General features: G+C 47.6%; 2 protein-coding genes across 3 annotated transcripts; both read left to right on the forward strand.

The window, feature by feature from the left end:
• Positions 1-10,678: 10,678 nt before the first annotated feature.
• CPA5 (carboxypeptidase A5) lies at positions 10,679-31,675 on the forward strand. The gene is made up of 12 exons (XM_029233676.1): positions 10,679-11,065; positions 11,687-11,691; positions 12,240-12,444; positions 13,608-13,689; positions 14,691-14,825; positions 23,350-23,448; positions 24,598-24,699; positions 25,899-26,000; positions 26,356-26,466; positions 26,931-27,021; positions 30,325-30,524; positions 31,355-31,675. The coding sequence occupies exons 3-12, from the start codon at positions 12,329-12,331 to the stop codon at positions 31,649-31,651; spliced, it is 1,335 nt and encodes a 444-aa protein (XP_029089509.1). The 5' UTR covers positions 10,679-11,065; positions 11,687-11,691; positions 12,240-12,328; the 3' UTR covers positions 31,652-31,675.
• A 9,760-nt stretch (positions 31,676-41,435) lies between these two features.
• On the forward strand, positions 41,436-49,225 carry CPA1 (carboxypeptidase A1). Of its 2 annotated transcripts, XM_029233851.1 has the most exons (11): positions 41,436-41,474; positions 42,261-42,364; positions 43,247-43,328; positions 43,786-44,019; positions 44,257-44,358; positions 44,893-44,994; positions 45,186-45,296; positions 45,920-46,010; positions 46,518-46,717; positions 47,232-47,316; positions 48,948-49,135. In XM_029233851.1, exons 1-11 carry the CDS (start codon positions 41,436-41,438, stop codon positions 49,133-49,135), a joined length of 1,338 nt encoding a protein of 445 aa, XP_029089684.1. The 2 variants fall into 2 exon arrangements, with proteins under 2 accessions (XP_029089684.1, XP_029089686.1); XM_029233853.1 differs by lacking the exons at positions 41,436-41,474; positions 42,261-42,364 and adding an exon at positions 42,694-42,776 and having other exon boundaries at positions 48,948-49,225.
• Positions 49,226-52,897: the final 3,672 nt, after the last annotated feature.

Here is a 52,897-nt window from a genome sequence, read left to right on the forward strand (position 1 = left end):
ACCACATGTGAAGTAGTGTTGTTTGAAGGCAGACATAGATTAGTTAAAAGTGTACATTGCAAATTCTAGGGCAAGTACTAAAATAATTTTTAAAAGAAGCATACTTGATATGCCAAGGGAGAAGATAAAGTGGAATTCTTTGAAATGTTCAATTAAAACCAGAGAAAGCAGGTAAAGGGGAACAAAAGAAACAAAAACAGGTATAATAAATGGAAAACAGTTACAAACATGGTAGATATTACTCCAACTATATCAGTAATAAATTTAAATGTGAATGGTCTAATATACCAATTAAAAGACCGAGATTGTCAGTCTGGATAAAGAAGACCCAACTATTAAGTCGTCTACAAGAAACCCACTTTAAATATAAAGGTTCAGATATATTAAAAGTGAAGTGATGGAGAAAGCTATTCCACGCTAACACTAATCAAAAGAAAGTTGTAGTAGCTGTCTTAATTTCAGACAAAGCAGACTTCAGAAAAAGGAAACTTATCAGGGATAAAGAGGGGCATTATATAACAATAAAGGATTTAATTTTCCAAGAATATATAACAGTTCTTAGCATGTTTGCACCTAACAACAGAAAGTGTTAAAATTCATGAGGCAGGGCTTCCCTGGTGGCGCAGTGGTTGAGAGTCCGCCTGCCGATGCAGGGGACACGGGTTCATGCCCTGGTCCAGGAAGATCCCACATGCCGCGGAGCGGCTGGGCCCGTGAGCCATGGCCGCTGAGCCTGCGCATCCGGAGACCGTGCTCCGCAACGGGAGAGGCCACAACAGTGAGAGGCCCGCGTACCACAAAACAAAAAAAAATTCATGAGGCAAAAACTGATAGAACTGCAAGGAGAAATACACAAATCTGCTATCTGGTTGGAAATTTCAACACCCTTTTTTCAGTAATTTTTAGGTCAACCAGGCAGAAAATCAGAAAGAATATAGTTGACCTGAACAGCACCATCAATTGACTTGACCTAATTGACATTTATGGAACACTCCATCCAACAGCAGTGGCATACACATTCTTCCCAAGCGCTCACGGACTTTCACTAAGATAGACCACGTTCTGGGCCATAAAAAATAATCTTGTGAATTCCCTTTCAGTCCAGTGGTTAGGACTCCGCACTCTCACTGCTAAGGGTGTGGGATCGATCCCTGGTTGGAGAACTAAGATCCCGCAAGCCGCGGCATGGCAAAAAAAAAAAAAAAAAAACTTAACAAATTTAAAAGAATAGAAATCATAGATTTAAGGTTCCCTACACTCAGGATTCCTCTCCTATAATTCAACCTACTGCCCGGGCAGGTGTCACTTGACCCTCTTTGTGGAAAATGGAACTCAGAGAACTGGCACAAATGCTGATATCGCCATGAGTAATAAAGTTCTTTGCCTGTGACCCAGGGTTTTGTGTCTTCTGCTGGCATCCAGGAAACGGTGGCCAGCCAACTTATTAACTTGAAGTCAGGGTAAAAATTTTGACCTTTCAGAGTTCTTGACAACATCTTTTATAGTTTTAATCTTTCTTTTCCTGTCCAAATCAATACCTAGTTACCTAGGTTACTCCAGTGAATGTCCGAGTGAGGCTGTTTGTTTCCAGAATGTTTATTTTCCATCTTTATCTCAGTTGCATCAAGTTTATCTCAACGGTTTAAAAATTGGCACTAAAAATTTCAGTTTTCCATTTTCCACTGATTTTTACAAAATCTGGGCAAAATGTGCAAACAACTCTGTTTAGATGAAATCAAGTAAGGTGAGGAGCTAAATTGGCAGGCAGCACCCCATCCCCCCAGTTGCTGTCTTCTGTTGCACAAAAGTCTGCTATTGTACAGAGGCTGAGTTCAGCACATACAAGAAGTGTTACTATGTAATTAAGTCAAGGAGAGCCTGAAGTAAACATGGACCCAGCAGTAGTCTTAAAATTCTTGATCCCAAAGGCCTGTTATGGGGGAAGACTGTTCTGACACCACATGACAAAAAGGAGCAGCAAGGATTCAAAATCTCAATCAGACATCAGATTCTAAAGGCATAACCTTGCTCATAGCAGTGCTCAAATAGTACCCCCCCCCATAATACATTGATTTCAAAGATAGGGAAATCCTCCAGTGTCTGTCAACGATGATTTAAATAAGTTTTAATTTTAAAAAATCAGATTTTGCCACCCAATGCTATGTAAGAGAAGAGGTACTTACAGAAACAAAGTCATGACAGTATGAGACTTTTCAAAATTGGTGCCAGATCATTAGGCCAGCATTCTTCAGATTTTTTTCATCCTGCCCTCCTACAATTAAAAAGTTTTTAGCATGTCATACCCAACATATGTAATTATGTATTTATAAATTCTGTATAAATACCATTGTACTTATATCATGTATTTAGTAAAACACAAAAATTGAAATAAAAAAGGATGAGATAAAAATATACACTAGAGGGACTTCCCTGGTGGCACAGTGGTTAAGAATATGCCTGCCAGTGCAGGGGACACGGGTTCGAGCCCTGGTATAGGAAGATCCCACATGCCGCGGAGCAGCTAAGCCCGTGCGCCACAACTACTGAAGCCCACGTGCCTAGAGCCCGTGCTCCGCAACAAGAGACGCCTCCGCAATGAGAAGCCCGTGCACCGCAATGAAGAGTAGTCCCCTCTCGCTACAACTAGAGAAAGCCTGCACGCAGCAATGAAGACCCAACACAGCCAAAAATAAATCGATTAATTAATTAATTAATTAAAAATATATATACACTAGGAGTCTTATTAATTTCTTCCTTTCTACCCGGTAAGAGCAAATGCCTCACTTTGGAGATCATTGGCTTTGATTGAAGAATGCTTCTAACTCTGGTCTCTGATTTCCCTTGAGCTTTCTAATAGTTTCCAATAGTCTCATAAGTGAATGCCTGCCTCTTCAACTAGACAGGGGTGGGCAAACTACAGCCTGCAGGCTAAATCTAGATCCACTTATTTTTGTATAGCCCAAAAGCTCTTTATATTTTTAAATATAAGAAAGACTATACAGTGAGAATACTTGCTGTATATTGCCTCATGGGCCCCCCAAAGCCTAAAATATTTTCTATTTAGTCCTTTCCAGAAAGAGTTTGCTGGCCCACAGACAGGAAAACTGTCTGGTCACCTTTGCGTTTCCTCCACACAGTAGAGACTTCACCAGCGCCTCATAGGGCTGTATGCATGGCTCCCCAGCACCAGGGGCTGGCCCCTGGCTGCAGCTGCACCCCTTGGCCTGCAGGTGCCCTTCCTCCAAAAAAGTAGGAAGTGGCTTCTTGGGTGGTGGCTGCCAACCCTCTGCCTCACTGGGAGCAGGCTCTTGGCCTGTGGTCTGGGGCACCTGATCGTCATTGGCTGGGTGGTCCTGGTATGGCCAGCCCCTCAGCCACAGTGGGGTGAGAGCTGTGGGCTGAGGGCCAGGGAATGTCACTGGGCAAACCCTCTCCCCTTTAGGGACTGGGTGGAGGTGGACTGGAGCTGGGGTCTCCCGGGTAGGTGGCTGGACCAGTGAGGAAGAGGGTGGGTGTGCTGCAATAGAGAGGAGGCCAGCTGGGTGTCCAAGCAAAGGCATCCATGTGGCAGAGGGTGGCCCAAGAGTCTGTCATCAACTGCTGGGCCTAGGTTTGGGTGTGGATGCCAGTTCTGGGGGAGGGGAAGGAAAGACCCTGGTATTGGAGGGATGCATTTAAGTATGATACCATGTGAGGTCTCTGACTGTGGGTGGTGAGAAAGGGGTCCAGTAACTAAAAGTGGGAAGCAGGACAGAGCAAAGATTTAGGAGCTCTGAGCTGGTGGATGCAGAGCTGGTGGAACAGGCAAGGACAAAGGCCTAGGAAGCAAGGTTTGTTCCCCTAGGCTTTGGGCAGTTAGCAGGATGAGTGGATCAACAGATCATCAATAAGTAGGTCCTGGGCAGTGCCTGGGCTGTATGCAGGGTTTCTTGGGTCACACAGATGAATGTGACACAGCCCCAGCCCAGGATGAGCTTGTTTCGTGTTAGACTGATGCTTGTGAAGAATTAGAATTTATATGGTGTGTGATGATAGGGGGAAGCATGAGATGTGATGGAGATACGGTCGGTCAGCTACAGCTTCTCTTGCTGGAATGACCTCAGTGTGGGACTTTTCAATGATAAAGTTGATTTAGAAACTAGTCTAGAGCAGCATTAACCCACCTTTTGGTGCATCATTGTTTTCTTGGATTTTCAGTTCTCAATTTCCTTGAAGGCACCTGTTTGGCATATTTCTGGAAGGTGGGATAAGCCTGTTTTGTGTTAATTAAATCACATTTTGAGTGTCCCCGGGGGAGGAATGTTAAGAAACTGTAGTAAATCCTCTTGTCAGTCAAAGAATCCTTTTGCAGTGTGAATGATGATACTCCTGTTTTTCTGTTTTTTAAGATTACATTTGATATATTCATTTCCATTAAGCACCCAAAGGGGACTTCTGGAAATTAAACATAATTTAGTTTGGGAGTTTTATTTGCAAATATTGGAGCACCTCATGTGATCTCTGGAGACCGTTAGGGAGGTTTCCAACCAGAAGTGGGAATTAATACCTTTAATGAAGAAAGGATTCAGGGCAAGAATCAGACTTCCTGGAACCTCTTCACCCTGCCTCAGATGGTTAACTCCTTCATACTTTCCCTGACTTAGCTCAAATTCCACTCTCTTTTTTTTGAGCTTTAATTTTTTGTGTGTGGTAAAATATACATAACATAAAATTTACCACTTTAGTAATTTTTAAGTGTACAGTTTAGTAGCATTGAGGAAATTCACATTGTTGTGCACCCATCGGTACCATCCATTTCCATATCTTTTCGTCTTCCCCAACTGAAACTCTGTACCCATTAAACACTAACCCTTCATGACCCCGTTCCCTCACTAGCCCCCAGAAACCACCACTCTACCTTCTGTCTCCATGCATTTGACTATCCTAGGTATCAGACGCCACTTTTTAAACTTCACTTTTATTTAAATTAATTATACAGCACATCGTTTAATGAGTCCAACAGGTCTACAAGACTTGTTATAAAAAGCAGCCGAGTCCTGCTCCCCATTCCTTCTTTCCATGTCTTGCTCTCCAGCAACAACCAAACTGAATTCTTTTAGCCTTGACATTCACATCCATAAACCTAGATACAGTGTTTATGTTGCTACCTCTTGCTTTGTTCAGTTTTAGGCATTTTCTATTGATTTCTCACTATGAAAAATAAGAATTTAGCTTTCCCATATTTCCTTTAAAATATATTTTATTGTGAAGTATATCATATGTACAAGAGCCTGTGTAAAGCTTTCATAGCCTGTTAAAAATATAATTAACTCTCTTTTACCCACCATTCAGCTTAACAAGAGCAAACACACCTTAGAAGCCTGCAGGTGCTCCTCATTGCACTCCCTTCCCTTCTCTAGATGAAACCACAAATCCACGCTAAGTTCCTTCCTTTTCCTTGTAATTATCAGCTGTGCACATATTCCTAGACAATATATTGTTCAGTCTTACCTGTTTGTGAATGTATATAAATAGAAACATACAGTGCGTGTTCCAATTTGGCTTCTTTCACTCAACATCATGGTTTTGAGGTTCGTCTGCTGGATGCATGTAGTTGTAGTCGGTTCATTTCCTCTGCTCTGTTGTATTACAACTACATCTCCATTTTAGAAATCCAATCTTGGACATATATCTTGCTGCACATGCACATGAGTTTCCTCAGGGCATATAGCTGGGAGTGCAGTTGTTAGGGTGTAGGATGTGCAACTTCACTAGGTAACAAGTGTTTTTTGAAGTGATTTCACCAATTTAAAGCTCTACCAGGAGTGGATGAGAGGTGCTGTTGCCCCCATCCTTGCCAACTCTTGGTATTGACTGACATTGAACACTTGACATTGGTAGTATGATATGGTAATTTCACTGTGGTTTAATTTTCTTTTCCCTGACTAATTATAATTTTCACATGTTTATAGATCATTTGTGAGTCCTCTTGTGAAATGGACTTTTGTGTTCTTTGTCCATTAAAAAAGTGATTCACAGATGTTCTTTATATATCATGGATATTTTTTTTCCAGTTTTATGTGTTACAAATATGTCCTCTCCAGTTGAGGCTTACTTTCTACTCTCTAGTGAGAAGTTCTTAATTATAATGTAGTTGATTTTATCCATTCTTCCCTTTATGGGAAACTTTATAGTTATTTTTTTTGCTTTTCACATCTTATTTAGAAAAATTGTTACCTATCCCAATGTCATAAAATATTCTCTATGTTGTCTTCTGAGGGTGTTATAATTTTGCCTTTTACATTTAAGTATTTTAATCTACCTGGAATTGATTTTTGTATATGGTATGATTGAGATTTAATTCCATTTTCCCCATGTAGATCTACAGTTGTCTCAGCAACGTTTATTGAATAGTCTTTCTGTTCCACAATGATGTGCTGTGCCAAGTCTGCAAAAAATTAAGTTTCCAAATAGGTGTGGGTTTATTTCTGTGTTATGTTCTGTTTATCTGTGCCAATACTGTACTGTCTCAATTATTATAGTTTTATAATATGTTTCAATGTCTGATACGGAAAGTTCTCCTACTTTGTTCTTCAAGATTGTCTTGACTCTTCTTAGGACCTTTATTTTTTCATATACATTTATATAAACATGAAGTTTTGTGCTGTTGGGTTTTTGATTGGCATTATATTGAATCTCTAAATCTATTTGGGGAGAATGGGTAATTCTATGACATTGAATTTTCTTGTCCTAGAATAAAGTATATCTTCAGGTTTATTTAGAATTTTAGCATTTTTCAATAAAGTTTTATAATTGTCTCCAGGAAGGATTGCACATTATTTGTTAGAATTATTCCTGAATATTTTTATATGTTAAGAATTCTTGGGAAATTGAAAGTAGTATTATTATGTAGTGACCCTCTTATTTCTCATAATGCCTTTTGCCTTGAAGTTTATTTTATCTTATATTAATAAAGCTACAGATATTTTCTTTTGGTTAACATTTACCTAGCATATCTTTCTTCTACCTTTGACTTTTAGTTTCTCTTTGTTCTTATGTTTTAAGCATAACTCTTGTGAATACATATAGCTAGGTTAAAAAAGAATCTATTCTGATAATTTTTGTCTTGTACTGGAGAGTTAAAACTACTTTTAGTATGACTGAAATATATTTAGGTAAGTTTCTTCTTTTTATGTTCTATCCATTTGTCCTACTTTTAACACCCCCTTTTTTTCCCACCTTCCTTTCTGTCTTCTTTTGATTTGTTTTTCCCCTGTTTTTCATTTCATCTTTACCCTTTCTACCCGTTTGGAAGTTATTACTCTAGCAATCTGAACATGCATACTTAACCTAAGTCTAGAAAAGTATCACTGTCTAACCTTTGTTACAGCAGAGGACCTTAAAACACTAACTCTGATTACCTGCTTGCAAATAATCTGCTGTTATTGTGCAGGATTTAAAATCCTGATGTTAAGTGATCCAGAGAAAAATATCTCCTGAGACTTCATAACCATAATAAGTAAGCCCCTACATGAGTCTGTGGTCTAAATTTATGCTAACTATGTAGTCCAAAATAATTCAAGCAAATTAATTTAATTTAGAGTGGTCTCAGGTTGGACGTGCCCCCCCAGGCAACTCATAAAAGTTAATGCAAATCCTCTCTGGAGGAACTCAACTTCAATCTAGGCCTCAAAGCAATTCCACAGGTAAAGGTCCAAAAAAAATGACTGGCTCACAGATAAATAGCACAGGAAAAAAATGCACCATGAATGAAAACCAGCAGAAATAGTATGCAGTAGAAATAGACTTGCAAAGTCTTCAGATATTGCAGTTATCTGACACAGAATATAAGATTATTAAGTTTTATAAGTTTAAAGATTTAATTTTTTAAAATTTATTTATTTTTGGCTTTGTTGGGTCTTCGTTGCTGCGCACGGGCTTTCTCTAGTTGTGGCGAGCGGGGGCTACTTTTCACTGACGTGCGCAGGCTTCTCCTTGTGGTGGCTTCTCGTGTTGCGGAGCATGGGCTGTAGGTGTGTGGGCTTTTAGTAGTTGCGGTTCATGGCCTCAGTAGTTGTGGATCACAGGCTTAGTTGCTCCACAGCGTGTGGGATCTTCCTGGACCAGGGATCAAACACGTGTCCCCTGCATTGGCAGGCGGATTCTTACCTGCTGTGCCCCCAGGGAAGTCCAAGTTTTATAAGTTTAAAAAAAAACAAACAAGAAGTTCTAAAATAGGTAAGAAATTCAAGTCATTTGGGCTCAAAAAGAATAAAATAGAACTTCCAAAAAATGAAAAAAGAATACCATACTGTGTTGACTATAAAATAAGATTGATCATAAGATGAGCCATAATTTTATGTGTCGTAAAAAATACTGACAATTGTCATTCAAGATGCCACCAATTATAAGATGCTCCTGGATTTCAGGGGTGTTAAAATCTGGAAAAAAGTTGTTTTAGAATCGATGAACTGTGTAAGTTGAACGTTAAAATTTAGGAGATTGATTAAAATACATATTAAGCTCAGCTGATGAGAGAATCAGTTAACTGGGCTAAAGAAACAATATTCAATACAAGTAAATTATCCAGATTGTAGCCCAGAGATACAACGAAATAGAAATATAACAGAATGACTAAGAGTCTTGGAGGATAGAATGAGAGCACCTAGCATATACTACATCAAAATTCCAGAAGGTAATAAAGAGACTGGGAAAAAGCCAACGTTAAAAAGTATAATGGGGGGCTTCCCTGGTGGTGCAGTGGTTGAGAGTCTGCCTGCTGATGCAGGGGACGCGAGTTCGTGTCCCAGTCCGGGAAGATCCCACATGCCACAGAGCAGCTGGGCCTGTGAGCCATGGCCGCTGAGCCTGAGCGTCCGGAGTCTGTGCTCTGCAACGGGAGAGGCCACAACAGTGAGAGGCCTGCGTACCACAGAAAAGAAAAAAAAAAAAAAAAAAAGTATAATGGGGGCTTCCCTGGTGGCACAGTGGTTAAGAATCCACCTGCCAATGCAGGGGACATGGGTTCAAGCCCTGGTCTGGGAAGATCCCACATGCCACGGAGCAACTAAGCCCTTGTGCCACAACTACTGAGCCTGTGCTCTAGAGCCCATGAGTCACAACTACTGAGCCCGCGTGCCACAACTACTGAAGCCTGCGTGCCTAGAGCCCGTGCTCCGCAACAAGAGAAGTCACCACAAGGAGAAGCCCGTACACGGCAATGAAAAGTAGCCGCCTCTCGCCACAACTGGAGAAAGCCTGCGCACAGCAACAAAGACCCAACGCAGCCAAAAAAAAAAAAAAAAAAAAGTATAATGACTGAGAAATTTGTGACAATAGTGGAGAGGGAGCTGTCCCCAGGTACAGTAATCCAATCTCAAGCAGGATAAACCAAAAGAAATTTATACTTAGACACATTATACATGTGTCTAAATGATTACCTTTTAACAGCAAAAGTGATAATGTTTTCGATGTGCTGAGAGAAAAACAATAATCAACCTAGAATTTATAACCAGTGAGACTCTTTCAAGAATGAAAGCAAATAGGGACTTCCCTGGTGGTCCAGTGGTTAAGACTCTGTGCTCCCAATGCAGGAGGCCCAGGTTCAATCCCTGGTCAGGGAACTAGATCCCGCAGCTGCAACTAAAATAAAAAGGAAGATCCTGCGTGCTGCAACTAAGACCTGGCGCAGCCAAATAAATAAATAAATATTTAAAAAAAGGAAGCAAATAAAGAATTTTCAAACAAATAAAAACAGAGAGCTTCACTAAAGAAAATTTAAATATATACTTCAAGCAGGAGGAAAATGATCCTAGTTACAAGGTATTTTCTTTTAGGAGGAAGATCAAGAACTCTAGGGTTGAGAGACCTCTATCTACTCTTCAGGGGACATGTTTGCTTACCTCTCAGGTAAGTTTGCTTTTACTTGTTTTACTTCTTTTTGGAATCTGTAGATTCTTACTTTCATGCCAGCCCAGTGAGGTGTTAAGAAAAGTTGTTATTAAAAATATTTTATCTAGCATTTTAGTTATTTCATTTGGGCAGGATTGCCCATTCACCTGTAGGAGATGAAAGTCCTTCTAACAACTTCTTTAGGTTAACTCTCCCTGCCTCTTCAGTCTACATGGAGTCCATGTTACCCATCCTCCTGGCATGTTGTACCTTCCCCTTGTAGCACATACATCAGCTATATTTTCACACTTATTTTTATGCTCTTTAACTTAATTGTCTACTTACCCCATTAGAAATCTAAGGGCTAGGTCTGTATTGCTCTGTTTTATTCCCACACCTTAACAAGTGCTTGGCCCATAGTAGGTATTCAGTAAACATTTATTGAGTAAATAATGTCTACTTAATTAGATATTTTAATGTCTAAAAGTAAAATTAATTAATGAGTAATTAATTTTGAGTGAGAAGCCAATATTAGGTATTAGATCAAATACAGCTGTGTGTCTCTGCTTCAGATCCAGCCTTGGAGACAGTACTCAGGGCTGGTGAATTCCCATAGAACTATGCTGTCTAATATGGCAGTCATTAGCCACATGTGGCCATTTAAATTATTAAAATTAATTAAAATTTAAAATTCCTCACTCACACTCGCCACTGGTGGCTATCCTATTGGATACTGTAGACATAGAACATTTCCATTGTCATAGAAAGTTCTGCTGGAAGTGCTGCCTTAGAATTCTCAAGAATTCTTAACTGCTCCTCTGTCTCTCTTTTGCTCTTGCTCTCAGTCTTTCTTTCTCTCTCTCCCCACCTCTAAACCAAGTGCAGGGATTGTCTTATTATTACTGACTTATAATGGTGCTTTTGAACAAGAAGATGCTGGGTACTTTGGGTGACTAGCACCATCTCACTTTTCTTTCTTTTAAATTCCTGAGCTATTGTTTACTAATACATTCTTTTATTCCTATTTCTAACTGAAGCTGAATGTTACTTGGGTAGAAAGCCTAATTGCTTTCTTTTCTAGGTCCTTAAACCCTTTGCTAATGTTTCAGTCTGAGAGTTCCCAAAGCCAGGGTTCTAGGAGAGTTTGGCATGTCTGAACAGCTGAACTACGAGATAATGGAGTAGGTCCAGCGGGGTGTGGGAGCAGGGCATTCTCTCAATAAAAGAGCTCCCCTCTCTGTACACATAGCCGGTTAATTGGCCATTCTGGGAAAGCATGGATGGGGAGGGGGGGCTTCTGAGAATCGCCAGTGACAGTTAAGTGGCCTTTTGTTGATGTCCTCTGCTGAACAACTTTGTTGGATTTAGTCTCTGCCTTTCCTCCACCTCCTGCAGATTTTCTGTTAGATTCATCGTTTACCATTCAGGCATCATCTTTCACTTTCTCCTTCTAATATGACTGCTTTGTGTGCTGGCCTCTGCTTTATTCCTACTGTTCCCACACTGTAAAGGGGGCTGTGTGGGGCTTCAGCAGCACTGAGAAATTCACTCTGCTCTCTGTTGAGAACTATAATAATGACTGCAGTGACCTTCATGTATAGCAGAAAATGCACTACCTATCCTGGCATAATGGTAACCACCTGAAGATAGAGAAAAGGGACTCTTCACTGAATTCCTTCTCATAGAATAGACATTTCCTTTGTTCCCCTCTCCATTTTCTTCTCTCCCCTTCTCTCCACTGCAACTGGAGTCCTGAGCTAAGATGCAGCTGTGACTAAGAGCTAATGCTTTGAGATAATGACATTACATTTTGCAGGCTTTGTCAAGCCAATTCACCCCAGTTGTCTCATCTAATGCCCCCCAAGAATCCTGTGAAGCAGGGAGGAGAGATTTTATTAACCCCGTTTGATTGACTGATGAGTAAATTGAGACTTAGAGAGATTAGGTCAATTGCCCCAGACCTTTTAGACAGGAAATGAGCACCGGCTCTGTGTCTAAACACGGCATTGTTTCAGTGGTGTCCACATCCTTATGTGCAAGGAGGATATGTGTGAGTGGATGGGGAGGGAGAAGGAGCACAGAGAAAGATGAGGAAGAGGGAGGAAAGGAGTGGTTTCCTTTGGCCTCTGGCTTCTCTCATCTTTCTCTGGAGATGGAGGATTCGATGTTCACGAGAGGCTGGCCCAGCAAACCTCTGGGGAGGAAAACAGCTAAAGGCCTTGTCTTCCTCTTTCCCTCCCCTCCTCCCCTTCTCAGGAGAAGACTCACCTAGGAGTGGGGAGGGGCGCCCCAGCTCTCCAAGACCTGGCGTGTGGGAATCCCACGCAGTGTCTCCCCAGAGAGAGCCTAACGCACATTCTCAGGTCTAGCCTGTCGGCCTGTAGGTGCTCTGCTGTCCTGAGGCCTGGCCGTGCCCGTGCACGAGGAGAACCCCTGAAGTTCGCCTGGAGGAAGAAGCATGCAGGGCTTCCCCAGAGGAAGTGTGGGCCGAGGGCTGTCCCCTGTGGACAGGCAGACGCTCCTGGTCTGCAGCTTTGTCCTGGCAGCAGCTTTGGGCCAAATGAATTTCACAGGGTGAGTGGCTGCTTCTTAGTGGGAGGGAGGATTGCTGGGAGCCAGGTGACCAGGTGGCCAAGCGGGACCTGATCAAGGTGAAGGGATTCAGGATTTGAGTTCCCATCCTGAACCCACTTCCAACTCCGTCACCTCTCAATTTCATGTGAGAGCGCAGGACACGCAGCTGTATTATTGTCCCTCCCGCAACCTAGAGTTCTTAGTCTGGACTCCAAGGGTAAGCTTTCAGGGCTCCAAGAACCCCCTGAAATCATATGTAAAATTTTTTGTGTATCTACTTTTTTTCTGGAGGAAGTGTTTGTAACTTTTCTCTGATTCTTAAAAAAGTTATAACCCCCCAAAGACTACGTACTCCTAACGTATGGGTGTGGTATTGTCTTCCTTTGAGTAAAAATAAGTATGAGTATTATATACTCTCTACGGACATGATTTCTCAGCTTCCCAAAGATCCCGCAAGGTAACCACTCCATAGTATTTCCATAGTAGAGAAGAGGAGACACAAGCTTAGAGAGGGGGTTCATCATCCAGGGTGTCAGAGCTGGTCAGGGAGGGAGCCATCGTCATCCCAGGCTCAGACCCCAGAGGTCACACTGCAGGCTGCTCAGTTACATGACCTCGCCACCCCTCTGGAGGGACAGGAAGGAGCTCAGCTTCCCCCTGTGAGGTAGTGTGAGATTGATCTCTTCCATGTCCTGCGGCTCTTGGGAGAAGGCAGGAGAGGGCACGGGGCTGGGGGCAGACATGGCCTTGGGCCCTTGTATGAAGAGCACATGGGGCCACCATTGGTGGCCCCGACTCCCTGTGTCTGTTCCTTTCTCTCCTTTATTCCTTTTGTTCTCCCTCCCTCCTCCATCCCCCACATTCCTTTCCCATCCTGTTTCCCCTGTCTTAGCATTGGGTTCATCAGCGGCACTGACAGGCTTTTTTATATTTAGTCCCCTGGGTGGTCTGTCCTTGGGGCTGGAGAGACCACTGGTCCTGGGCTAAAGGGCTTTCCTGCTTCCCAGGGCTACAAGTCCTTCTGCTCAGGGGTCCTCTAGCCTCCCGGCTGTCCTGCCAGGTCCCCACAGTCTGGCCTCTTTTCCACTCTGCCTCTCCCAAGCAGCACAGTCTTCCAGGAATCCCTCTGAACAGCTCCCTCCACCCTCTCTGTGTCTTTCCAGTGACCAGGTTCTTCGAGTCCTGGCTAAAAATGAGAAGCAACTTTCACTTCTTAGAGATCTGGAGGGCCTGAAGCCTCAGAAGGTGAGGACTCCACAGGGCTTGGGGACGAGTTCTCTCCTCCCTCACAGCAGCCTGCACCTTTGGCTCCGTGTCCTGCTTCCCCCACCCCAAACCTGCCCTCTGGGTGTGTCTGCCAAAGATCACAACACTGTGGAAAAATCAAGTGTGCCTCCTCTTCAAAAGAGGTTGGGAACACTCCCCTGGAAGGTTGGGTGGCCCTTCTTGGCTTTCCCTTCTGTCCTGTAGGGGGGCTGCTCTGAAAATGGCTGGAATGTCCTGAAGCCATACGAGAGGTACATGTATCTCTGGGTGGTATGCCATGCAGCATGCAGACTGGACACATCTGTTTCCCAATTGCAATGGCTTAGCTTGGCAAACCTGTGTTTTATTTGGGTTCGTCCCTGTCAGCCTAAGCATTGGTTTCTGAGAACATTTGTCCTCAGCAAGTATTCCACAAAGGAAAACATTTTCTTCAATAATAGAAGGGTTTTGTTTGAGGGCTGTTGAAACAACCGGATATTTCTGGATGTGGCCCAAAGCCCACGTTCCTATTTGTTTGAGTGCCCCTATCAACCAGGACTCAGAAAACTTTATAGTAAGTCTCTCCATTTTACAAACTGAAAAATAGACATGGCAGTCAGATGGCACAGGGATCCAGATCAGGCCTCTCCTACCCCTTTGGGGTTTAGGGGCAGTGATGTCTCCCTCTTCTCACCAGGGTTCTTGTCCATGTTAATGTTCCAGATGATGAGCCGTCTCATCTTTAGAAATTATTTTGGGCTCTTTGCATCCAGGCGAAGTTACATTTTGTGAGTGAAGCTGGGAGATGAGGTGCTTAACATCAGGGAAGGAAACTCAGTGACTTAGGGATTTTGTTTGTCCCTGTCTTTCTGCTTGGCCTTAGGGGTTTCATTTTGGAACTGGGGCCCTTTCAACTGTATAAGAGAAGAACATCTGGCCCTCCAGGGTGCCTACAGGATTGTGTGATAAACATGCCCATTTTTTTCTCCTTTGTGATCAAGGTGGACTTCTGGCGTGGCCCAGCCAGGCCCAGCCTTCCTGTGGATATGAGGGTTCCTTTCTCTGAACTGAAGGACATCAAAGCTTACCTGCAGTCTCATGGCCTTGCTTACAGCATCATGATAAAGGACATCCAGGTGAGGTCCTGCCCCAGCGCTGTGGCTGGGGTCTCACCTTCATATCCTGTTTTGGTTTGGGCCCAACATGGAGAAAGAACATCCAGGGCTAAAATGGACGTTTTCTTTCTGGAGTTTCATCTGCATTTTTGTGAACCTACCATGGAAAGAATGAGACCTCACACTTCTCAAGGAGAATTTAAATCTAAGACAGACTTCATAAGTCATAGTATGGTAATGGCAGGGTAGCTTGTGGAGTCCTTTTTTTTTTTTTTAATTAAAATTTTTAAAAAATTTATACAATTTTAAAGGTTACTTTCCATTTACAGTTATAACAAAATATTGGCTATATTCCCCGTGTTGTACAATACATCCTTGAGCCTGTCTTACACCCAACAGTTTGTACCTCCCACTCCCCAACCCCTATACTGCCCCTCCTCCCCCCACTGGTGACCACTAGTTTGTTCTCTATACCTTTGAGTCTGCTTCTCTTTTGTTATATTCACTAGTTTGTTGTGTTTTTAAGATTACCTGTGGTTTCCTCTTATGGAGGAATTTGTAGTTCATGACAAAGGAGGAGACGGGAGAGAAGGGAGACAGGAAGAAATAGCTCAGGTCTTCTCTAGGCACCATGGGGAGGGAGGCACCTCTTCTGGATGGCTCCCTTTGCTTTTCTGACTGCTCCCTCCTGTCCCTGTTGTGTCTCAGCCATTTGATAGCAGGGGATTCCTTCACTCCAGAGAGGCAGGAAGAGGTGAGAGAAGCCAAGTGTGAGCCCTGCTGCGGTTTCCCTCCCCCAACCTCCACTGCAGGGCTCTCAGTACTGGGGGCCTCTCCCAGGCAGGATTCTGCCAGAGGAACAGCTTTGGGAGAAGCAGCTGCAGGCCTGCCCTTGGGGAGGGCGAAGGGAGACTTCATCCCAGGCACCTGCCCTCACTCGTTGCTGCACCTTACAGCGTCTTTTCTGAATGTCGTGAAATTCTATTTTAATTGTTCTGTCTTCAAGGATATCCCAAGGAGTCTCTTTCCTAAATCGATTCTTTCGGGCATCGCTGGGTTAGACCTCTCTGGCTGCACCCCTCCGCAGACGCCGTCGTGTACCTGTAGATTTGTATCCACGTAGATTCCTGCGCAGCCACATTGTGCTGCAGCTAATCTCCTGTAAGGGCTTTGCGTGTGGGAATACACAGTCCCCAGAGCGCACACACTTGACATCACATACCGTTAGGTGCATTCCTTCCCCTGTAAGCACGGGCCTGGGACACTGAGGTCCATTCAAAGACCTTTCTTCCTCCTCAGGCACATCTGTTTCCCGCTCGACATTTCCCTAATTAAACCCCCCACAAACAAAAATGGGGAAACTCCCACAGACAAGAGAGGCTACCACATCAAAAGACTTAGTGCTCAATTCTCATTTTTCACCCGTGCCTGCATTTTGAAGTTTGCATTTCCCTGCTTCTGTCCTGCCCTGGAGACCCTGCAGCATTTGGCAAAGAGATAGGAAGAGGTCTCTGACATTTTTCTGTTGATTTCTGCATATCAGGAATGGACCCAGAGGCACCTGTGAGTCTCCCCCGCTTCACCAGCTCCTCTGGAACTGTCCTCTCCTGTCATCCCCGGCCCCTGGATTCCCTTCGCTGGTGGGAAACGGGGAGCTTTTCATGCCCTCTCAGTAAAATGCCCTCGACTCCGGGCCCTAACCCAGTCTGGCAGGATTTTCACCAACAACTTGCTCTGTCGGCAACGCATCAAGCTCTGATTGTTATACTTGAGATCACATTTTGGCTCCCAGGGAGCTGGGGCTGGGAGGAGGCTGCTGTGTTGAGTTGATTTGTGGTGATGATGGGGGAAGGTGTCTAGGAGGAGGGAAGCTCAGAGGTGCTAACAGGAGGGAAGGGCTTTGCACCACTCAGGTTGTTGGCCTCCAGTCTCATGTTTTAGTTATTGATGCACAGACCTGGTTGCCTTCTGTCTTCTGGATCACCTCACCCCAGTGTCTGGCATAGTGTCTCCTGCATGGTGGGCCCTCAACCACTGTGTGCTGAATGAATCGTTCTGTTGGCAGGTTCAGGAGGAGCATGCCCGGAGAGAGACCTGGCTAATATGCTGGTCTTTGTCTCCAGAGCCCCCTCCCCTGAGCCCCTCAAGGTACAGAATCATTTGCCTTATCTATCTTTATATTCCCAGCACCTACCATAGGGCCTGCCACTTAGGCGGGGCTTAGTAAATGTTAGTTGACTTAATGGACATGAGAAGGAGAGGGAAGAGGAGAGAGTATGCTTGCTTGTTAGTACCAGGCTGAGAGAAAGTGTGAAAAACCTTGGTGCCAGCTTTTACTTTGGCCAGAGGTGCTGGAGATTTTTGAGGAAGGGAAGTGCCCCCCTGCCACTCCTGCCTTGTGATCAGAGGGATGCTTGAGATCTGCTTATTCATTCCACCCACAGATGCAGATACCTACTGTGTGCCAGGTATTGGGCAAGGCACTGGAAAAACAAAGATGAAAAAATCTAGTCACTGGATCCAGGGGCGCTTGAGTGCTGTGGGGATGGGAGAGTTGAGGGGAGTAAATCAGTGATTACAATGGAGTGGATGATGCGCTGATGGAGTGGAGCAGGTTGCTATGGGAGCGAGTATAAGAGGCACTGCGTGTCGCTCCGAGAAGGCGGTAATTACGGTGTGGCTGAAGAGCGGGGGGGGGGGGGGGGGGGGGGGGGGGAAGGGGCCTATGATTGGCACTGAGGCCAGACCAGAGCACAAAGGGCATCCTCCACCAGGTGAACAAGTCAAGATAAAATCCCGAAAAGCGTGGGGGAGCCATCGGAGGGCTCTGACATGATCAGATTTGCATTTTAAGAAAAATCGCTCTGACAGTGACAATGTTGACAATGTTGAGGTGGGGACAGGAACAGGGAGAGACTGACAGACAGGAGGGTGGTGAGGAAATTGCAGTGGGCCGGGGAAGAAATTATCTGATTCTGAGTGAGCTGTATTTGCATTTAATTTTTCTTCACCTCCTCATTCTTTTCAGCCCTTTGGTTTTGTTTTTTTTTTTTTCCCTGGGATGAGTCACCATGGAAAAGCTTCACTTGAGCAATCAGCTCTGTGGATTTTAATGGCTTTTTTCTGATTACAAAATTAATAAATATTCATGGCAGATAATTTGGAAAATAGGGGAAAGCACAAAGGAGAAAATAAAAATCACCCATTCTCCGAGCACGCTCTAGAGCAAAATACAATTTAGTGTAAATACTGCTTCTCCAATTTTCCCCTTTCTCCTGGATCATTCCCATTAGCATACAAATTTAGAGTTATTTCTCTCATCTTAAAAACGTCCTCTCTTGATCCTTTCCCCCACCTCCAGCTATCACCCCATTTCTCCTCTTCCTCATAGAGCGAAACTCCTGGAAATATTGACTGTACTTACCATCTCCATCCCTCTCCTTGGGTGGACTGTCCACCGCCTTCTTCACCTCAACTGCCCTTGACAACGTCACACACAGCTCCTAGGTCCAACTCAGCAGTCAGCTCTGAGTGCAGTGTCCTGTTCTTTCATCTTTCAGCCTGACTGGTCACTCTCTCCTCTCTGGAACACGTCTCTCCTTCTGGCTTCCACGACACTACACTCTCCTGGTTGTCCCATCTTACTGGCTGCTCCTTTGCATGTTGTTTCCCTGTTTCCCAGCTCTGTCCTTTGACCTCTCCTCTATCCCCTCATCCAGGATCATGGCATTGAATACCTTCAACCTCCTGAATACTCCCATATTTATAGCTCCAGCCAGACTTATATATCCGACCTGAACTCCAGATTGACGTATCTGACCATCTACTTGGCATTTCCACCTAGGTGTCTAATGGGCATAGCAAACTTCACAGGTACAAACCTAGCTCCACTGGCCACTCCCTGGCCTGCTCCTCCATAGCCTTCCCCAACTCAGGAAATGGCAGTGCCATCCTCCCGTCACTCAGACAAGAAACCTGGAGTCATCCTTGACTCTTTTCTCACATCCCACAGACAGTCCATTAGCAAATCCTACCAGCTCTCCCTTCAAAATATATCTTACCACATCCTATTCTATCACCACAGGTCGACACCCCATCAGCCTTCACCTGGATTATTCTGGTAGTTTCCTAACGGTTCTCCCTGATTCCACCCTTGCCTCCTTATTGCCTAGCCTCAAAACAGCAGAGGTGACCTTTAAAAATATGCAAGTCCTATTATGTCACTCCTCTGCTTAAAACCCTCAGTGTCTCCCCACATCATTCAGAGTAAAACCCAAAGTCCTTAAGACTGCTGTAAGGCTCTACACGATGCAAGCCCCACCCCATGTCACTGGCCATTCTCCCCTTGCTCACTCTGCTCCAGGCACTGGAACCTGCTTGATGTTCCTCCAGCTTGCCTGACCTATTCCTGCTTCAGTGCCCTTGACTAGGATCATACCTCAGGGCCTTTGCACTTGCTGGTCCTTGTAGCTGGAATGCTGCTTCTACAGATACCGGCATGGCTTATTCCCGCACTACTTTCAACACTTGATTCACGTATCAACTTTTCACCCTATTTTAAGTTGTACCCTTCTCCTCCCACACTCCCCCAGTTCCCGCCCTCACTTTTCTCCTTGGCACGTACAGCGTTCTAATATCCTATATGATTTACTTATTTGTCTTGTTTGTTGTCTGTCTCCCCTACCAGACTGTAAGCTCCATGAGGGCAGGCAATTTTGTTTTGTTGGCTGCCATATCTTTAGTGCCCAGTGTGTGCTTCACAAACACTGGTCTGCTGAGTAGAAGAGATTAAAAAGTGGGAAAGGTGTTGGCTGGGTGGCAGCTCTAAAGAGGAGAGGAAGACAGGAATAGGCAAGGAAAGGAAGGAATCATGGGTAAGGCCCTGAGGGAGAGCCAGAGTCTGGCTGCATGGGGATAGGGGGCTGAGGAGGGTTGGGGGTAGGGGTTGGGAGACAGGGTCAGCAGAAGGACTAGGCCCCTCTCTTGGTCCCAGGGAGGGGCAGGGGCTGCCTGACTCACCCAAGTGACCACTAATGGGGTCACCTGCTGTCCAAGTCCTGCAGACACCAGTTCTCCCTGGAGGAACCCAGATTTCCTGGTCACGCCCTGTAATGATTATTCCACCAGAGTCCTGGCGTCACCCAAGAGTCACTGTTGTTGTCCTGTCGTTGTCATCATCATCATAGCTGGCATTTACTGCATGCTAGGCAGCGTTCTAAGCATTTTACATGTATTCACCCTTCTAATCCTCACAAGAACACTTCAAGTATGTGTGAAAGTACATGGTAACATGACCCCCATTTTATGAATGTGCAGAGAATTTCCTAATTTAGGAGACTGAGGCACAGAGAACTTTGCAATTTGCCCAAGTTAGTGAGAACGTCAGGATTTAATCTGAGACAGCCTGACTCCAGGCCCTGGACCCTTTACTCTTGTGCCGTCTGCCTTCTCAAGCGGTGTCGTTGTTCGTATGGCGTTTTAGCTTTGCCTTTTGGGCAGGGAAGCCCCGGTTCGGTCTTGAATTCTGAGGGGTCCATTCCAACAGCCCCAGATCTGTACCCCCTCACCCACCATCCAAACGTAGGCATGGACTGTAACTGCCACCGGCCATGCAGCTGCGACTGCAAATGTTAGGCCTGGAAGAGGAGGCCTGAGATGCCTGAGAAGAGGTGACTGCCCTCCTCACAGAGCGGACATTAGAGCCCATCTCCTGCCCGCCACCACTGTTTCTGTGAACTTCGTCCATTTTACGTCTGTGGTTGGAGTGAGCTGTGAATGCAGATTCCCCTCAGGCGTCATCTTCACCGTTATGATCAGCTTCCCCCAGCCCCCCATCTTGGAGGTGCTGTTCTTAATGTCCCCATCCTTCCTTGCTCCTGTCATAAATTAATTACACCGAGGTATTACTTTCCCTGTCAGCTTACGGCTTCCAGGGAGGCAAATGGCTTACTTCTGAGTCTTTTTTTTTTCTCTGAGAAGCCTGACAGGGCTGTAATTAGGCAAGCCTGCGGCAAGTCTGCATCCTTAGTTCTCCCATCCCCTTCCCTCAGCCCTGTGAAGGGAGCAAACATCTGCGTATTTTTCAGGCCAGGGTAGATTAATGTTCCTGGAATCAAGGGCCCAGCTGTGAGGGCTGAGCATTCCCAATTTGTAAGCGGGTGTCATATCCATTCACAAGGCTGTGAGCGTGTTTGGAAAGTTATTTGCAGTTTAGTGCCGACTTCCCATTTGCCTTCAAGCTGTTGTGTGGAACAAAGGACAGCCTTACGGGAGCTCTCTTCCTGTGGGTGTCCCTGAGCTGTGGGGAAAGAACTGGGTCCTCAGGTCCTATCTTCCCAATTTTTCTTCCCTCTCCTCCACCTTCACTCACCACCTCCATCCCTGGGAAGTTAGATGTATGGGCCCTTTAACTTTACGGCGTTGGGGCCCTGACTCCCGGTGCGTTGGCCTGACCTGCTCTCTGCTCTGCAGCTGCTCACTGCAGCTGGTCATGCCCGGCCCACAGTGAGGGACACACATTGGTCATGGAGGCTGCTGAGATTTCCGTTGATTTTCTGGGAAGAAGACAAATTTCCTTTGTTAGAGCTTCCCAGGCTGGTGCTTGTGCCAGTGAGGATCAGGGCTCCTTCAGCCATCTCTAACTAAACCAGCAATCCCAGCGTTGCCCAAGTGGGAACGTCCCCAGCCCAGCGAGTTCAGCTAGAGAACATTGCAATTACAAATGCCTAGCGTGTAGTTGGTGCTCAAAAAGAGAATGAAATGAGCCCCAAACATTGACTTCCAGTCCCATTTAAAAATCTGTGAACTTGAGGGCTGTGAGCAAGCTGACGGGGGCGATGGGGTGAGCGTGTCATCTGATAGTGGCCTCGGCTGCAGCGGGCAGGGCGGGACTGTTTCTTCTAGCCCTGGGACTGAAGGTGCCATGGCTGCTGCTTTATTTTTAGCCATTTGGGTGTTTTGTCTTTGTTTTAGTATTATTTATTCATTTAGAAGATTTTCCTTATTGAAGTAGTGTGAGCACGTTGCCAAAATGCAAAAATAGAGAAAAGGAAAAATTGCTTGAAATCATAATCTTTCTCTCCTAACAGGCATTTTGGGTTTTTTTTTTTTGACATTTTACTGTGTTGTTTTCCTATGCTTGGGGTATTGCCTTTTCATTATTTTAAAGCATTTTTAAATTACAAGAATAGTATGATGGACTTTTCACCTGTTGTTCATATTTTATATGTGTGCTTACTCTTTCTCTCTCTATGTACACACACACACACACACACACAGAGACATGTGTGTGTGTGTGTGTGTGTGTGTGTGTGTGAGAGAGAGAGAGATTCTTACTAGCTTTTAGTTTTGATAGCTAGCCGGCCTTAAGGAACATAATGTTAGAAACTAGGATATCTGGGTTTTTATCTCACCTCTGCCCCTAGTTAGCTTTGCTATTAAGTCTCTTTGCCTCTCTAATTTGCTTTTTCTCTGAAACGTGAATAGTTAATTCTTGCCCTGTCATCAGGTCATCTGACCAGATCAGCCGAGATGATGAGTATACAGATGCTGGGTTAAACTAAAAGACTCTGGCCTGAAGCAAGGCATTATCAGGATTTACTTGTGACCCAGAGCTGCAAACCAGAGTGACTCTGGGTTGACGGCCTCTGCTTTCCCAGCACCCCTGTGGCAAAGGGGCCCAGGTACCTCCCATGCTGCACAGGCAGGGCTGAGTCCTGGGGTGCTTCGGTCCCTGGGTGTCAATGTAAGGGTATGAGTTTAGGGTGAAGGGCACCTGCCCACCTCACTGAGTCCCGAGCTGAGAAAAATGCCCCAGGATGATGTGGGAGGTCAATTCAACCCAGGCACTATACTGCCCTCTCTGTGGGAAGTACCACATGAGGATTGTGTGCCAACTCCAAATTGCCACTCAAGGAAGGACATTACTTTGGCTCATCTGTACTTGTGTTTAAGAGGCAGTTAAGATGGTGAGTGACAGACTGTTGGCACATTAAGTACAATGATTTGGACTGGCTTTTCGAATGGCTTGGACATCAGCTGTCTGGGCTACTTCCTGGGGCAGAGTGCATGCTGTGGGTCAGGGGAGCCCTCTGCTCCCCCAGGGGTCAGTGTACATAGTTCAGCTTGGGCTTTGGCTCAACAGAGTGTTCACAGAGGACAAAAGCAATGTTGGCAGTAGCTCATGAGCATCTTTTCCAAGACACTTTTATATCTTTTATTACATTTTATCCTTTTGAGATGGGCAAGGCAAGTCCCAATTTTAAAGCTGAGGAAACCAAGATCAAGGTTCCACAGCAAGTTAGTGGCAATGGCACACTTAGAACCAAGTTCTCCAGACTCCTTGTCCTGTGCTCATCTGGGAAATGGCAGCATGAATGCCAGCTTGCCAAGCGGAAGAATCACCCAGCAACCTGGCATCTCCTCCTTTTGTGCAGTTCACACTCACAGCGGCTCATTCTCGCGTGTCGATGCTGTGTTTGTGCAGCCAGCTGAGGCAGGGCCTCAGAAGAGACATGCCTGGCCCAGCCTCCTCTTCCCTTCCTAGGTGCTGCTGGACGAGGAGAGAGAAGCCATGGCGAAATCCCGCCGGCTGGAGCGTAGCACCAGTGGCTTCAGTTACTCCTCGTATCACACCCTGGAGGAGGTGGGTCTGCCAGGTCAGGCTCTGGGCTCTGTTGTCCTCTTGAGCCCTCAGGATCTCCAGCCTCAGGACTCTGGGGTCTACAGGAGACTGTGAGCTGACACTTGGGGAGTGCAGAGCACACACTGGGCGACAGGAGGTAGACAGCTCAAGGAGGTCCAGAAGCCAGGATTCAGATAGAGGGGACTGTGGCCCGGTCCAGAGCAGGCGTGGGAGGTGGAACACTAGACCAGGGATCCAGCACCGGCCAGAATAGAGCAGGTAGAGGCACCTTCCTATCTGACATTCTGGCTAGGGTCCAGGGGTCTTAACCTCTGAACGACCATTCCTGTGTTAAGTGACCCCAGCTGTGAGTACTAGAGCATAGAGGGACAGGAAGCTAGGCATGTTAGAGAGCCATTTTGTAGAATTAAAGAGTTGCGTTCAGCTGGAGAAAATTTATGATTACAGTTACAGCCATCGAGGGCAGGCATGACTGATTGTGACTTGTTTATAAAGGTAGAATATGCAAGAAAAGCATAGAGACGCCCAGTCGAGAAAGAAACTCTAGGCACACATCCTATTTCCATGTAAAGGATGACATTATTGATATTGTCCATCTACTATTATCATTATCACTCTCCCTGTTTCACGAAGTCCGTTAATAGGGGATCCATTTTCTTTCGTATATTTGTTAATTTAATTATATATTGGAAGAATAAGAGAACGAATTCGTATATTCCATCAGTATTTACTGATGTCAGAGATAAATAATCCTGCCTTCAAGAGGCTTAGAATCTAAAAGGGTCAGGATGACTAAAAACAACACTGCAAGGACTGAGATCTGTCAAATGGATTGAATGGGCCAATAATATGGAAGCAAGAGAAACTTCCAACCAGAGAGAGCCGTGCAGGCCGACCCTGGGGACTGAGTAGGTGCAGCACATGCTGCTCTTCCAGGCAAGGCTTAGGAAGAGCCTGGGAATCCAGGCTAACCACAGCTCCTGCCTGAGACCCAAGGTAGTCTTTGATTTTTTTGATACTTTTAGATCCTCAAGGGAGGTGGGAAAGCATTAAAGAGGGTGGGATGGGACAAGGAGAATACTCAGAGAGATCCTGGGATTTGCCCCCTCCCTGCTTAACTGCCCATCTGAGAAACTTCATTCCTTTCAGATACATACCTGGATCGACAACTTTGTAACTGATCATTCAGATATTCTCTCAAAAATTCAGATTGGCCACAGCTTTGAAAATCGGTCCATTCTTGTTCTGAAGGTAAAAGCTAGCAGTGTTGACCACTAGACTGTACAGTGAGTGCCTCTGGCATAAGTTGAGCTCATATGGGGTTGTGGCTGGGTGGGAGTTTTAGGGAGAGAGATGTGTACACTCTTGTCCCGAGGTGACCCACAAGCTTTGGGATGGTGGTGTTCGGGGACCCACCCTTGTAGGTGTGGACAGGTGGTAGTGCAGTGACCTGGCATGTCTGGGTCAGGAATCTGGTGGGAGGGTTGCTAAGGAGATGGAACTGCAGAGTGCCAGTCATCACCTTGGACTTGGGATGTGAGTGTGAGTGAGTCAGCATTCTTCCTGTTACCTCAGTTGCTTCATCTGTTCAATGGGAAGAGCGGTACCCAGAGGCTTCATTTACAACAACTGAAGTCATCTGGCTCAGGCAGCCCCACAGACAGGCCTGAGTCTATAAGGACACCTTTCAGCCCTTCACAGGGGCCACTGGAAACAGAGCTCTAGTAAACTTGGCAGCAGCAGTGCCCTTGGCCATGAAGGAGGCAGGATGGGTGAGAGTGTGGAGCCTACGGGAAAATGTTTCTTTGTGTGTGCCCTAAAGGGCACTCAGGAGCGTGGACCACACAGGGCATTTGACATCCAGCTCTCAGAGAAGACAGGCACTGCAGTCCTCAACAATGCCCTGGGGGACTCTTCTGAAGGGTCAAGTGGTCTCATCTAGCTCGGGATTTGACTTCACCTGTGCCTGCTTTGATTTCCCTTAAGGGCTGTCTGTGTTCCCCCTTTAATGCTAAGACCTTGCTACTCAGTGGGGTCTTTGGACCAGGAGCAGCAGCATTCCTGGGAGCTTGTTAGAAACTCCCAGCCACACACCCCTTTCCAGATCTACTGAATCAGAATCTGCATTTTACTGAGCTCCCCAGAGGATTCACGTGCCCCTCAAAGTTTGAGAAGCACTAGTCTAAAATACTTTCAAACTTGGGAAATTCTGTGCCTCTGGCTGGATCACTTTGCTCTCCAAGAGCATCACTATGTCTCCAGGGCGCCCCCACACGTGTGCACTTTCTATGGGCTCATGCACAGGTACCTCCACCTACAGCCTCCCTCTCAGGAACATGGGGCCGCTCCAGGCAGTGAGGATACGTCTGGGGCCTCCTTCCAGGCAGTCTAGGGACAGCCCTGTAGCTGTTTTGGTTCAAACTTGTATGGGGTCCGGTGCTTTTCCCCAGTTCAGCACTGGAGGTTCGCAGCACCCAGCCATCTGGATCGACACTGGAATCCACTCCCGGGAGTGGATCACCCATGCCACCGGCATCTGGACTGCCAGGAAGGTCAGCACAGACCATGGGGGCTGGGCTGGGGGAATGGGGGCTGCTGAACTATTTAAGGGCACCTCCAGTTGAAAACTTAATTCGTGGTTCTCCTAACCTGGGGGGCTGTGTACGCTCCTGCCCTATGGAACAGCTGCCATGTGCTCTGGCCTTTTGCAGCACAGAGCCCCCAGCTGTCCTCTGCCTTCTAGTTGTTTAAAATCCAAGCCTTTGGTTCTGCACAAGGCTGAACCTGATGACTGGTGCCACCCCTGCCTGCAGCCACTGGCTGTACAGATGTCCTGCTCTGCTTCGGAGGAGAGCCCAGCAGGGCCTCCTGTCCCTCACCCTGTCCCCACCCTGCCCTTTCTTGCAGATTGTCAATGAATATGGCAAAGACCGCATCGTGACAGACGTACTGAATGCCATGGACATCTTTATGGAGATTGTCTCCAACCCTGATGGGTTTGCTTATACCCACAGCATGGTGAGAGTACCTGAGAGGGAGGGGGTCAAGGATCAGGGGTCAGCTCTGGGGGAATGGAGGAAAGGTCACTGTGGCTTTGGGATGCTTGGCTGAGGTTCCCTAGGGGCAGGCCCCGCAGGGGCTCCTTGCAGAGCCTCACTGAGGCAGACGGGCTGCTCAGATACTGTAGCTGCAGCTCTTGCCCTTCAGCCTCCCTCTTGCTGCCCAGGGAAGGCCACTGTTGATTGACTGTGCTTGGGCCTCTCTCCATACCCATGTTTAACCTCATAATACCCCAGGTTTAGCCACAAAGCATCTGATCTGCAGCCTTGGCCCAGCCCCATGCCAGCCTCATCCTGCCCCAGAGATTCCTTCCTTTTGCCCCTCCCTGGCCCGCCGGACCCTGCTTCCTAGACCAGGATGTCAGAGGCTCCCACCCAGGACTGGGCCCAGTGAATGAGGTCACCTGCCCTGCGCATTTTCAGAACTGCTTGTGGCGGAAGAACAAGTCCAGCAGACCCGGAATCTTCTGCATTGGTGTGGATCTTAACAGGAACTGGAAGTCAGGCTTTGGAGGTACTGCAGTCTGCTGCACCCAGGGGCAGGGCTGGAGAGGACTTGGTTCCTGGCACGTCTCCCACACAGTCAGATTATTTTGACTCATAACTGGGGAGGCAAAGCAGTTAGCTAATGCAAGTGAGTCATGGCCAGGGACAGGCAGGCACATGCCTAAGATTGGCCGTGAGGTATGCGGAGAGGTTGCATATGTCTGTTAAATGTATACATATGCTAAGCCTTCATGGGAAACAGCTCCTTGCCTGGGGACTAACTGCAAGGGTCAGATCCTAAATATGGCAGAGAAAGGCTTAAGGAGGTCCAAAGTAGTCTTGCTCATTGTTCAAACCCCAGAATTTGTGGTGCCCCACCCAAATATCTCTAGCCCTTCCTTGAATGGAGCATGCCACAAGAAAATGCCTCCAAATTCATTCCCTGAGACCTGTGACCCAAATTTTGCCCTCTGGGGAGGCCAGAACAAAGGTTCAAACATAGAATAAGCTAGTTCCTTATCATTAACACTGACTTGAGCCTGGCTTTTATTTTTGGCCCAATTACTTTGTGACCCTGGGCTGTTGGACTGTTGTTTACCTGCAGGGTTGTATCGTTCAAGGGAGGGGGTAGGCAGCTTCCTCCTGAGTTCCCTTGGTGTTCTTCCTGATTATCTCCCTTGCCACACGAGGGGCTTAGGGACTAGATGGGGAAACTGAGGCTTCCAGAAAGCCCAGAGATGAGTATGTGGACCCTGGGAATGCAGCAATTTGATGGTTGGGGTTCTGGGTCTAACCAGGAAAGTCTCCAAAACAGAGGGGTGTATGGGTACAGCCCTCAGCCCCCAGATATTGCTCCCACACTATACTGGGGAATCAGGGTTTGGCTCCACAGGAGACGATGCCATGCTGTTGGCTGCTCCTACCCCCTCGCCATGCTGTTGAAAAGCAGATCTGCAGATGGGAGGTCAAGCCCACGAGATAGAACATTCTAGATCTGGATGCCCATTGCTTTGAAAATCTGATTTGAGTCTGTTCTCATTGAAAAATAAGGACAGCTCTGAAGCATACAGAGCGAGGCCACCAGCCCACAGTGTAGGGGTTGCCTGAGAGTCTGGGGCTGTGTTTTAGCTGCTTGTGTAAGGGAACACAGCCACATAAAATTAGGTTTCCACCTCCAAATAACCAGACATTTGCCCCCAAGAGGGCATCCACGTGGGCCCCTCAGAACTGGCTGAAGGGAGTGCCCACGTACCCTGAGACAGACTGGCTAGAAGAAAGACAAATTACCTCTTAAAGAAAATAACTTTTGTGAGTTTCACCACAGGAAAAAGAAATCAGTATATATATATACACAATGTAAAAAAAAAATATGTGGGAAAAAAGCCCAGAGGGGACAAAAAACTCCCATAATCCCCCTGCCCAAAGATTACTGCTTTTAATAATTTACCATGTCCTTCCAGTGAGTTCCCCTTGCTACAAATTACATTTTTAGAGAAGGAAAAATAAATAGCTAATGAATCCATTAGCAGGTACTTGTGAAACAGGCAGGCTCAGAGGACTTTGACTGTGAATGTCAGAGGCAGACAGCTAATTCCCATTTGGTCAGGGGAAGATTAGTTTATTCTGCCTAGCTCAAACCAGAACTAACGGCCTGAAGTGTTTCTCCATATTTGGGCAAAGCCACCTGGTCGTTGGCAGGGGAACCACTTTCCATGCGTGGGCTGCAAACGCAGACAAAGCTTGCAGCCTCCCTTGCTCTGCTCATCTGTTGCTATTTGTCATTCATCAAGTGTAGCAGGTGCAGAGGCTCCCAGCAGACACAACAAACAGGGCCACTGTTAGCTGGGCCAGCTCCAGCCTGTGAGGCTGCTCCTACCCCCTCGTTTCCTGCAGGCACATCCCCTTCTAACCAGGGTCAGTCCTTGCCCTAGGCAAGGACCCGAAGACCAAGAAGAGATGCGCTCCCAGGTGACAGAACTGCCTCTGGGCCTGCCTGTGGCCAGAAATAGCGAGTGTCTGGTTAGTGACTCAGGGGGGAAGATTTTGTTTATGGTTTTATTATTGCCTTAATTTAATTGCTGCATAAAGAGTAATCTGTAGATCATCCCTCCCACCCCGCTGCCCTCACCTGCACCCTTGGGGAGGACCTGTTTGCTGCAGTCCTAGAGCAGCATCTGAACTGGTGGGCAAGACTCCCAGCTCTCTGGCCAACTCACTGCCCTGAGGGGTGCTCTGGCATCCTCAGGAGGCTTCAGAAGTTGGGGCAATCTCTGGCCTCTGACTGGGCTTCTGTGCAGTCATTTCAGGGAGGAGGAGTGAGAGCAGGACCTGGGATGCTGTTTCCAGTTGTGTTCCTAACCCACAAATCGTGACCAGCCCAGCCTAGCCCTCCATGACCTGGCCCTTGGGGAGGGGAGGAAAACAGAAGAGGAAGAAAAGAGATGGGGAGCAAAGAGTCTAGTAGGAGATGGGAACAAATTAAATTTGTGAACAAAATAGAAGCACAGCTGCTCTTTGCCCTCTCTCCAACTTAGGTCCCCAAGAAGAATTTTCAAAGACTCTTTGCATCTGTGGTTCCCAGACCAGCCTTGGGCAACTACAGTGATCTAGTCTCTTTTTTCCTCCAAGTTCATGCTGTTCTTGGGCTATGGCTGTGGCAAAGCTTGAGCAGACAATAAGTCTGAGCACTCAACTGACCCAGGCCTTTCCCATGGCAGTGGAGGGTCAGCAAAGAAGGATCAGCTCAAAGGGGTCACTGCTTATAGGGGAGGCCAGGTTGGAGACCTACTGGCAACTGCTGAGGCAGGCCTGCTTTTCTAATGGAACCACAGTCAGGACTTAACCAAAGGACAAGCCAAGGGAGCTCCCTACAGGACCACAGAGCTGCTGAGTCATGGCGTGGCAACACTCCTCTGATGTACTAGGCTAGGGTATGAAGCAGTAACAAATATCCCTCCAAATCTCAGTGGCTTAACACAATAAAAATTTATTTTTCATGCATACAAAGTCCAATGTGGGTAGGTGACCCTCCTCGACAGCTTTCTTCCACTGGTGACAGAGGGATCCAGGACACTTCTCCATTTAGAGTTTTTTCCTTCAAGCACACAGACAGAAGAGAGTGTCGAGAAGTCGCACTTGCTCTTAGCCTCCAACTAGAAGTGACACATCATCACTGCTCACATTCTCATTGGTCAAAAGTAGTCACATGACCGCAACCAAACTGCAAAAGAGGCTAGGAAATGTAGAGGAGTATAGTATATTTTGTGAGCACTAAGTGTCTTTCCCAAGCCTGGGAATTTGAACACTCTGGGTGCTTTGATTCTACTTCCAGGAAATGGTTCTAACAACAACCCCTGCTCAGAGACTTATCATGGGCCCTCCCCTCAGTCAGAGCCAGAAGTGGCTGCCATTGTGGACTTCATCACGTCCCATGGGAACATCAAGGCTCTGATCTCCGTCCACAGCTACTCTCAGATGCTCATGTACCCCTATGGCCACTCTCTGGAGCCTGTTTCAAACCAGAAAGAGTTGGTGAGATTGGCTGCTTAGGGCTTGGGGGAGGCATCCAGCAGACTCCCAACAGGCCCCATGGTAGGGAGTGGGGGGTGGGGGGACTTGTTCTCACATGTGATCAAGTTCAAAACTGGAGGTGCTGTGCTTCCTTCTCACAAGAGCCATCTACATGTTCAACTTCCAAGACTCTGAAGACCCTGCTTCTCAGCAGCTGGTGAGGGTGTGGGAGCGTGGGGAGCGCCAGCATCTCACTCTCTGGATTTAATCTTGCAGTACAGTCTTGCCAAGGATGCAGTGCAGGCCCTGTATGAGGTTCATGGGATCGAGTACATTTATGGCAGCATCAGCACCACCCTCTGTGAGTGAGCCTTCCCTTGTCTGTTGCTGCTTCAGGCACCACATCCACCTAGGGTCGGGCCAGGTGCAAGCTCTGCTGACTGGCAGGCCTGGTTGGCCACAGGGTTGTGCCATAGATCTAGCTGGGCTGGGCCAGAGCTGATTTCCACATTTGAATAGAAGGGTGAATGGCGGTACCCAGACACAGACACCTGTTTCTTTGCAGCATTAATTAGTGCCTATCTCCCAATGCCTGGGTTACTGCAATGTTCTTTGAGGGTAAATATCCCAAGTCTGGTGGCCTCCGGAAGCTTTCTTTTTGCCAGGGCAGAGATTGGGCTGGGTGAGCAGCGTATGGCCCAGGTTGAGGCCTGGGCCAGGAAGCTTGGTGTGGTCTGGAATGGGTGGGAGTTTGGCCCCCAGGGCCCACTGTCCTCTCAGGATGCCTCTGTACCTTGTGACCACACCCTGTTCTTCCTTTTGGGGGCATTTCTTTGCCCTTTTGTATCCAGATGTGGCCAGTGGGATCACTGTCGACTGGGCCTATGACAGTGGCATCAAGTAATCCTTCACCTTCGAGCTCCGTGACACGGGGCACTATGGCTTCCTGCTGCCAGCCACACAGATTATCCCCACAGCCCAGGAGACGTGGATGGCCATTCGGACCATCATGGAGCACACGCTTAATCACCCCTACTGACAATACTGCTGAGGGCAGAGCCAGAGGGTTTGTCTTCTTTCCCAAGGCCTGGGCTCCTCCTGAAACCCAAGTTATGGATCCCTTCCCCACCCCTGCCCTGACTCCTTAGGAAATAAAAAAAAGTTTGAAGAGGCTTGGTGGCTTCTGGCACTGACTGCCACCCCTTTGGGCTCAGCATTGAGGAGGGGACAGGGGCCTTGGAAATGCCTCTTCATTCCTCAGGTATCCAGGCGGACAGGGGGACTAGCAGCCCTTCCCTTTTCTCCTCTTGAAATGTTCTCGGGGCCTAGAACAGATAGCACACCCCCTGGAGCGACTAATACACACACTGTCCCTTTGGTATTTACATTTTAAGTGAGCCTGGAGGGGACAGTATTTGATCTGAGGGAGTGGATCTCCAGTGGTGGTGTTTCTGGCACCCGGAGCGAGGGGTGGGTACAAACAGGCAGCCTCCTCCTCTTCCTGCTTCATATCCCATGCTGGGTAGGGAGTAGACGCACATTTCAGAGTCCTCCATTCAGAAGATCCCTCTCACCCTGTTAACGAAAGTGAAAAATTTACTGGTTTGTGACCTGCTCTTCCTGGGCACCCTCACAGCCTCCCTTGGTCTTGGGAGCAGAGTCGCAGCCAGTCAGAGCCAGCACAGCACAGCACTGCACATCCAGAGAGAAGTCCTCTTTTTCCTCCTCACGATAATCATCGTGGTTGTCTTGCACTGAGAAGTTAGTTTAGGCAAGGCCATTTACTTTATCTCAGGGAGAGATTCTGAGATACAAATGAGGTCCCTTCCCCCATCCTCAGGCTTCCTTGTACCTTTTGCCTTCCCCCAACACTGGGCAGCCGGGATAGTGGGTGGGTCTGTTTGCCCTGCTTTCAGGGGAAGGCAAGTACCCCCGAGAACAAGATGTCAACTGGAGAGCTGAATGGGCTTGTGTAAGTCTGAGGCAGGAAGCAAGACTTTCATTCGCAAAAGCCAGACTTTAGTAATTGTTGTTGCTGAAGGAAAGGATTGTGGATACCCATGAACTGGCGCCTGCAGGACATGGGGTGCAGAGTTTTACAGACAGGGAAGAAAGCGGGGGAAAATAGGAACAAGTCCCCCTTTCCACCCAACCTGTAAAAGAAGACAGAAGTTGGACCAGCTAACGGAAAGAGGGGATCAGTGGTGATCAAAACTGGGTATGGGCCATGTCCAATATGGCGGCTGAGCCTCAGATTAACAGTGGCTGAGCAAGGGCTCTGGACAGGTGATTAGAGGCAGCCATATGGCTGGGTACACATCAGTAATGCAGCTGTTGAGAGCTCTTAGCAAAGAAATGAGAAGGTTGGCGGGTAAGAAGGCTTAGGGTAGAGGCAAGAAGGCTTAGGGTAGAAGCAAGTAGGCTGAGCCGAGGGGCCATGCAGCCAGCAGCCATGATGGCACGGTGGGCATCAACTGGGCATGCCTGTGCCCAGGACCAGCTGTTCCGTGTGGGAGGCCTGAGAAATCAGGGAAATGAACCCCTGAAGACCCTAGATCATTTCCAGGGGAAGGGCCAGTGACAGAAGATGAAAGAATCCTGACTCGGGCTAGAGTTTCCCAAAAAAGATGAGTTTTTTTAGAGCTGGAAGTGGTCTAGAATTTCCAAGCTGAAGTTTTCTGCTATTAACAGAAACCCGAGGTCATGGGCTAAGTTAGATAAATAAAGCAAGTCATACTTTTGCAAACTGGAGTCTGTGATTATAACTTTTATGCCCTTTGCACAAATATTTTTATTTCATCCTGAGGGGGAGGATATTACCGGTATTAATAAGCTTATTAATAAGCTCAGATAAGGAGAGCATGATTTGGAGAAGTTTTAAAGGCCACAAAAGGCCATATAGATTGAAAGTTGAGGGAGATTTGAACTTGGGTTTGTCTAACTCCAAACCCACCATGTCACCATTTATCCAAGCGTGGCCTGTGGCAGAATCTATAGGAAGTCATTTAACATAAAGATGTTTGGGTTCCACCCCCAGGCTGAAACAGAATCTCTGGGGTGGACCCCCAAATCTGCTTTTTTTTACCATCTTCCCCAGAAATTCCAAGGTCCCTTAAAGGCTGAGAATCTCTGATCCCTGCTTTCCTGCTTCCCAGAAGGAACACGTTCAAGTCTTCTAGGGGGAGTGGGGCTTTGGGCCTCCTACCCTCTGCCATTGTCTATTAGGGCTGAAGGTGACTACAGCAGTGGGAAGCCAGTCATCCTTCCCCAAAATATTCCCAAGGGGCTGCCTTGACCCTAGCCAAATGCAGTGTGGTCTGCAGACCACAGGCATCAGCATGACCTGGAAGCTTTTTGGAAATGCAAATTCTCAGGCCACCTCAGCCCTACTGAATCAGAGTCTCTGAGGATGGGACCCAGGTGATGCTAATGCCTAGTTGGAGAAGTATTGCCTTAGAGGCAGGAGTATGTGGACGCTGATGGGCTTCCCAGTAACAGTGAAAATAATAAACTCTTTTCTGGCACATAGTGTGCAGCAGGCATGGTTCCAAGGATTCAACACATTGCCTCCTCACAGCTCTAAGAGGTAGGACTATTTTTTTAAAAATAAATTTATTTATTTAATTTTTGGCTGCATTAGGTCTTTGTTGCTGTGCGCAGGCTTTCTCTAGCTGCGGTGAGCGGGGGCCACTCTTTGTTACAGTGTGCAGGCTTCTCATTGCAGTGGCTTCTCTTGTTGCAGAGCATGGGCTCTAGGTGCACGGGCTTCAGTAGTTGTGGCACGTGGGCTCAGTAGTTGTGGCACGCGGGCTCAGTAGTTGTGGCGCACGGGCTTAGTTGTTCCGCAGCACGTGAGACCTTCCTGCACCAGGGCTCAAACCCGTGTCCCTTCCATTGGCAGGCAGATTCTTAACCACTGCACCACCAGGGAAATCCCGAGGTAGGACTATTACTGTCCTTATTTTCAGATGAGGAGGCTCAGGCTCAGAGAGGACAGTGGCTTTTAAAAGGCACATAGCTACTGAGTGGCAGGCCTGGGACTGGCCTGCAGGTGACCCTGAGTCATGCCCAAAGCCCTTCAGGACCAGGGCCAGGAACTTGTTGCACAGATCTCTGTGCAGCCAACAGGCCCACAGAAGTTGGGGCTGAAACTGCTTTCCAGATGGGGGTCTTCTTAAAAGGCAATTTTTTCCTTAAAATCCTTCAGTGACTTAAAATAAAACCCGCCCAAGGCGTCGCATGGCTGGCCCTGCTATAGGCCCTACAAGGTGGCTGGCCCTCTCTCACCTTGTTTCAACGCCTCATTCGTCAGCCCCAACCTCACCAGCTTTTTCTCAGTTCCTTCAGCTCCTTCCCAACTAGGGGCCTTTGTATGTGCTGCTCCTCCTTGTCTGGAATATTGTTTCCTCTTACTCTTCCTTCGTGTGGCCCACTCTGTAAAATTTCCCCTTCAATTTCATTGCTTCACTAGTCCTTCTAGGACCACCCACTGGAAGTAGATCTATTATTTTCTTTTCCTGAGCCTTATTTCTTTCTTTGATAGCAGTGATAATAATTAATTGACTTCTTTATTTGTTATTGTCTCTACTGCTAGTTTGAGAGCCTATGAGGGGAGCGACCGTGTCTGGGTTATTCACTCTCAGGTCCTGTCAGGCACACAGTAGGTGCTCAATATTCATTGAAGGGGGGTGTTTCTTCTCCTCAGCCTAGTGCAGATTACAACTAGGTTTAGCGTATGTGGCAGAAACCCCCCTTACTGTGGCTTAACCAGATCAAGCTTTTGTTTCTCTTACAGAATAAGCCATCTGCGGTGGGCAGTGCAGGGCTAGTTCAGTGACTCCTTGATGCACTGGGGACCCAGACCCCTCTGGCCTGTTCTGTTTTGCCACTTTCCTACCATTTTGACCCCTAGTCTGTTGCCATCATATGACTGAATTCCAGGCAAAAAAAAGGGTAAGGGTAAGGGGCAAAAAAATGTGAGCCAGCTGAATTGGCCATCCATGGGCTTAAACTTACATCTTATTGGCTGGGACTGTGTCAGGTGACCACGCCCAGCTGCGAGAGAGGCTGGGAAGTTGCTTTATAGCTGGACACATTACTGACCCCCCCAAAAATTGGAGTTCTGCTGGTAAGGAGGAAGGGGAGGATGGATATTGGGAAGGCAGCCAGCAGCGTCTGTTGCAGCTTCTCTGATGGGAGAGAGGATTTGAAGGGGCCTTTGAATCCATTTCTTTGCTCTAGCTCATCAAGTGACTGACTTTATCATAAAGCCATAGAATTTTCCAGATGAAAGGGTCCTTTGAAAGCTTCTAATCCCACCCTTTGCAGTTATAAAGACTGGGGGCCTCCGGATCATCTAACTTACACAAGGCCCCACATGAACCTAATGGCTGAGAGAAGCCGGGGATCGTCCTCCTAGGACTGAGGGGTCTCCTCAGCAAGCCCAGGGGGGTGATGGCTGGGGATTTAAGCTTATCAAGTAAAAGCTCAAGACTTAGACATGCAAGTTTTGAAGATATTACAGAATAATCTCTTTTTCATAAAACTTGATTTCCCCCCACCCTCATTTCTTAGGTATATAATGCTAAACAAGAATTTATTTTTCTGCATTCTGCTTGTTTTTTTTTTTTTTTCCTCCCAACAAGCTGTCCTTTTTTGGTATGTTTTTTCATCCTTTTCACCAGTAAAATTTATGAGCATTTATTTAAAAGAAAAAAACATTGGAAAAACTGAAGAGAGAAAGAGCGATTATACATATGGAAAGCTATAAAGAACCACAGTGAATGTGCTGTGGTTATTGCTTTCTTAAAAAAACAAACTAGGCAGGCAGTTTGGAATGTGAAAGAGTCCTGTGTGAGGGCAGGGCAGGCGGCAGAGGCCAAGGGTGATGCACTAATGGCTGGGGTCCTGGGAGTCCCGTGAGGTGCTGTCCATTTCCCCTGTCCTCCTCCGTCTCCCCTCTGACCACCCCATACAGGGCCAGAGAGAAAATGAATTTACCGAAAAATAAAATTAAAAATTAAAAAGCTTCTTTAGAAAAATAAGAAGGCCCAGGCAGCCACTTAGTACAAACTGAGGGAAAAACCAGTGAACCTAGGGCCTGTCAGTGCTTGACAAACTGGTGAGGACATGTTCCTCTTGTAGGTGATGGTGGGGGGGGGGGGTGTCCTGAAGGACAACTCCAGCCTGTTTGCCTTCAGAGTCTCCTTACCCCAGGATTCGGGACCATCCTTGGGAATGATGATACAAAGCTATTTGTTCGGCTTGTCCCTCACTAACTTCTCCCCAGGGTCTGCACTCGGCCTCTTGCTCTCTCCTAACCAGCTTTACCAACTTCTGTGGCTCTCATCCACCCACCCATCAGCCCACCTCCCTCAATTCCCCAAAGCATAGCCAAGACCACAGGGTAACATCTCACAAAATTTTACTTGGGAATACAGAAGGGAAATGCAATGTAGAAAATAAAGCACTTAAATTGGATGCTGGAGATTGCTGTCATTGGGGTTGGTTCATGTTCCTTCATGAGGTATCCCCTACAGCCTTCATTCTCCTTGACACTCTGCCTGCTCCCACATTGCCCCCAAGTGTAGCAATGCACCCTCAAGTGCTCCCCAGCTCTTCTCCCAGGCTCAGGCAGAGGCAAACCTCCCCTTCCCCGTTTTTCCTTCTACACACGGGACATTCCTGCTTGGCTTCTCTCTCTTTTGCATCTCTGTTCTGAGATTTGGGCTCTGACTTGACTTTTTTTTTTTGCGGTACGCGGGCCTCTCACTGTTGTAGCCTCTCCCGCTGCGGAGCACAGGCTCCGGACACGCAGGCTCAGCGGCCGTGGCTCACGGGCCCAGCCGCTCCGCGGCACATGGGATCTTCCCAGACCGGCGCATGAACCTGTGTCCCCTGCATCGGCAGGCGGACTCTCAACCACTGCGCCACCAGGGGAGCCCTGACTTGACTTTTCCTAAAGACCCACTGGAGTGCTGCTCCCTCCAGATGACTCTTCCTCCAAAGAAAAATTCTGCCTCCATTCTGGGGACAAACACTGCTAGCTGCTTTAAAACGACAGTTCCACAGCTTCAAAGCAAACAAATAGGCTCTGCTGGACACTCAGTTACGAAAGCAAAACTCAAGGAGGCTGCTGATGGGCCTCCACCTCCTCGTCTTCCACGTCACCCCCACCTCCACCCCACAACCCCCTGCTGCAGCTTCAACAGGATGTGGTCCCTCCCAGCCTACACTACCCTGGGGACACTTACCCACTGCAAACCCCAGGACCCCTGTGGCTCTATTCTGCTCTTCCCACAAACCTGGTGAGCCTCTCTCCACCCTGCCCAGACCTGTCACGATGGCTGAGATTTGTCTGGGGGTAAAAATACAAATGTCCCAGAATCATAAAGTGTCACAGCTGGAAGGGACCATGGAGATCATCCTGACCAACTCCCTCCCTTCGTAGATGAGGAAACCGAGGTCCAGGGATGTATAGGGACCTGCCCCAAATCATATGCTGGGTTTGTGGCAGTCTACTTTTACAAGGCATTCCTCTCCCATTTTGCTCTCTTCTGAAGTTAGACAATGTCTGCGTGAGCTGGGTACTTTTTTCTTTCTTTTTCTTTTTAAAAAAATTTTATTGGAGGATAGTTGATTTACAATGTTGTGTTAGTTTGAGGTGTATAACAAAGTGAATCAGTTATACATATACATATCTCCACTCTTTTTTAGATTCTTTTCCCATATAGGCCATTACAGAGTATTGGGTAGAGTTCCCTGTGTGATACAGTAGGTTCTTGTTAGTTATCTGTTTTATAGCTGGGTACTTTTTTCAATCACATGTGACAGAAAACCTACTTGAAAAAGCTTGAGGAAAAAAAAGAGAATAGAATTTGTTGGCTCATCCCTAGAGCTGGGGTGGGGGTGGGGTGGCTAGGTCCACCTGAATCACATGGCCTCGGAGTTGGGAAGGATGGACCCTCAGGGAAAAAGGAGATGCTGTTATCAGGAGGAGGATACTCGGTGGGGCAAATGAGAGATGTCCTTTACAGCCCACCACTTGGCTGCCTCAAATTCCCATATAGACTTCTTTTCCCACATGCACACTTTACCACGTACAGCCTTAAACACACTTGCCAAAGGGGGATAGCTGAAGTCTCATCCATCCACTTCTTGCAGCCATTCTGACTGCACCCGTTTGTGCTCTCTTCAGAGTTCTCCCTTGCCCACTGTCCCTCTTTGATCTCTAATATGGACATGGGGGACTGCTTCTCCTTATGCCGCTTTAACAACCCATTTTCTAGGTTTTGGTTTGGGAGTCTCTAAGCATTGCCTTAGAGCTTCTGTTGACCATGCCTGGACATTCTCTGGCAACAGGGCTGCCACGGATAGTTGCCCAGTTTGTGCACTGCACAAAGGTATTCTGCTGAGGACAAGGGATGATGTCTGTCCAGAGTGGGTGGGGTGCCTTTCTCCATTTCACATAAAGGCTCCCCTGGGCTAAAATTTATTGTCTTCTGACAATACAAGTACTTTAAAAGCTTAGTAAGTCCACCAGTTAGAATGCTTTTTACAGCAACAACAGAAATCCCAATTAATGAAAAGAAAATGAATATTCTTTCATATTATATAGTCCGAAGGTGGGGCAACAGACTTGACAATATTCGAGAAAGGTACCTCCTTCTCAAGAGTGGGGAAATGTTTTCTAGAAGCTTCCTCACTGGCCTCCCCTCACATCTCATTGACAAAACTGTGTCACGTGCCCACCTCTAAACCAATCACTTCACGTGCAAAAGAGAATGAGATTCCTTGAAGATTGTCTTAGACCAATCTTAGAATTTATCCCTAAGCTGGGAATGGGGTGACTTTCCTGAGGGTTGACACCTGCATTCAATCTGGGTTTGCTCAGCCAGCAGGAAGGAGAAAGGGATGCTGAATGCTTGTCCACGTGGAAACAGCAGGTCTTTCGTCTATTTGCACTCAGGCACTTACCCAGTGACTTGTCCTTGAATCTAGATGCCGGCCTGGTGGTTTCTTTCTCATGCTAATAGGTCTTGGTGCTCTGCCTGTTCCCCCAGCTTTCAGCCCAATGGCCCTCATCCTTTGCCCTTGCTCTGGACCGATGTCAAACATACCCATGGGTAGAGAGGCACAGTTGTGGCCATCTGCCCCAGATTCCAGTCTAGCAAATTGGTCTTTACCAAAAGGCAATTTTCAGCTTACTGAGGTGCTTTGGAGGGACCCCAGGAATTAGGCTTAATTCCCACCTGAGACCCACATTCCTCTGCCACTGAGCTTTCAGCTTCCTGCCAGTGCTGGCCTTAATTTCAACTTGCAACATTGAATTAATCTTTTCCAACCTTGCAAGAAAATAGACTATATGACTCTTGGACAACTTAGATTGCTGGCTGGAGGCAGCAAGAGGCCCCTTGGCGAGGCAGTGCCTTCCCCCCACCCCTTTTCCAATGGTCTTGTCTTTTCTGGAAGAAATTCACAAAAGGCCAAGAGTTAGCCAACACACCCTTCAACATGTGTAGTGTGCATGAAACATTAAAAATTATAGGACCGCTTTTGATTTAGAAATAGAAAAAGAAATATTGTTTTCATAATGCAAACTAAAGAAAGGCTCTACAAAACTTTCTTTCCTAGTGGGGAACAGATTAGAGCAGCTCGAGGGGCTTCCTTGGTGGCGTAGTGGTTAAGAGTCCACCTGCCAATGCAGGAGACACGGGTTCGAGCCCTGGTCTGGGAAGATCCCACATGCCACAGAGCAGCTAGGCCCAGGTGCCACAACTACTGAGCCTGCGCTCTAGAGCCCACGAGTCACAACTACTGAAGCCCGTGCACCTAGAGCCCGTACTCCGCAAAGAGAAAAGCCACCGCAGTGAGAAGCCCGCGCACCACAACAAAGAGTAGCCCCTGATCCCCACAGCTAGAGAAAACCTGTGCGGAGCAATGAAGACCCAACACAACCATAAATAAATAAATAAATAAATAAATAAAATTTAAAAAAGAACAGCTCGAGAGCACTGCAGGGCACTAAGAGATGAGGGGGACTGAGGGATGGGTGAGACCTGGTTCCTGGTCTCAGGAAATGTCTAGTCTCATTGGGGAGACAGAAATAACACTCTAGGAACAATTAAGGAGAAATAAATATCAGTTTGTGCTCAAGAACCAAGCAGTGTGATAAACACCACTTCCCTTCCATCCCTGGCAAAATCCAGTCATTAAGACCCAGATCAAGTTTCACTTTCTTGGTAAAGTCTTCCCTGGACACTCTTGGATGAGCCCATAGTTCTAAGTCCATACCCCTACTGGTACTTTTCACTTCATATCACAGGAAATGCACTGCTCAGGTCTCCTACAGCAAGGAGAGCAACCCAGTGAGTGTCTTTTATGTTTAATCCTGTCTTGGTGACAGCTTCTTGGAGACCTGTTGGAGAACCAACATGTTGGTTGGTTACTTCTGCCTTTCCCGCTAGACTGTGAGCTCTCTCAGCTCCCTGACAAGTCAGTGGGGAGTATCACCGTTGTATGATGTGGTCACACTTCCCACGGGCTGTTCGCAGCTAGTGACTGAGCACAATGCGGCACTAGTACCAGCATTCCTATAGGACGTAGGGCTCCCTGAACTGCAATGTTGGCTCCAAGATTCAGAACTGCACTGCTGCCTGAGTTCCTCCTGCCCAATCCTCTCCCGGATGTCAGACCTGCAACGAGGTAAGGCTCTTCTCTCTCCCCTTTATCCTTCATGGATGTGTCTCCCCATGAATCTCTTGCATGCTTAATCCTGTCTTGTTGACCCACAGCTTTCTTGGAAAGCCTGAGAGGACACAAGTTAGTTGGTTACTTCTGTCTTCTCCATTAGACTGAGTTCTGTGAGATCAGGGGCCCACCCGTCTGCTTCGGGCATCATCTCAGGGTGGAGCACAGGACCTGACCCAGAGGATGAATGAGCAAAGAGATGAACATTCAGAAAAGGGGCAGGTAGGTGAGAGAGAAAGAAGCCAGAGGAAGCTTCAGGGAGGTGGTAAGCCTTGCCTGGGGTCTGGAGGGCAGGAAAGGCTGCCAGAGTAGAAAGGAACAGTCTTCATGGAGGCTCAGTATCTGTTGAGGATGGATTCAGTGTTTCATCATCTTCCCAGAGCTATGCTCAGGAGAGAGTTGTGGGTAACTGTAATGGGGTCACTCTGCCTTGGCATAGGAAGGTTGGACCATAGGAGGTGGGCTAGGGAGGCTAGAGAGAAGAGATGGAAACCAGAAAGGGCCGCCTTCGTTGTTGGCAGTGCCCAAGCCTGAGGCCCTGACCCAGAGCAGGGCCCCCAGATGCTGCTGGGGAACCGCTGGGGCCCTGGTGGATTAGGGCGGATTTGTGTTAGATGTCTCTGCAATGAGGTCAGCATCCAGAGCCAGAGCAAATTCCCCATTGTGAATTCCAGTGTCTCCTATACAGTGTGCAGTCCCAACAGGGTTCTGGCCCCGGTTCCCACCACCGCACTTTCTACTCAGAGGACATCTGGTTACAGTTCCCATCAAGGGCAACCCTTGATCCCGGAGCCCTAGAGCAGTGGGGGTGGAGGGAAACTTCTGCTTCTGTGCTGTGGCCTGATTCCCACAAGGCCACTGAGACTGGTAAGAGTGGGGCTGGGAAGTTTCCTTCACGGGGTTGTACCCTAAAGGTCAGGCAGCCCTGGACAAAGCCCGTGTGGTGAGGAGCCAGGAAATCTGGGGGCTGGCTGGGGTCCCAGAAGGTCCCATCCTGCTCTCTCATAGGAACAAAAGAGCTGGTGCTCAGGGAAATGGGAGAAGAGGACACCTCACATGAGGCTGCAGCTGGTGTGGCCACTCCAGAGTCCTGGCTCCTTCTCCATTGCCGGGTCAGTAAACAGGACCATAGGGTCTGTGGGCTGCAGGGCTCTGGGCAATCAGGACTCCAGCTGGGAGGCCTCAAGCCCTAGCTGACCCTCAGGCCCAGGATGGCCCCTCATGGCCAGGGGTTGAGGCCTGGCTTATCTCTCCAGCTGTCCTGTTCCCTGCCACTTTATCAGGGAGAGTGGGTAGGTGTCAGAGCTTGGAACTCCCACCTCTCCCTCCCCGTGGGATAGAGCCCAGGTGCAAGTGGAAGGACAACTCTTGGGCACAGCCAGGAGACCTCTGTCCTGGGAGAGTTTAAAAGGCCCCAGGACCTTCTCCGCCTCAACTGACCTTCCCAACTGGCTGTAGCATGCAGGGGCTGCTGATTTTGAGCGTGCTGCTGGGGGCTGTCCTTGGCAAAGAGGACTTTGTGGGGTAGGAGCATGGAGAGGAAGGGGTGCTCAGAAGGGAGATAGGGAGGACTTAACCCCCAGCCAGCATCTGGAGGAGAGGGACAGACAGACACATGGGAAGATGGTCAGAGAGGAGCAGACTAGCACATCCTGGAAGGCAGGCTGACCGGGGACCAGGACTGAGAAGGGGTCAGGTCTCTTAGGACAGCCTCTTGAGCCCTGGAGAATATCTGAGCTCTGAGGAGGACTCTTGAGAAGAGGAGGCAGGAGGAGGCCTAGCTAGCTTTAGAGAGAAAGAGTCTAAGCTGGGATAGGGACAGCAGCAGTGTCCAGAAGGTTCCGAGGAGCCCAGGCCTCCCGTCACTAGGGTCCCTCGTGCTTCCCCTGCTCAGCCCAGAGGACTGAGGCCCAGCCGCCCTCCTCCCACCTGGGGAGCACGCATAGCCAGTGGGAGCTGCTCAGGCCCTCAGTCTCCCCTCCCGCTCTGCCCAGGCACCAGGTGCTCCGAATCTCTGCGGCCGATGAAGCCCAGGTACAGATGGTGAAGGAGCTGGAGGACCTGGAGCACCTACAGGTTAGAGGATGTGGGAGCTGCCCTGAGGCCCCAGGGTACGTCTCAGGGCAGATGGGCTCGCCTCAGACCCCCTCCCACCTGGGGCCAAATGGGGCCTGGGCTCTCTCTCCCCAGCCACCCAGGAGGGAACCATGGGACTGATCCCTGTTAGGAAGTGACTTAAACTTCCCAGTGCTAGAATCTTGCTGCCTTTGAGCATCTGAGCAAAAGAGCCCCCCACACCGCCCCAACTTCTAATTCTTCTCTCTCCCTTGCTGCCTCAAAGCCTCTCCACTCTGCTTCCTGGGCCATTTCCCTGACCAAACTGGACTTTGTCCAGCACCCAGGGATTCCCTGCATCCTCTTCCCCTAACAGCTGTGCCCCATCCCCAATTATATGGGAAATTCTGGTGCCGACACCCCGTCCCAGGCAGACCCTTTCCCAGCCCGCTGTGACAGTGGCTCTTGTCCTCCCCAGCTGGATTTTTGGAGGGGCCCTGCCCAGCCAGGATCCCCCATCGACGTCCGAGTGCCCTTCCCCAGCATCCAGGCTGTCAAAGTCTTCCTGGAGGCCCATGGCCTCAGATACACAATCATGATAGAGGACGTGCAGTCGCTGCTGGACGACGAGCAGGAGCAGATGCTCGCCTCCCGGAGCTGGGCCCGCAGCACTAACACCTTTAACTACGCCACCTACCACACCCTGGAGGAGGTGAGGGACCCCGGGGCCCCCCTCCACAAGCACCAAGCTCTTCGTCAGACTGGCAGAACGCGCCAGGGCCAGCCTGGGTGTGCGTGACATCTGCTCTGTCACCATGTGGCCTCGAGGCTCTGGGTCGTGGCTCCTCCGCATTCAGGGCTCACAGCAGGCTCGCTAACAGAGCTGCTAAGGGAGGCATCCAGGTGCCCGGAAGCCATGGAGGCAGCCTTCCCTCCTCTGCCTCCTCAGATCTATGACTTCATGGACTTGCTGGCGGCCGAGCACCCACAGCTTGTCAGCAAGCTCCAGATCGGCAGCAGCTACGAAGGCCGTCCCATCTACGTGCTGAAGGTAATGGGCACCTGCAAGTGGATGTACGTGAGCACATCTGCAAGACTGGGCACCCACATCTGTGCGTAGGCACCCATGGGTGAGCCCAGGGTTACAGAGAACACACTGTTATATGGACTCCCTGTGTAGCATAGGTGTGTGCATACCAGTACACACACAATTTAAACTTTTAGGTGACGCAAGTGTTTCCAGTCAAGTGTCACATTGTGGGAAGTATCCCAGTGTCTGGTAGTCCAGATAAAATGTTTTGTTTGTGACCTCCGACAGAGAACTATGTATGGGCATTGGAACACGGAGGGGCCCGAAAGTCTGGCTGAGTCATTATTTGCGCCAAGCTTGAGCTGAGGGCAGGAGGCAAAGCTCTGCAGGATCCCGGTCCAGACCCACTCCCACATCCCACCTGAGTGATGGTCCCACAAACAGAGCCTCAACCTGAGATACCAGAGAGCAGACAGCCTCTGGGTGGGGGTGCACTCCCCTTCAAGGAGGTGAGACAGGGCCCCAGCTGAACTCTTTCCTGCTCTTCTCATCCAGTTCAGCACTGGGGGGAACAACCGTCCAGCCATCTGGATTGACACGGGCATCCATTCTCGGGAGTGGGTCACCCAGGCCAGTGGGGTCTGGTTTGCAAAGAAGGTAAGCCTACGGAGGCGAGGGTGCTCTTGCCTGGTAGGGCATCGGTATCCAAGGCCCATAGAAGCCCTGGCCCCTGCTTCCATCCAGAAGCAATGACCACAGAGGGAGGTCGAGGGCAGGCATCCATTGCTCTAGCATGGCAGATTCCTGGCCTCGCCCGCTCTGCCCCTCTGCTCCCCAACCTCCACCAGATCACACAAGACTATGGCCAGGACCCAGCTTTCACTGCCATTCTGGACAACATGGACATATTCTTGGAGATCGTCACCAACCCTGATGGTTTTGCCTTCACCCACAGCAAGGTACAGGCCTTCTCCTCTTCTTGGGGAAAGCAGGGTGGGCCTCTGTCCTCTGAGCCCCACAAGCTACACACCCCTAATCTCAACTCCCAGAAGTTGAGAGAGGGACAAACAGACCTGTCCTCCTAGACTAGGGCTTCTTGACCTTGGCATTCTTGACATTTGGGGCAGAGAGTTCTTCATGTGTCGGGGGCTGTCCTGCGCAAGCAGCTTCCTGACTGACTCAAGCCCCCAGATGAGACAACCGAAAACATCTTCAGATATTGCCAAATGTCCAGGTTGTGGGGGACAGGACTTTCCCCAGTGGAGACACACTGCCCAGACCTTCTTCCCTGGTTCTACTTTATGTCTATGGGACAGCATGCTACCAATCAATTTTGTAAGGGGCTGGGGGGTGGTGGTTGCCACATGCCTTCCTCTTTCTGCCAGTAGAACCCCCTGGCCAAATGCCATCCATCGTCTCCTCCATTTTCCTTCAGCCAAGAGCCCCCTTTGCAGACCTTCCTCCCTGACAACCAGTTGAAAGTGGCTTCTGATTCCATACTGTGTCCACACCCAGGCTCCAGATTGGGGCTCTGTGTTGATTGTGGCCTCTGTTGGGTGGCTGATCACTTTTCCTTTCTCAGAATCGAATGTGGCGCAAGACTCGATCCCTGACGTCGGGCTCCACCTGCATTGGGGTGGACCCCAACAGGAACTGGGACGCTGGCTTTGGGAGTAAGGCCCAGTGTGGTTTGGGGAGCAGGGATGGGACACCCCAGAATGGCTTCTTACTGTCCTTTGTCCTGTCATCCCCCAACCCTCTCCTGCCCCAGCAGTGGAGGCACATGGGTAATGTTGGCCTCTCCTCCAAGGTGCACAGTGAGGAAGGTGGCCCTCTGAGATCTGCTTGTCCCTTGCCTGTAAAGTCCTTCCCAATGGAACTGAGGTCTGAAACCAATCTATTGGTTGTCTAGCGTAACTTCAGCTCCTTCCCTCTGTGGTCATTTCACTGCAGGAACTGGTGTTGCTTGAGGAGCCCTTCCTACCTCCCTGGGCATGTCCATCAGCTTTGTCCAAGTTTGGCTGGGGAGGGAGGCAGGACCCCCAGCTTATAAAAGGCTTCTGCCCTTTCCTTATCCGGGGTGGGGGTGAGCCCTCCTGCATCTCAACTCATGCAAAGACCAGAAGCCATGGAAGCTACATTGCTTGGGTGTAAGGAATGCCAACTCTCCCCTCCCACAGAGGCGGGAGCCAGCAGCAACCCCTGCTCGGAAACTTACCATGGCAAGTTTGCCAATTCCGAAGTGGAGGTCAAGTCCATCGTGGACTTTGTGAAAGACCACAGGAACATCAAGGCCTTCATCTCCATCCACAGCTACTCCCAGCTCCTCTTGTATCCCTTTGGCTACAAAAGAGAATCACCTGCAGACAAGGATGAGCTGGTACGTGCTGATCCCTGCTTGCCCTCTCATCCCAAAGGCAGCTTTGGGTGGGCCTGGGTTTATCCATCAAACCTGCTTAAGGTACGAGGCCCTGCACTGTGCCTAGCACCCCTTTCTCCCATGGACCCCTGATGGCTTGAGAAGACCAGCAGGGCCGACTAGCCTTTCTGTCTGGAAAGCTGAGGCACAGGGTGGTTGAGTCACTTCTGTCACATGACAGAGGAAGGGGTAGGGGTGGACTTTGAGCTTGTACCACAAGTTTAAACTTGGAGCTGCAGGGTGACCAAAGGGCAGTGAAGTAGCAGCCAGACATCCCACAAGGTCACATCCTGCTGAGTTCCCGGGTCTGACCCTGCAGGGCCCAACAGGTTCCATGCTCTCTGCTGGGGGCCAGCTTCTGCAGGGTATGTGCTCCTGGGTCATCCTGCCAGTCCCCAGGATACCCTGGCCCTGCGGTTCTGGGGGTCTGGCACGGCTGGCCATGACAAGCAGTCTTGCTTGGCGTTTTCTCCAGGATCAGGTGGCTAAGTCTGCTGTTGAGGCCCTGACCTCTCTGTATGGGACCAAGTTCAAGTATGGCAGCATCATCACAACAATTTGTAAGTAGTTGCATTGTCTCTGTGGGTGGTCTGGGAGGAAGCTCAGCTGGCTTTCCCCGCTGGAGGAAGTGTCTCTCCTGCAGGAGGTAGCCAAGGGTTCCCCAACCTGGGAGCATGGGTGAGGAGAACAACCCTGGCCATGCCTGACTACTGCTGGCTTGGTGGGCAGCGGGGCCCTTTCCTCATGTGAACTCTGCCTTCCTCGATACCTTCAGACAAACCCTTCAGTTCCTCTGAGAACTCTTATCTTGGGGTTAAGTTCAGCTTCATGCATGGAGCGGGTAGAGAGTTCTGCTGGCCTTTGTATTGTAGATCCCTAAGAAATTCAACTTAAAAAATACTCTTCCTCCAATGCCCTTCAGTTAGAGAACATATCCTATCTTTTCCCAGCTTACTTATCCATGCACTGCCCCTGAGAGGAGGACTGCTACATCAACATGGAATTAAGTCAACAAATGTTTATTGAACACCTATGATACACCAGGCCTTGTTTTGTGTGCTTGGGATACAGTTGGGAATAAAAATAAGCCAAGATCAGGAAACCTCCATTCTAGCCAGCCACGACAATAAACATGAATAAGGAAATGATACCATGTGTTAGGTGACAAGTGCTGGGAGAAAAAGAACTACTAGGACAGGGTGAGGGGACTCAGGAGTACTGGGGGTGGAAGCAGGGCAGGTGGACTGAAGCATAGGCCTCATTGAGAGAGTGAAATTTGGGCAAGTATTGAAGGAAAGGAGGGATGGAGCTAAGAGGCTATTTGAGGAAGAGCCTTCCAGGCAGAGGAATCTTCTAGAACAAAGGCCTTCCCGTGTGCCCTGACCTGGCGTGTATGGGAACGGCAGGAAGAGCACAGAGACCCAGTGGCTACAGCAGAGACAGGTGGCGGGGATGGCAGCGGGGGTTGAGGTTGCAGTGTTCAGATCCCATTGAGCCCTGAAGAGACACAGCAAGCTTGTGGCTGACAGGAGGTGAGAGTACTGAAGAAGCAGGGTGCAGGGACACACCTCAGACTTCCTGCCCCAAGTGTCCAGTTCTGGGGGTGAGTGAGTCACAGTCTCACCTGGGGCTGGCCTTACTTTTGGACTCCAGGCCTTCTTTGGAAACTGTTTTAACCCTGAGTCAAAAGGTTTTTGCTTCGTTCAATATTGTGGAGTTAAATTCTGATATGCAGCCACCTCCCTCTCCCCTGCCCGATCCTGCAGCTGCTTTGATACGCACTGCAAATCTGTCTGCAAAAGACAGACGAGGGGCTTTTGCTTTGACTCTGACCCTTGCACTTTCCCCCTGCAGACCAGCATCTGGGGGACAGTCCTGGTTACCCAAGTGGGCAACTCTGGTATATGTGGGGGCTTGACCCAAGTGGCTGTTAGACGGAGGTGGCTTTCAAAATCATGGGAGCTTCCTTGCATGACCCAGTGAGAGGAGAACCATTGCTGGTCTGCCTCTCTGGGCCTCTTGGACTAAGACCCTTCAGGGGAGCTTCTTGGGAGGAAGCCAGGCTGCTTGGTCAACAGATGCTGACTCCAGTCAACAGTGCACGAGGCTCTGGGCTTTGGACCATTAGCCCAGCCCATGCAAATGTTTTCAAGCGAGTGACCTTTGTTCTGCCGGTCTGCTCCTGCCCCAGACCCAGCCAGTGGAGGCACCATTGACTGGACCTACAACCAGGGCATCAAGTACTCCTTCACCTTCGAGCTCCGGGACACCGGGCGCTATGGCTTCCTGCTGCCGGCCTCCCAGATCATCCCCACGGCCCAGGAGACATGGCTGGCACTTCTGACCATCATGGAGCACACGCTGAATCACCCCTACTGACCCGGCCCTTCAGCGCTGTCTTCCTCCTCCTCTCCGTCCCCACCCAGGCAGCCAAATAAAGTTTGAGTGTACATGGACCAGAATGGGGCTCATGTGTGGGAATGCATGTGGCACGTCTGCCTTTTCAAGCTGTGGCAGAAGTGATTTAGTTCCTGCAGGTCTCACTGGAAACGTGTGGGTAGTTGGACTAGATGACCCTTAAACTCCCCTGCATTCCAAGGTCCTGTGAAGTTGTATCCAAGTGGCATCTGTTTTAATTAGACCACCCTGAGCTCAGCTCGTCAGTGGGGTGATCTGTTCATACCTTAGGAGCAAGCAGCAGCCACAGCTGCTAACCAAATGCCCGGCACCCCGCAGTGGTGAGGAATTCAGCTTGTACAATAGTGTAGCTGGTTGGATCCATTCATCTACAAAAGCAATAACCCTGAGTACAAACTAGAATAATCCTGGTGGCCAGTGTTGTCCCAAATCAATGTTGCAGCCAGGTAAAGCAAATTTCTATAGAGCAAAGTATGGTCTCCCACTCCTAATTAAGTTGGAAGGACACAATTGGGTTAAATGGAATCATTTACTGCAGATAAAGAACAAACACCAATCCCAGGGCATTTTATTAATTGAAGTGTATCAGGAAGACTTTGCCTTTAGAGACAGAAGTAGTTTACTTCTCACTGCCCCATCCTTTCTAGCATCTCCTGCTACATTGTCTCCTCTTCCACTCACCACCACTCATTATCGCTAGCAAAATTTCTCAAACGTAAGGCTCTCCTCTCCTTCCCCATACCCTCCACAGCTCCTAGAATTTGGCTTCCCTCCCTTGGCTTGGTGATTCTGGTGGCTGTGATATCACACTTAGTGGCTAGCACCACAGCACATAGCATATATCTCAACTTTTTTTCAAAGCAAGAATCTACATTCCGTTTCCTCCAAATCTCTTAAGGTGTGACTGTCAAGCAGGGGGTTCCTCCCACTGAACTTGCTGGGAAGTGGATGGGGGGTGGCTTGGTAGCTTCCCAAATAGGGGGGCTGGGGTAAGGATGGCAGCCTTTCCCTATATCAGTCAGATGAAGTATCACAATGCATCCATCTTCACTGACTTAAAATCTGTGTCTTTTTCACATAAAATAGCCTGAAGATCAAACGATTTTTTCTTTTTTTTTTTAAAGGCCCATTGGGGAATTTTCATCTTGGAGGTTTTTTATAATTTTTAATTTTCTAAAATTGAGGTGTAGTTGATTTACAGTATATATTAGTTTCACATATACAATATAGTGATTCAAAATTTTTATAATTATACTCCATTCATTTTTTTATTTTAATTTTTTTTTGCTACCAAACATTCTAAAAAACAAAAAGAATGAGGCTGACTATACATATAGTACACATAAAGTTATACATATATAAGTTTATGAGGCAAGGTTAAATGGTGTTTCAGCCTTTACAGAAGGATGATCTAAAGATTTTATGACACTTCCTTCAAGTTATCTTTTGGGAACCATTTCCCTTCAATTTATGTAGATAAGCTGAAACCCACTGTAATGGCTCAGTTTGGGCAAGTAAAAAAAAAACGAAGCTGATCTTACTGTTTAATAAAGACTGATAAGTGAAAAAGTATTAAGTTAGCAAGACAATATATCATTTTACGAAATTGGATTACTTAGGCTTCAAGGGTAGAATTGCTTAATTTAAAAGAAACTGTACTCCCTGATGGCAGAGACCACTTGATTTGGCATTCAATCTCCAAAACCATCAACAGTACTTGACATACAGATACCCCATAAATATTTGTTGAATGAATGTTCTCCACATATACTAGAGAACTTATAAATTTTATAATCTTTATTTTGTAGGCTTGCAAGTCATTTTGAATTTCCCTGAGTTGTAGTTTAGAAAGTAAGGCTCTGAGCAAGTAAGAGTCTTAAGAAAGCTGAAAAGACAGGAGTAAAGCACCAGAATGAAAATTCCATGAGGGCAGGGATTGTGCTGTTTTGCTCAACACTCAATTTCTACTGGTTGGCCAAGTACATGACACAGAGTAGGCACTTAATAAATGCTTGTTAAATGGAGACACGGAAGTCATTAACATTTCTTTTTCTATTTTCAACTACAGGAAGAACTTTCCAGTTTGCAGATACATATTTTTACAAATCTATGGTTAAAAACGTTTTATTTTATAAATAAAATCATAAAGCTAAAAGAAACAAAAATTTTAGAAAATAATGTGGTGTATATGAAAAAGTATTAATAACCTTGAGGGGAAAAAAGCTCTTATAAGTAAAAGGGGTTTAAAAAAAAGACTAACATTTCAAAAGAAAAATAGGCAATTCCCAAAAGAAGAAACACAAAAAGCCAATAAATGAAAGATACTGATTCTCTGAGTGATTATTTTTTGTACATTAAAGAAAAATATATTATTTTTCTCCCAACAGATTGACAAAGAATAAAAAGACTGACAACTCAGTATTATCAAGAGTACGAAGAAATGAGACCTGCCATATACTGCTGGTGGGAGGATAAATTTACACGACCTTCCTGGAGGGGAATTTGGCACTGTAAATAAAAAATTTCAACGTATTGACACTTTGACCCAGTAAGTCCACTTGGAGGAATTTATTTTATAAAAATATTTTGAGAAGTTCAAATAAACATATATACAAGGTTGTAATAATAAAAAGTTAAATTAAAAGGAAAAGAACCTAGATAGATACCAGTATTGATATGGGTATTACCCATTTACACAATGGAATATCAGGAAGCCATTGTAGTCTGTGTTGATATGGAAAAATGGTCACAATATACTGGGCGAAAGAAGCTGGTCACATGATGGAAATATTCTAAAACAGGATTGTGGTGGTGCTTTCTCAACTCTGTACATTTACTAAAAATCACTGAATTGTATCCTTAAAATGGGTGAATTTTTTTTTTTTTTAAAATGGGTGAATTTTATGGCATGTAATTTATATTTCCATACAGTTGTTTAAAAAAAAGCAGGCTACAACATAGTATATTGAGTATGAATCTCATTTTTGTTTGAAAAACGCACACTCACTATGCCTGGAAGTAGATATTCCCCAATAATAATAATTGTGGTTACCCCAGGCAGCGGTGGTGGTTTTCCTCTTTATACTTTTCTGAATTTCTTGCAATGAGTTTGTATAATCAGGGGGGTTAAAAAAAAGCTATTTCAAACACACCAGATTACCTGTGGGTAAAGTTATCTAAGATCAACTTATTATCAAAATCAAACATCTAAATGGCCATCTTAATTTGTGCCCAGATTCTTTTTCATAATTTGTCTAAACTCATTTCTTCTGCTGTTGCCCAGAACAAGGTCTTATTTTTGGAAAAGTTTATACGCCAGATAGAGCTGGAAGCAAGTGTTTCTACCAAGGGCAGGGTACTAATGTCTCCTGGTTGGGGGCCATTCCCTAAGCACTCTGTGGTAGCTCAGATGACAACTCCCAAGAGCGCTTGCTGCTCACTTTCAGTTCCCGCAGCAATCTGGGGAATTGATTATGCTAATGCCTATTCTCTAGGACTTTTCAAAAATCTTTATTTTTAAATGAACTCATTTTACCTTGTTCTTAGAGCATTATCTATGGTTCTCAATGTGGCCCGTGGGCCATTCGTGGTCCATAAGAATCCTTTGGGTGGTCTTTTGAATTAACACTAAGATATGCATGTCTAGCTTTCTGGCTTTGGCCTGAAGTTAAAATTGAAATGTCATTGAATACAATCCAGATATGACCTCACTGGTCCCTCATC

This window comes from Monodon monoceros, unplaced genomic scaffold (assembly GCF_005190385.1).
Source record: "Monodon monoceros isolate NGI ecotype Baffin Bay Population unplaced genomic scaffold, NGI_Narwhal_1 Super_Scaffold_2, whole genome shotgun sequence".
Lineage (NCBI taxonomy): Eukaryota > Metazoa > Chordata > Mammalia > Artiodactyla > Monodontidae > Monodon > Monodon monoceros.

Coding starts and splice junctions, on each gene's coding strand:
- CPA5 (XM_029233676.1), top strand. CDS start 12,329: ATGCAGGGCTTCCCCAGAGGAAGTGTGGGCCGAGGGCTGTCCCCTGTG. Junction 12,445..13,607: donor GGCCAAATGAATTTCACAGG/GTGAGTGGCTGC, acceptor GTGTCTTTCCAG/TGACCAGGTTCTTCGAGTCC. Junction 13,690..14,690: donor AGGGCCTGAAGCCTCAGAAG/GTGAGGACTCCA, acceptor TTTGTGATCAAG/GTGGACTTCTGGCGTGGCCC.
- CPA1 (XM_029233851.1), top strand. CDS start 41,436: ATGAATGAGCAAAGAGATGAACATTCAGAAAAGGGGCAG. Junction 46,011..46,517: donor CTGGGACGCTGGCTTTGGGA/GTAAGGCCCAGT, acceptor CCCCTCCCACAG/AGGCGGGAGCCAGCAGCAAC. Junction 47,317..48,947: donor CAGCATCATCACAACAATTT/GTAAGTAGTTGC, acceptor CTCCTGCCCCAG/ACCCAGCCAGTGGAGGCACC.